Raw genomic sequence first — 70804 nt, forward strand, 5'->3', positions numbered from 1 at the left:
CATTATGGTACCTCTGGTTGCCGTGTGAGCAGGTACTCGAACCAGAGTCTACAGAACGTTAACCAACAGCCCTGACCGCTGCACCACCAAGACGCCTTGCCGATAATTTTTGGAGGTTATACTTGCCTTTACCATTCACATGATAGAGAAATATGACATATCCATTAAGGTACCGCTGGTTGCCGCAGGGACTCGAACCGGAGTCTACAGAACGTTTACCAACAGCCCGGACCGCTTCACCACCAAGACGCTAACTACAACATGTTTGGAGGTTATACTTGACTTTACCATTCACATGATAGAGAAATAAGACGTATCCATTAAGGTACCGCTGGTTGCCGTGTGAGCAGGGACTCGAACCATCGTCTACAGAGCGTTAACCAACAGCCCTGACCGCTGCACCACCTAGACGCCTACCTAAGCATCTTTGGAGGTTATACTTGACTTTACCATTCACATGATAGCAAAATAAGATTTATCTGGTACGGTACCTCTTGAACCCTGGTTCTAAGCAGGGCACCTGAACCTACATAGTGTCTGGAAGCTCATCATTCTTATTAGCCGTGCGTGCGGGGACTCAAACATGAGTCTACAGTGCATTAACCAACAGCCCTGACCGCTGCACCACCAAGACACAGACCAGAGCATTTTTGGAGGTTATACTAGACTTTACCATTCACATTATAGAGAAATAAGAGGTATCCATTAAGGTACCTCCTGAACCCCGGTTCAGAGCAGGGAACCTGAACCATAGTGTCTGAATGCTCATCATTCTTATTAGCCGTGCGTGCAGGGACTCAAACCTGAGTCTACAGAGCATTAACCAACAGCCCTGACCGCTGCACCACCAAGACACTAACCAGATAATTTTTGGAGGTCATACTTGACTTTACCATTCACATGATAGAGAAATAAGATGTATCCATTACTGTACCTCTTGAACCCTGGTTCGGAGCAGGGCACCTGAACATAAATTGTGTCTGAAAGCTCATCAATCTTAATAGCCGTGCGTGCGGGAACTCGAACCTGCACCTGCAGAGTGTTAACCCACAGCCCTTACCGCCACACCACCAAGACACTGATTAGGATGTTTTGGAGGTTATACTTGTCTTTACAATTCACACAGTCTAGAAATAAGAAGTATCCATTAAGGTGCTTCCTCCATCAGGGGACTCAAACCCTGGGTCTAAGCGGTGAACAGAATCTAGGCTCAGCAAGAAAGGATGAGCAAATTCTTAATCCCTGTGAGCTGGGACTCGAACCTGCGTCTGAGTTTTGATGATTTGACGATTTTGTTGATGGCAGTTAGACTTGACTTTACAACTCACATGATATAGAAAAAAACATTAGAGAGCATTAGTTGGACTTGAACCCTGGTCTCAGGAGTGTCTGCCAACTGCTCCACATCCCCATGGAGGTTATGATCATATTTTGGTCGAAGGCTATATCAGTTCAATAGAAATATCATTACAGACTTATTAGACTTACTTGACTTACCCTTTAGTTAATTAACATACAGTAAACAGGCATTGAACAGGAATTGAACCCTGGTCTCCAGAGTGCTATCCAACAGTGCTCTCCACTGCACCACTGTTCAGATGTTTGTTTCAAGACTCAGTAAGATAGAGCAAGCATACTATAATTCTGCAAATCATTAGATGGGGCTGTCGAAAGCAAATGCTAACCCGGGGAATTCCCCTTCTTGACGCACAACGATGAATTTGGGATTAAACAAATCGTCTCAATCTGGGTAAAACAGGCAAATTTTCATATACCTCTGCGTATCCCTTTAAATTCCTTTGAAGGTCTAGGAAGGCCTATATTTTATCTCCAGCCATTTCACATCAAGTGCGCTGTGAATGAAATTCCGCAGACATTCTAGATCATATAAAACAATGACAGAAATCCTATTTGAACTGGTCTTTCATTATAAACATCACATCGCCCAGAAACGGTAGCAAAATGGAAAGTGGAAAAACATCTTTGATATCACAGGGAAATACATTTTTCTACTTCAATGCATATCTGGTTCATAGATTTGTGGTTTGAGGGATTATCCTAGGTGTCATCCAAATCATTGGCTTCCATCCAACTTTATCGGATTCGCAATTGACTCCGACTGATCTCTTCGGTTTTACAGTAGGCACAGAAATCTAAAATAAGATTGATCTCATTCGTAACAAATGTACTGTTTCATGTCCTGTTGAAGACTTCCATCATTGGTTCGACCCGTTGTTAAATTCATCAGACTTATCCCGTTCACCGGTTCGTCAGGGCCCATGAGATTGGTCTCGATAATGTTGTGTCCTTTCCTCTGTTTCTACGGTTGTTGAATTCGGCGGAACGGCTTTACATCTGAATAGTAATATGAGAAAAGAAGCTCAGGTTATGCAAAGGACTACAATGACGAGCATCAAAACAGACTACAGAGGCAAAAGTACAAGAAAGCAAGACATCGGCGAACACAACTGACTCAAAAACACACCCTCTCAGCACTATAACAACGCGTGTGAATGTTGTCACCAATAACATTTTGCCATCACAGTATGCTTGGTACCTTGCCATGGAGGCACCGTTTGACTTCACTGTTGTAGGTAGGCATTACATTAAATGAAAAAAGAGCTGACGATTGAAACGATACGTTTAAAATAAGAATTGGATTTTTTACATATGTAAGGTTACAAAATAAAATAAATCATACTTGTATACATATTTTATCATTGTCAATTCTTGGAATATCCCCTTACTTTAGAAAGACATGCCTGTCCTCAGAAAATGGTGGTGCACAGTACTGCTTGAGAACTTCCACCTGGATGGGTATGTTTTTGTTTATTTCAAATATGAATATATACCTCAACCCCAATGTTAACAAAATATGTATAATTCCTACAATCATTTCTCTTTATTTATACAGGCCCGGCAGAAGGTTCCCACACTTCATGGAGGAGGCCAAACAAATGGCGGCTGAACTACTTCCACCAGTCTTCAGACTGAAACGAAAAAGAGAAGTGAATGACGTTTCCAGTGACAGAATACAAATATTATATTGTATCGGCTTAATATTGATTTGACAGTTTGATTCTTTTGACAGTGAGTTGGAGCTGATGGCAGTCAGCATGAAGAAGCTATATCTTTAAGCTTCTGTAGATTATTTGTTAAATAAATTGTGAGGAAACTTTGTTGTGGTTATTCTTCAATGTATATTTATATCAAATTATGATGGTATACTTTACAAAAAATTAAATTGGATTCAATTAGACATATTAAAACAATTACTTAATTCGAATTACTTATTTCAAATGGTCAATTACTTAATGAGTAAACAGTACACAATTCCATCAAATAATTGTCTACTCACTAAATCAGTTTATTCGTCTAAATAATGTTAAAAAAATTAAGCAATAAAAATGCTTACTGACTGGACTGAGACCAAAAAATGGCCCTGGCATTTTTGGCCATGGCAGCCCACTATGATTATTTATACGACATGCGGAGGGACACAACATACCAGAGGATATATCCGCACATTGTGCTGTTTCAACAATTAAAATAAAGCGCAGTAGCCTACATGGAAGAGAGTAACCATGTTAAAAAATGGATAGGCCTACGCTCTTTCACTATACTTGCAGAGACTTTTGCAGCTAGGTCAAATCCCCTCTGAAATTACTAATGCTTATAGTATGTACAGTTTGAACCGTCACACAATCAGCAAAAAATGCAAGAACAGAACAACAGAAAGAATACAAAATATATGTATGAAGGCCTACACTAAATAAAACACAACAAATTATAACACAGTAAGTCAAAGTGGCACCCTAAAGAGAGAGAGAGAGAGAGAGAGAGAGAGAGAGAGAGAGAGAGAGAGAGAGAGAGAGAGAGAGAGAGAGAGAGAAGAGAGAGAGAGAGAGAGAGAGAGAGAGAGAGAGAGAGAGAGAGATTCTCCGCGCCTCCTTTACGTTTCTTCTCCATTTTTCTGTCAGTTAGTGACGTGAATGATTGACAGCCGAGGCCCAAGGGGCGGGACCTCGGCCCTCTGCTGTGTGTTTGATAGGGCCAGGGCCAGCTCAGAACCAATCATAATGAGTTATGGCCTGGGCTAAAGTTGTATTGAACTTTCAGGTTAAGTTGACAGGCCGCACGACCGAGAGGGAAGGAACGGACCTCGGCCCTCGGCTGTGTGACATGGCTGGGCCGGGCCGGGTCCATTAAAAAAAAAAAAAAAAAAGTAAACCTCAAGTAAACCTCGTCGGCCCAAAAAGGCCTGCCAGCCCACCTGGCATTGCCCGGTGTAAGTACCATATTGGCTCGGCTACCAGATCGGCTCGGGGTCCGTCGTCTGCTGATTACGTTACACAATATCATTGGCTGTACGCTTGAATGGGCGTAGGCTACATTGTGATTGGCTGCTAAGGGACAGTTGTGATTGGCTGTTTTGTGCTGTAGCTCTGGCTGTCGTCATAGCAACCACAGCGAGCACATGTGTGAGCGCGAGTAGGTCTGTCTAGTTTCGGTTTGTGTTGCCAGATTGGGCATATATCCAGTTTTTCCAGCCTAACGTGATTCAAAGTAGCCAAATCAGGCTGAAAATGTGCCCAATCTGGCAACACGGACGGCTTATCTTAACAGCCAAGATGATTCCGAGGGATGTTTTGTTTTTAGAAGAAAACTATCCATACAGATAGCTTGGGAATGGTCTATGTTCAAAATGAAAGATCATTACAGGCTCTTTAATTTAAACCATAAAAGACCTTATTGCTGTAGATAGCGTATTGTGTGACGTAATCAGCAGACGACGGACCCCGAGCCGATCTGGTAGCCGAGCCAATATGGAACTTACACCGGTACGCCCGATGGCCAGTATTGTTTTATTCCGATTTTTTGGTCTAATAACAAGTTTAATAACACAAAGAAAAAATCCTGAAGTATTTGTCTAAATAACGTTAAACCTTTTTTAAGCTCTAAAAATGGTTACTAACGTGTCGAAATATTTTTTCACGCCAGGGTGTTGTTCTCCGGGGCTGCAGCTGGATACTATTGGCATTATCAGGGAAGTCAGAAAACTACTCTTGTAATATCTGCAGTGTTGAATTCTATTAGCCTGGCAAGCCAGACCCATATCGGAAATATATTGGGTCCGTCTCGTACGGTGGCAGTTTGGGCGTGATAAACGGTTGTCTGTCAAGTTCCCTCTGCACGCAATAGGATAGCGCTACAACCAATCAGAGCAACGAAGAAGGTGACGTAGTCAGAGCGACGGAAATGTCCATGGGGAAGTGTTGCGAATGGTGGATTGAGAGAATGGAGACCAACGACGAAACTTTTACCGTATCCGGTCGGCAAAACTCCAAATACATCTGTCTTTTCCAGGAAAGACTTCAGTGCAGTTCTTTGTTCATTTCTCAAAGAAAATGATAACTTCAAGTCTTGAAGAGTCGCGGCCAAAGCCGAGTCGAAAGACAGCTGTTAGCCAGCAGCAGCAGCCATTATTGTTTACCTTTAACCCGGAACCGTCGTAGCTCTGTCGTCATTCGGCTCGATAACGCCCCTCACGATCTCAATGGCCTGTCCCATTTTCTGTTTCCAGAAGCGAAAAACGACGACAGAAGGCTAGACCTCCCTGGCTGCAAATTAAATTTGCTGCCGCTAGGGGCGATTAGATTTCTAGGCTAGAATTCTATAGTTGCTTTTTCTATTGAGGACTGCAGCATTTTTGAACATCAGTAATTGGTCGAAGTGGCCTGGAAATAAGAAAATCTGTGTCAGTCCACAGAGATGACACACCTAGCTTGGATATCTAATTTCCCATATGACAAGAAATGAATAAATATGTCTTGTGTATGGTGCATAGTGCATACATTACACAAAACAGTCAACGAACCACATACCATGTCAAATTATGTACACAAAAGGGTATTGGTGAGGAATCCTTTTTTGGATAGTTCAGTACATTTTCTGTTAGAATTGAGGCAAGTGAAAGCTGCCTTTACAAATGAATTACAATAATGGATGTTGCAGGGCTCATCAATATATATGAGAGAGAGAGAGAGAGAGAGAGAGAGAACAAACTAGAGTGAGATCCAGCACGGATTATGAATTCAGAAGGCTTAGCACTTCTCTTTGCTAATAAGTGGAGGAGCCAGCGACAGATGACTGCATCCTCACAAGCACAAGGAACGCCATCTGATCACCACCCACCAGATACACCGGAAATGTAGAAGCCCTTAAAGCTATGTTCATCGTTGATTTTATTTCGCCTGATTTGTTTCGGTTTTTGTGGATTCTCGATTCGCATATCACATTAGAATCATATAATCAAGCGACCTTTGTGTATTGAAGTGGAACAAACAGGCCGGGCGGTTAGGCGGATGAGGCGGATTTGTGGTCAAAGTGGAACATAATGAGTTATAAGTATACGTTTTTGAAAAACACACACAGACACCCACTTGGATCAAGGAGTGTGGTCCGAGTGTAAAACATGAGGAACTGTGATCCGCCCATGTGGCTCACCACTAGACTGCGTTGACTTTACACTCACACACGCACGCACGCACGCACGCACGCACGCACGCGCGCACACACACACACACACACACACACACACACACACACACATTTCAGACACACTCTCTCTCACACACACACACACATTTCAGACACACACACACACACAGAAAATTGACCTTTCACTCAGACCGCACTGTTTTCATTCAAACAATGGGTGGTCCCCGAAAGATGTGGATACAGAATCAAATTCCTGCGATGTATATGCTCCAGCGCTAAGGTGTCGGGTGGTCGGTACAAGGTTACACATCTGTATGAATGGGATATAGATTCAGCCAGGCTCCTCCTCCGCGGGTCAATCATAAGCAGTGGGTATCCACACACATTCCGCATTCCGCCCGCCGATATGCATAAGAACAGCAGGCGAGCTCGGAGTGTCATGTCACTGCATTTCGTGTGCAGCTCGCGTTTGGACTCCAAGGAGAAACCCAAGACAGCCGCTAGGTGAAGAAAGCCCATCGAGGAACACTTTCCTTGACTCATAACACGCTAATTATAAAGCACTTATGCGTAAGCCTTATTTCCACACTGTATGTACAACACAAACGGAATCCTTCAATTAAATTAAACCGTAGCATGGACACTTCATTTACAATGAGCATATTGGAATAGACCTTTTTCTACGGAGGCATTATTAAAGGACAGTCCAAGTGTCGCTCATAACTCTAATTATTATGACTGCTCGTTTTAAGCCCAAAGCACACTAAGTGTACATTTTGGTTGGAAATTGTAGTGCTAAAAAAGGAAAGAGAATCATGTTGTTTTAACGGCACAAAGCAGCACAGGACGCAAATGTGGTGAGGCTGTGTTTTGGTCATTTTCTTCACATAATCAGACATGAACCCTTAACCTACATGGTTTGAACCCTTAACCTTTAAATGGCCATTTCCTTTGGCTTTCATGTACCAGGGCCCTAGCCTGGGAACCCGACCCATCTGCGAGCTCGTGGTTTATTTTAGCTCCGAACCCCAGTCCCGTTCGGACAGACGTACAGCAGACCTGGCCTGGGCCAATCAGAGCGATTCGCTGGCTCCGATGGCTTCGCTGGCTCCGTCTTCGCCTCACTCAGGTTAACGACCGGGTTAACCACCGTGACTTAACCAGGCCAATATTTCAGCCGTCTTTCTTGGAGGGTTGAGGTCCAAGCAGGCAAAAAACACGTACACTCTTGTCGCCCCTTTCTCTCGGGAGGTCTGCTGCTTGTTCTCTCTCTCACTCTTTTTTTTTTCTTTCATTACCGTTCCGTGTTAGTTCAGCAGGGCTGACATTTTCAAAGGCATGATAAGAAACGCTTCTCTTTTTAGCGCCATGGCAACAGTGGAGCATACCTCATCTCCAGCATAAACCAGTGGGACTTGATTTTAGTTGAATGTCACGACGTGCTGTTTGTGCAGACGCATCGCATTCAGGGGCTCTCAGCCTTGATTTTCACGGCCACAGCTAATATGACACGACATTTATTTAGCCGACTCTTTCCTCCAAAGCCACTTAACAATAAGTTTATCCAACAATGTGCATGGGCCAAGATGCAGTTTGAACCGAGGAGTTGTCAGCCCCCTCAATGGAAGGGGAGGGTTTCAGCGGCCCTGTAGCTGTTGGGGAGCTCGCTCCAACGTGGTGGAGCCAGGAGCCAGGACAGCAAACATTCAAGATTTCCCCCCCCCCACTTAGTGAGGGAGGGAGCAGCACGCCGTCTGGCATTGGCAGGGGGTAGCAGACCGGCTGGGCTGTAGGGTCTGACCCTCTCCTGGAGGTTGGAGGACGAGCTGGAGACGTCCGCAGCACGGTAGGTAAGTAGGACTCGAATGGGATTCAAGGAGTCACCGGTAACAAGTGCAGAGTGCTGCGCTGATAATGGGGACGAGAGTTAGGGACACGCACGCACGCACGCACGCACACACACACACACACACACACACACACACACTAACACATTGTTCTTCTTCCAATTATTCTGTGTCACTGTTCGTTTTCTCTTGCGTTCCTATCTCCCAAACGATATTTCTCCCTGTTTCTCGGTCACTTGACAGGAAGTGAATAGGATTTCACAGTAACAAGTGAAATCCTACAACTTGTTCAAACGTGGGCGACACACACACACACACAAGCACACGTACACATACACCACACACAAACACACCACACACCACACACACACACACACGGCTTAAATAAAACGTTTTACTTTTAATTATCCGCCAGCATGCTCCTTGAGCAAACAAGCAGTTATTCTTCAATAACAGAAACGTGAAGTTCAGAAGACTACAACGGCGCCGAGAGAGAGACAGGCCCGTGATTGGCAGTCGAACAAAAGTGAACATTGACAGAAGTAACCTGAAAAAGGGGGGGGGGGGGGGGGGGGGTTGTACAGGGAGCCATAATGATGCTGGGGGACACGTGCTAATGAGGGACAGGTGAGGGCAATTAGTGGGACTGGCGATGACGGGGGCACTGTCGTGGCAGCCTTTAACTGATTCATACAAACGCTAAAGACCAGCATGAGTGGCTCCAAACAGGTCGCTGAGCTGCACGAGGTGGGTGACAAACACACGCTATTTTCTTTTTCTTTTTATTGCGTAGGTTCTGCATTATTACCTGCTCACACAGATGCTCGTCATCCATACAGATGGGTCTAGTATTTGATACTAGTATTTTCTTTCCCCCCCCCCCTTTTGATTATTTGATTCCAATGTCAATCTCTGTTTTTTTCTTTGTGCTGAGGTTACAGCTCAATTCCCCGGGGGGGGGGGGGAGGGGGGGAGAAAGCACACATCTATCTATGACGAACGAGAGGTACGGCATCCCGCATTAACTCTGCCGTCTCATAATCCCACACAAGGGAGACGACGCGTGTCAATTACATCTCACCGTCAACGGTCCATTGCATCCATACAATTCCTTTTCCATTTAAAAGAGTGAATGATAGTCAGTGCAAGCAAAACATCGTCAAAATTATTAAATATATTGAAAGTGACCAATCGTGGGCCCTTCTGAGAAATAGAAAGGCGAGAGAGAAGGCAAGAACGAAAAAGAAAAAACGGAAACTAAAAACCTGGGAGGCTCAGATACTTGGGTATTAAGGATACTTAATATCCAAGGATACTTAAAACAAAATAGGCAAAATATGTGGGCCAGCTGAGGGAGAGACCACAGAAAACGTTCCTCCTTCCTCCTGTACCCTCCCTCCATTGGTCTTCCTTCATGGCTTTCTGATTGTATTCAAGCCAAGCGTCCACAGCTGGGCGGGGCTTCTGATTAGCGCCATGGCTCTCAGGTGTGTAGCTCCCCTCAGGGGGCGGAGCTTCTGATTAGCGCCATGGCTCTCAGGTGTGTAGCTCCCCTCAGGGGGCGGAGCTTCTGATTAGCGCCATGGCTCTCAGGTGTGAAGCTCTCCTCAGGGGGCGGAGCTTCTGATTAGCGCCATGGCTCTCAGGTGTGTAGCTCTCCTCAGGGGGCGGAGCTTCTAAATAGCGCCATGGCTCTCAGGTGTGTAGCTCTCCTCAGGGGGCAGAGCTTCTGATTAGCGCCATGGCTCTCAGGTGTGTAGCTCTCCCCAGGGGGCGGAGCTAACCCAGGGCGCAGAGCTCGCTGACTGTGGCCCGCTGTCAGGTGGGGCCGCTGAATGGGCTGTGGGCATAAGGTGAAGGTCAATGACCACCAGGTTATCAACCCCACCGTGATAGGTACGCATACAAATAATAAGACAAAGCAGTGTGCTTGTGGCGCATGCGTTAGCTGACCCACAAAACACACAAACACAGTCCTCAGTGATGACACGTTGTCACGGTGGTGTTTCATAAAGGCAGGAGTCACGTGCTCTCCTCTCAGGCTGTTGGATTCCGTGTCAGACTGGCACAAGCGAGCAACTACAAGCAAGGGCGAAATCTCACCTTTCCAGGCCTTTCTCCACTAATCTCACACTTCGTGTGGAGGGGGTTATTCAGCGCTGGCTGTGTGGTATAGAGGGTGTGGTCAGAAAATCGAATATGGAAGTCCCAGGGGTGTCTCCAAAGCAGGCACTGTCACACAGTAAACAGATGACCAATAGCAATTCCCACTTCTTGACACACACGGATTCACTCATACATACATACGCACACGCACACGCACACACACATTCACTGACACACCCACATTCACTGACACACAGTCAGACATACACACATTCGCTGACACACAAACACACAGCCATTCACTGACACACAAACGCACACACACACACACACACCAATACACATCACAAACATTCCCCAAATTTAATGTGTTTTTAAAGGGCTTCCATGCGCTCCGATAAGTGGGACATAAACACACTTCAAAAGACACGATACATAAAGCTCTGGCAAACGGGTGATTCCTTAACTCTGCGCGGGAGGCTGACAGGCCGTCAATACATCGGCCTGTTTCCGTCTGACAGGACGCCCACGTATGAACAAGTTGTAGGATTTCACTTGTTACTGCCAAGGCCCTCACTTCCTGTCAAACGACCGCGCAACGGGGAGAAATATCGTTCTGAAGATAAGAACGTCGAGAAAAGGGATTGTGAAACGAAATAATTGGAAGAAGAACAATGTGGTGTGTGTGTTTGTATCAGTGAATGTGTGTGTGTGTGTGTGTGTGTGTGTGTGTGTGTGTGTGTGTGTGTGTGTGTGTGTGTGTGTGTGTGTGTGTGTGTGTGTGTGTGTGTGTGTGTGTGTGTGTGTGTGTGTGTGTGTGTGTGTGTGTGTGGGGGGGGAAACATTACATTATTAAACTCAGTATACTTGGACGGAATGAAAGGTTGTTCAACGTCAATTGATTCAACTTTAAGGAAACCAAAACCATATCTCTCATGCTTCGAATTGTTCCGTTTGTCTGTCTACTCGCTGTGTAGTGGTTGGTTCTTCCCCCTAGTTGTCATTATTTATTTGGCTGCTTCAACCTCATCCTCCCTAATTGGGTTCCACCCATGTCGACTGTTAATTGTTTCCTCGTGTGTCTTTCAACTCATCAGTTTTGATTGTTTAGTTTTCTGACCATTCTGTACGTGTCGAGTAAGAGTAGGCAGTGTCTTACTTCTCGTTTACCCTTTTTGTTAACCTTTAGATAAATCTGCAAATCTTTTCCCCTCCTGCCATCGTTCATCTTCCTGTCACAAAGAATTTAAGACTCGTCACCACGACGACCTGTCCAAGGAAACAGAGGATGAGCTAGACCAGGGTTTCAGCAACCTTTTCAACATGCAGTGCCAGTTCGACAGTTTTCGTCAATGAGTGCGCCTTAAGCAACAATATATTAAGTATTAAGTTGAATTATATTTCCAGAAGACCTGGAATCGTTTTTTTGGTTGTTATATTTGCAACATGGGCTTACAAATTATACTTATATATGTCCCATCTTAAAACAACATTTTCAGAAACTCATTCAAAACATATTTACACTATGAGAATGTTGAAACCATCCACATCAATATCTTTAAGACATGTACAGCTATTCAAAACCATATGAAGGCAAAGCATACAGCAACAACACCACTTTTCTTTTCTATTACTCACGACATAGGTTTAAAAACTATTAATTGATCCCATTTCAGAACACTGCTTTCTGTAACTAATTTTAACATATTTGCACTGGGAGGAAATGCCCAAAACAGAATAAAGTGCAAAGAAAAATCGGTAGTAATTAGTAAATAATCTACTTACCATGAAGTAATCGGTAAGTAGATTATGCTGCCGCATTGTGCTGTGAATTTTTGTAATAATATTTATTTATTTTCGACCCCTGAGCTAGACTATGGGGAACTCCCTTCTGGCCTGTCTGCAAAGACCGTGGCCTTTGTTAGGCTAGAAGAGAGAGGAGATCATCATGCACTTCTGCCATGGTGTCTCTGCCAGTCGGCCAGGCCCAGACCTCAGTGGGCAGATCCACTCTTCCTCCCATTCATCAAGACAACCAGACATTGATGTGAGAGTGGTTCTCCTTTGCCTTGTAGAGAAGTCACAAGGGGAACAGCTTCCATACTTTTCATTTCTTCTGAGTGCGCTGGACTGCTTGGACCGCTAAGGAGTACCCTGATTTATGTTTGGAAGCTGTTACTCATCGTTCTGTGTCAAAAGCGTAGCAATCCCATGATGCAGAGCAGCTTGGAAGGCCAGATGCACTGCAACTGAACTGCCTCTTTTTTTTTTACGGATTTCCAACATTAAAATTTCTTGAGAATAAAGTTATAATCAGTTTAACATTAGAGATATCGCCATGGTCAGGTGATGATCCACTTTCCCCTATGTTGCTCTTACCAGCTCAAACCTTTAATTTTTTCATGTATTTTTATTTGAAAATGGCTCATAAACAATGCAAAGGTGCACGTTTGTGGCCTGGAATGGATGACGATGATTTGGTGATTTTTGATGACAAGTCTGAGCTTCGATCTTGGTTGACGACCGATCGTACATTCTAGGTGTGACACCTCGTGGCTGAAGGTGAAAACCCTTCTAACTGGATTTAAATGGTTCAAAAGACGGAAACACTGCTGTCACATATGCCCGACAGCTGTACTCGTATAAAGCTGCACACACACACACACACACACACACACACACACACACACACACACACACACACACACACACACACACACACACACACACACACACACACACACACACACACACACACAGCTGTGGAACTGTGTTTCATGTGTAGGTGAATGGACTTTTACAAGGTTGTGATTTTTTTATGTGCAATGTGTGGTGGAAGTCATGTTGATGTCAAAATCATGTGTGGATGTGTATGTAGCTATGAGGATCACAGGGAAATCTGTGTTTATCGTGTGTAGTTAACACAGTTGCTCACTGTAAATAACTGTTCGATTTTTTTGTTGTGGCTAATCTTTCTCACAAACAAATGGACTGCCTGCTCATATTTTGAATATATTGGAATCCTCTTTCCTTATGTTTATTTTATAATTAATATCTCAAATTTGCTATCAGGTGATTTCTGTTGCAATGGATGGTAAAGACTGTTCCTTATCTCCTCATTTGCCATTTCAATGATCCTCGCTCATAAAGAGGTAAACCAACAGCACGGAGCACTTCTGACCTCCGACCTCATACACCCCTGCCTTGGCCCTTCCAGACCCTCCAGATAAGACTTCAATCCCAGTGACCAGACTCCGACTTAAAGCACACCTATCACCATCTGCTAGTAATATTAACGACTGTGTGAAGTTTCCACGTGGATGACTGTGCGAAGCATCTACAGCCATTCCCTTCAGGAGAGTCTTTTCAGTCTACTCTATTTATATTAAGCAACCAAGACTGGAGTGCAAGCCCCTATTGTAATTGTAGGTGTTATTATTCTGGCAAAAACACCTGCCGAGCTATTACTGCCCACTCTCTGTTACTGAAACTTCCCACAATGGTAGATAGTGGCTAGAGAGGGCCATATAAAGAAATGCACACTGCAGAATGCTGCAGGCTCTACAGCAATCGCCTCAAAATGCTAATTTTACACAAGCATATCTCCAAACACAAACGTTGTTCTATGATGTAAGCGAAGGTATTTCATGTTGAAAAGAGGCAATTAAAATCAGGCCAGAGAGAAACGCAGACATGCTTATGCATAGTGTGTATTTGTGTCTGTGTGTGCAAATGTGTGTGTCTGTGGGTGCATGTGTGTGTGTTGGGGGAATGGGGGATCGGCGTGATGGATTGGAGGGGTTTATCCAGGCAGGCGGCGCATTCCTTCAGCATATCGTTCACCGGGGGAGGGGGGGGGGGGGGGGGGGGGGGGTGGGGGGGGGGTGGGGGGGGGGGGGCTACACACACACACGCAGAGGGTCATGTGAATGCGCTGCACCTTTTGCTCCCAGCTCAGAGCGATGACCGAATCGAAAAGATGCAAGGCTTGGTACTGTTCGCTCGTATACAGACATACATTCACACACACACACACACACACACACACACACACACACACACACACCACAAACTGACACACATCATACAACCACACACACAACACACACACACACACACACACACACACACACACACACACACACACACACACACACACACACACTGAAAGGCCAGCCCGGCGACAGGAACACAGGCTTCCTGTCGGGCCGGCCGTCGTCTGGTTTGCAACCCGTCTGGGCGTGGAGTGGCGCCCCCTGTGGTGGTATCACTCTCAGGGTAGGCGATGCCACCTTGCCCTCAGAGCCGCCGCGGCCACGTGGCCCGACCGTGACTCTCAAGGCCGCTACACACCGGCCAAAACGTTGAAACGTGTGGGGAGACTCCGACGGGTTCAGGATCAGACCTGTTCCGTGTGGTCAGCTCTGTTGGAAGCTTTTGGAACTGCTCGGACGCTGCCTGGTCCGATTCAACATGCAAAGTCTGAGGGCGTTGGCGTCTGAGGATCTGAGCCTCTGACTGGTTACGTTCTGCTAGCACACAATCAGCACACAACCAGCTAATCAGTGCGGTGTGTAGGGCTGGACAAGACTAGCGCCACCTGATGTTAAGGAGACTTATTGCATCTCGCACAACCTCAGAACATACACGCTACTGTGTAGTTGGCAGTTGTCTTCGCGGTGTGTTTCAATGCAACTTTTCGACCGAACGGGTGAGACGAGTGGTCGGATAAAGGCAGTTGGCCGTTGGTTTGAGTCTGGGCAGTGTGTGGGCTCCTTCACGCATCTCTCTCGCACACAAGCGGTGGCGCCGTGGGACACACTGTGACTCACGCTATACAGAGACGTGGTCGTGGGGCCGACACAGGTGTTGTTCACCAATAGGATCAGGGACCTGCTCCGTTTATGTTCCGGGCGCGAGCCGTAGATTCACTCCTCACTGGGTGTTAGGAGGGGTCGGCTGGGTAGCACGCAGACACGTAAAAAAAAGGAGCACAGCCGTAATTAGTGTTATGAGCGACAGCTGTGTTGATGCTGCGACGACGCCTCCTTGCAAAAAGGTGTCTCCAGAGAGAGAGAGAGTAGCTGCGATTGATGCATCTAAGGCTTAGTCATGGTTCTATGTCGACACAACGCAAGGGGGTCTACGGACCAATGACGTCCTTGCGACCCTCCTTGTGCCCACCGCAAGGACCGGATGTGCGCCCCCCAAAAGTGTTAACCTTGCGTCGAGGCAACGCGGCAGCGAGGGCTGTGATTGGTCCGCTCACTGAAACTCGACGCAGAACGAAAACAGGTTCACGACTGCGTCGAAGCGTCTGCGTGGTCATTGCGTTGTGTCAACGTGGATCCAAACGCCTGTACTCGGCGAGGAGACGTAGAGAGACATGAAGGGGCACGGGTTCACGCAGAAGTTTTCCGGACCCGGCTGTCGTCGTTCCGCTCGGCGGGGGGGGGGGGGGTTATTTGCTCAACCTGGAGCGCCATGTGAGCCCCCAACACCACCGTATGGTGTGGGAAAAGATAATAAGGCCTGGAGGGATCACACACACACTGGGTGTTTCATTAGGAAGGAGCCCAGCCACCAGACAGGATTGTATTTAGAGATTGTATATATATTAAAACCCCAATACAAACATCCAAATGTACTTTTCTTGAGATAAAAGCCCCATAAATAGGCATCATATATTATTTATTTTCTAGGTCAGAAAGGAAATTTCTAAAGCTATTTCGTCCTATTCATTTATTCTCCATTAAATATTTTTCATTCACATTCATGTGAACAGGGCCCAAGCTTATGAATGAACACAAAGATAAACATTGTAGGATCAAACCTCGTTGAATTCCATACCAAGGTTCCATTCCATTCCACAACCTTCTACTGGTTTACATTAGCCAATTATGTTTGCAATGCAAGAAGGCCGTCAGTTAGGTTTTTCAACTGAACACCACGATCATTCAATGTTTACCCGGGATCCTGAATCATAAAGCATTTTTATATTCCATTTCCTCTCGGAAATCTCAGTTATTTCGGTCTTTCCGACTCAAATTCATATGTTATTGGCTGTCTATTTTCTGACACAATATACTTCCAGTATTTGCCTGACAAGCAGCCCAAATTATATGCAAATGAAACAAGGTATAATAAAGTCATTATCATCAGGGTTATTATAAGCTATTTCATTCAGAAGCCTGCAACTGGATGTTTAATCAGGGGAAATTAGAGACACCGCACATCCACAATCTCAGCATTTTCTATTTTGCACAAGATTGAGCTTCCTGATAAAGTTTTAATAAAACAGACTCCTTCGTAATTTTCTTCGTACCAATATTACACATCGCATAACTTATAATCAATATCCCAGTGACGGTTGTAGATTAAATCATGCTTCTCTTTTAAGGCCCAAAAAGCACTCCAAAGGAAAGAGTAGTCAAACCTATGCATGGAATGATAATGAAAAAGGGGTTTTAGTTGAGACACGTTCTAAGTGTCTTAATGCACAAAGCCTGGCACCCCCTTTCGCCATCACCATACCCTCAATTTGTTATGGGTTATGGTCTCGACAAGATGAAAGCATTCCAAAGCCAGTGACCCAGGCCATTTCTCCCACAGCAGGGCAGAGTCCACTGGTACTGGATCTCTGCACACGTTCCACAGCAGACTACTGCTGTTCACTTGGAGCCTTTAATGTACTTCCATTGCTTTAGTATCACACGGTTCATTTGAGAACTTTTGTCGCTACAGCCTTTGACAAAATGGGGTTTAGGCTGTGAATGCTTGGGCCATGACAAGCAGATTGCTCATTTTGCACAAGATGATTAGATGTAATTATGGGACTGCTTTGTAATATTTGTGAGTACTATACACCGGCTTCACAGTGTTCGACACAGACATATTCAGGTTTGTGTGCAGGCCTACCGCGATTTAGCCTGTTGTACTGCAGAACATTGAGATGTTACCATTAGATTTTAGATTTTTTTTTTAGGTTTTCGTCTTTTTTTATGCATTAGCTAATACAATTTTAAGAAGCCATGACCCCACATCGAAATGCCCGATGTCCGTGGACATTGGCTCGATCCCCCAATCAAAGCTTTTCGTGCAAAACTGCAGCACAAAACGCTTTAGGCAGAATTCAGATCAAGAGATCAAATGTTGAGTGGGTCTCCTGTTAAACTCTTTTCATGCGCAGGGCTGTCTGATGAACACATGGAACAAGCGTTGCTTCAGTGTAACCGGTTAAACCAAAACATTTCTTGTTCATGCCATCAACAAATTGTTCATGCCATAATTGGTTAGATCAAATGTAATGAAGTTCATACACCAAATTGTCTCATTCATTCATCCGAATGAATAGGGTCTAAATTATTACTAATGAACATGGCTAGTGACATTATAGCCTGCAGCTCAGTTTAAAATTGGATGGTCTGTATAGACACTGACAAACTAGTGCAACATCAAATTTGTATAATACTCATAATATGTAATGTTAATATACAGTTGTGGAGTGTGTGTGGAGGATGGCTGGTATAAACAGCCTCACCTTAGCAGAGTCAGACGGATTACACGCTGCATCGAGCAATCAACGTGCACAGTTGAACCAGCCAACACCACACAGCACACAAAAGCCCCATTTGTAGCTTTATGGTTGGTTGCGATTGCTTGGCAGATGGAACGCACATCTGTTCTGATTACTGTTAGATTGTCATGGTGTTGTCATGGTGATGAGACTATGGCAACGTGATGTTATTGAACGGTGACAAACGTGATCCTGCCCCCCCCCCCCCACCCCCCCCCCCCCCCCCCCCCCCCCCTCGACCTTGTCTCCATCTTAAAGAATTGACATATGGCTTTGATGGACACTTGACCTGCTCATGTGGTTATGGCCCCACCTCTGTCCCTCCACCAGTGGCTGTGCGTGTCGACCGGCGGGGAACAAGGTACATCAAACAAGGCCCATGTTCTTTCAATTAGAAAAGCGTCCACTGTTTTCATTCCTGAACACACAAAAGGGAATTCCTTCCCAAGCTCCTGCTGTATCCAGGGCTCCCTTGTAAAGGAGACTTCAATATCTCAATGGGACTTAACCTGGTTAGATAAAGAAGGGATAAAATAAAGAAAGAAAACAAAATGTATTAAAGTAAGACCTTTCACGTCTGTGCTTGTAAGGCATCCTTCGTTTCCAGGCGTGTTATCGATAACGTCAATACTTACGACATTCAATGGATGAACTCCCTGTGCACGGTGTTCTCTTAATCAATGATTTGTTTTGACCTATGGCGAAGCTCCGACAGAAACGTGGGAGTGTTGGGTTGCCTCAGACATAACCACAGGAGGAGACGTACGCAAATATGGATCAGCAAAACTCGACAAAAGCTCATTGAAGAACATTCAGCAAACCACAGCTTTTAAGAGACACACATGTCTAGCTATAAATTAGCATTTTTCCAGTCGATCCTTCAAACGTGCTTGAACCCTACGCTGGTTGAACACGTGTGACGCAGAGCCATCTGGGAACGACTTGGCAGGTGACTGGATGAACCATCTGTCTGTCACCGTCCATCACCTATTACGTAGTTCCTCATAGGCCTCTAATTTGTCCGAACCACTTTAGTTCAGCCACAAGCGACAACCCTTTCCAAAGGTGGTAATTTTCTTTTGGTTGCAAAGCACACCCTTTGTTCGAGCAAGAGTGACGCACATTCTGACAACGTTTGACAAAGCAGCACCTACTATGAAAACCAAAGGAGGATTTATTCTATTGTCTTCTTCTGGGCGGAAGTTCTTACTTACCCTTTAAACTAAGTATACAAACAGTAATATTATTAGATTTTTTTTCCCTTCCAACGTTTTCGAATGGCCAAGTAGCAGACATGACGCACACACACACACAGACACACACACAAGCCAATATTGACCGAAGAACACCTGAGATTTGAAGCGATGAGCGCCACTCGATGCGCCCGTCGAATTGGATCGAGATTACTTCAATTAGTGTCGGACCATTAGTGTCGAGGGACACAGGCACGTACGCTGGGATCCAGATGACCGTGCTCCTTCTCTAGGAGAGGCAGAGAACCAAGTCCTTAAGGCTAAGGGGGAGGAAGAGAATGCTTTTTAATGGGATCTAGCCCTCACCCGTCTGAAATGCAAAGTAGCACGCGGTAGGGGTCTTCATTCTCCTTATGTCCAGGACGCGGGCCCTCAGAGTGGACGAGAGGTTGCAGAGGATTCTTTGTCAGCTGCTGGTTGTTGGGAGAAGTAAAAAATAAACCTCAATCCACGTTTCCACCTTCCTCCTCCTCCTCCTCCTCCTCCTCATACGGATTCTGTCCGTCAATCTTTTAAGTCAGGTGCTCTCGAAATGAGTTTTACCGCCGCTTTGATTCACCAATCTACCCCCGCCTCCAGCTCCCTGACCCCCCACCCTGGTGGATGTTGTGAGGTGAGGGTGACGCCAGTGAGGCTGGAGCGCCAACCTTGAGAGAGGGAGAGCGAGAGAGAGAGCAAGCGAATGAAGGACACTGAGCGAATGAAGGACACGGAGCGAATGAAGGACGAAGTGGAAAGCGAGGAGAGGGATGGATGAAGTGATGAAGAGGGTGGTGGGGGGGGGGGGTCAGGGGCTGCGCGGATCATTCCTATTTCTAAAGGTCTATAATGGGTAGGGAGCCGACTGTCCTTGAAGAAGATAGTTTACATAGACAACACAATGTAAAGAACTAGTAAGGTGTCTGTATCCTGTCCATACATAGAAGTGTTCTCCTGGTTGTACGCCCGTTTTTCCTTCACATCAGGGATTGGAAGTAAGATGTCCGTTTGAGAACGACAGCTGCTAGTTAGAAATGTTTGTTGTTGTTCTGTACCTCATCACCACACCGTTGTGCATGTAAACGCACAGACAGAGTGGGACTACCTACTGTTACCGTTCAAAGTAGAACAGGCCCCCATGGTGTTTGACTATGTTGTTTAGGGGTTCATTTTTCCTGTGAAGTGATTCCAAAAATTGATTATCTTGATACTTTTCTCTATTTTACATGAGTGCATAAAATGGTACCGAACTCAATCTGGTCGATTGATTTTTGCTGAGGGCATTTTGAAAGCTTCAGCATCGCTTGGGTGAAGGGGTCGGTTAAATTAATGCACTCAAATTAAATCTGTCTCTGCAAATTAGCCCGGAGACATTTTTAAAAGGGGATGTTGAAGGGAAGTTTTCTGAGAATGTCTGTTCTGGTTGACTATGCGCCTGCCACTCAATCAGACAATTCAGTTGATTTGCTGACCAATTAGGGCATCTCTTCCCTGACGCCTCGAGGAATCCGTCTTGCCTTTCGATCACATTTGCACATGTCCTTATCACAGCTCAACCACAGGTGCTTGGATACCTTGCTTCTCAACGGCGGAGGGATGTAGACAGGGATTTATTTACATCCCTCAAAACGAACCTACCGCAACTTTAATAAGAATAACAAATATTTGAGTATATAACTACGAACAATTAACTACAGGTCTAAAGCATACAATGAGTATTTATGCTGCGCATGTGAACCAATACATTTGTTGTTCTGCACATTTCATATTGAGGATAACACAGTTGAAGAGTTGAGTAGGGCAATGTGTGGCTTTAGCTTGCCACATTACGTGCACATAAACGCACATTGTCATTTCATTTCTATCCATCAAAGTGATAATCATATCCAAGTCAACTTGCAAGGTATTGAATGACAATTGTAATGGGCAACTGTGCAACAGAGAAGCCATATGCTCTCAGCCACCAGGCGTTAGAGGCTTTGATTAGAAACATTCATTACACCGCCAGACCATAATTGATTCACACCACCACATTGAGGACATTTAACACCATGTGAAATTGATTGTACTCAGCGCTGCACTCCTGCCATGTGAAAACATCGTTTATTAATGTCAGACTTATTAGTGTAGTCTCTGCGGTGAAAGTAACAAAGCAAATTTCTCTGAAACGTTTTGTTTTTATTTACAAATGTTTCACCTTGTTACAGTATGAGATGTCCAAGAATGTAAAAGAGTGGCATATTAAAACAGGCTTTCTGACCAACGGGATGATTGCATTGTGCAACTGTGGCACGTGAACGTAAAACACACGCAGAGATGTCTGTACAATCTGTTCACATTCTCCAAAATAGATTTGACTACAAAATATAGCGTTCGGTACAAATATCTGTGAGGTTCGCTATTTATAATTATGGCCAATTATAAATCTCTGTCGTGGTCAAAATGCATGTTTAGCCATTCGTATTCTGGTAGTTGGAAACAAAAACTGCAGCGCTGAATATAACTTAGCAAAAATAGATTCTTGTGTCCGTTCAGCGTATATGCAGATGATGCATGGTTATTAAAATTAAGACTGTTCTGCAGAAAATAAATATGCCGGTGTCTTTGTTCAGTACAAGGGGGAGTGATGCCGCCACACACCCAGTGCCATACATTTCACGTCAAACTCAAATTAGGAACAGAAGCTATTTTTTTTTTTCAAATATAAAATTAAATTCAAAAGCAGCTAAATATCACAGAATTAAAAGCACATTTTGACGGGTGATAAATGTGACGTCCAACAGCTGTTGAGCACAGTCACAGACCAGTGGAGAGTTCTGACGACCTCGCCTGCATTGTAATGTTAATCTAGTCCACGTTAAGATTCATACTTTGTCGCAGGCACAGAACAGGATTCTGTAATATGCAATTCATCAAGTAGCTGCCCAGAAAGCATCCGCTCTCCCTGAAACGAGGTGAGGACCGAGGATGATAAAAATACAGTCGGATGCAAGCATTGCCTACTTTGTCGCTACGTGAATTCATACGTCAACCACCAAATTTGGGATCTGTGAATGTTGGGGAAGAGAAATGTAGAAAGGGAGACCGAGTCCATTTGGTGTCCTACTGTAGCACCCTGATCATGTGATCACGGAGAGCAGCGAGAAGAGTGATGTCAGAGTTCGAGGCGAGCTCGTAGATTGATGCATTCACTCATCTATGCGTCAATCTACTCTATTGGGATCTAGCCAGAGGAAATCCAGAAACAATTATCTACAAATATAAAAGCACATGGGGAGTCAAGTGTATTTTGTTGCAGCGATGGTTGACTGAGCCCAAGTCAAATTGCAGGGGCCCTTCACACAAGAGGGCCTCTACCAAAGACACGTAACTATGTTGCCCTCTGGTGGAGAGACAAAGCAAGTGCAGCCCAACACCAAAAGCACCATACACAGCATTGTTGCTACCATTTCTACTTCTCACTTGTAGTTCTATCCCACTAGCCTAGAACACGCTATCATTTATTGCTATAAACAAAATAACAATAAAAAAATACTCCGATTTCAAGCTCAGAGCGTTTACATTGCACAGTGGTCAGCGAAACACCCGCTCAGAGAAGCCTACATTTACATATCGTCGAGACTTGTACACCATGGGTAAATAATATGATCGTGTTATGCGTTCTAGTTGAGAGCATCCACAACCAAAAGCAAAAAGATGGATGAATTCAACAATCCCAACATTTACTTTTAAGAAACCGAATGTAACGGGGGATATTGTGGAAATACCCGATCAGACATATTTCAATTCTACACAAGGAAATGTTGGCGATTCAAACTTCGTTCTTTAAAAATGTTAATGTCATCAGTACAAGCACTTGGGGATTTCCCCCTAATCTGTATTGCAATTATGGTCTGTAGCAGCATGCGAACCAAGTGGTTTAGAGTGTCCATGTCGCCAGTGACCTACATCTGAGCTTCCCCATTCTAGTACACATTTGAACACTTTATTTTTTTGAAGGAACAATTCCACCCACACAACTAGTTATTTTATGAAACCACCGTAAAACAAATGAACTAAAAGACCCTCAGACCCCCAGGCGCGCACGCACACACGCACGCACACAAGCGCGCACACACACTCACTGCCAATTTGGCAAATCGAAAGCTTTGGGGGGGCTGGGTGTATTGTTGTTGTGTTGTTGGCCGACTACAGAAGTACCTCGAAAAGAAATGTGGAGAACAGCAAGGGGTGAATAAATTGGCAAACGGGACTTCAGCTGCAACTAGTCGTGGTGGTTGCTTTGCCTGTGAGTTTGCTGCCATCTGGGGCCAGAATCCATCACCTGTGTTCTGAACTCGCAGCAAAAAAAAGTGTAAAAATACAATGGCCTGCTTCTTAAATTTCGAACTTAACCCTTTGGATGACTGTTTATTGGAATCAAATGGATGTATAATGTAGCTTTAAAATTGGTCCCCATTAGAGAGCAGCAAACATAGGTGTGGTTCAACTCAAACAAATAGTGGGGGGTTACTCTAGACAACAAACACTTCCATTCCATCACAAAACGAATGCCTGGTGATGCGACCGGCCATACGAACCCTGCACTCTTTTATCGGAAATACCAACCGCAATAACAGTTGCAGTATTTGCACGGTAACACTCCCAACCCACCATGTCCCCCTAGCCAACCGTCATGTGTCCAGAAGGCTGCAGCTCGTCAGTAGCACCGGTCAATGTTACCAACCGACGGGCCTGGGCTTCCACCCCAGAGTGATCCACCACGCCCCCACGACGGTGATGCTACCAACACCGCTCTGCTAGGCTTCCCTGGTCGGTAGCCCGTAGCACGTAGCATGTCCGTCTCACACCCCTGCCCCCCTTGGTGGATAGGCCGGCAACGGAGGAGGGCTCCAGGGCTAAGCCGTCCCCACCAGGCCGGATCCAAGACCCAAGACCCAGCCTAGACAGCCGGGGGAGGGGGCAGGGCCGGGAGGCGGGGCTCAAGACGAACACAGCGAGGTGAGGCGGGGGGCCAGGGTGCAGACGGGGGTGGGCGGGCTGTAGTAGGCGGGCTCCGTCATGGGGAAGAGGAGGAGGAAGAACAGGCCCACGCCCAGCAGGTAACAGGCCAGCACGGTGGTGCGGTGGGGGTGGTCCAGGGCCGCGCTGACGGCCGGGAAGCCCATGTAGTTGCAGAAGGAGTGGCACATCACGGGCCCGATCAGGTGCCCTGGGGAACGCCGAGGAGAAGAGGGGGGGGGGGGGGGGGACCGTTTGTTGTGGAGCTCGACGCAAACAAATTAGTCGATAAAATCAATAACATGGGGATTGCGCCCTCTCGTCCTACAGATACAATTGTTTGATTTTTTTTTGAGTATTGTGGCAACCCGGCCGTTGCCAATTAAGGAGTTGCCAATTAAGACGAGGCCGCTGGGGACGAGGCCGCGCCAGACAACGCCGCGAAAACTAGCCACGCCGGTAGCAGAAGCAGCCATGCTACGCGCCGGACCACCGCTGCTCCGAAGGGCAAAGGCTTCAGCAAAGGGTGGAGGAGTATAGTTTGATACATCCTTAAGTATTGTGGCAACCCGGCCGTTGCCAATTAAGGAGATGAAGAGCACCTGAGGAACCGGTGGAGAAGCAGCTTAAATAGCCTTAAATAGCCTGCTTCTCCACTCATTCGGGGCTCCCTCAGCCATGTGGCTCGTGCCGGGAGGGAGCCGAGTGAGAGACGGTCGCGGGAGAAGCCGGGAGCGGTAGCCACGCCGACCTCACCGACGGACCAGACCCGGAGACCCCTCACCCGTTTTGCCCCAGTGGGGAAGACACTTGAGTTACTGTACGATTTCCCCTTTCTTTTGTGAGCTGCAGTAATAAAACCGTTGCACCGCAACCGTGCTCAAGCTTTTTTTTTCGGGAATCGCAGCCGCCGACGACCGGGGTTGCCACAGTAACCAAAAGTGTATGATCGGCCAAGGAAGATAATCGGCTCCAGACCACTTGATTTGAAGGCCATTTACCAACAATTGAGGAACAATTTCCAGTCCAATAAAAGTATTCAACGTGCATATTTAAGGTGGGAGCTGCCCCGAGGCGAGGGTCCTTACCGGTTCGGATGAAGATGAAGGCGGTGTAGGCCCCAAACACCGCTGTGTAGGAAAACTGGAACACTGCAGCGTACCACAGGGAAGGAGGGGGAGGAAGAGAAAAAATAAGTAAGAAAGGAAAGATGAGAAGGAGAATGAGAGAAAGATAGAGAAAGATCATTGACTCATGGCCAACCCGTCCCAGACAGAACGCATTGTGGCCACTAGGGGGCCACAGATGATGATGAGGATGATGATGATGATGACGATGACGATGATGTTTGTGCTCACCTGCAGAGAGGAAGATCCCAGAGATAGTCCCTTGTCTGAAGCGCAGCAGCTCGATGACGTGGTGAAAGTGGGCTGGTAAAGAGAAGTGTATCGCTTGATTAAAAAAATCACACATACAGGATGATGCGCAGTGGTAATGATCGCAAAAGGATTTGGCATGCAGGGAGGGGATAGCCGATTGACGGCCTGTGAAAAGGAACAGACGAATAATAATGTGACTCGGTAATGAAGATGATGGAATTAACTCTACACTGATTGTTGAGCAGTTACACAAATCAGGATTTGGCTGGAGTTTAAACAATATGGTCCGCATGGTCCATCTTAGTCGACTCTCCGAAAACAATATTTGGGCGCATTTCAAATGCTGCTTTCCCAGCAGTTGACAATGCAAGGTCTTTTGGCGTCAACCCCATGGCAGGAGATATGTCTGGCTGCCATTTGAGATTACAGCACAGACTATTGAAAACAGATAAATTACTGGAAAGCGACAGGGTGACTGAATATGAATCTGGGAATCGATATATCGATTGTTTTCGCTCCATTCAATGTCAGCCAAGTATCATAAGCGAAAATCACTGCTGCATAGGGAGAATATCTTTTTACCTTCATATAATTTTTTGGGGTATTGCCACACGTTTACATTAATGGAAGTAAATGGACTGCATTTATATAGCGCTTTAATCCAAAGCGCTTTTACCCAAAGCGCTTTGCAATATTGCCTGACATTCACCCATTCTTGCACACATTCACACACCGACGGCGGAGGCAGCCACGCAAGGCAACAGCCAGCTCGTCGGGAGCAGGTAGGGTGGGCTGCCTTGCTCAGGGACACCTCGACCCTCAGCTAGGAGGAGCCGGGGATCGAACTAGCAACCTTGCGGTTACCAGCCAACCAGCTCCACCTCCTGAGCTTCTGCCGCACCAAGTAACACAAGTTTCAGTCATTAAGTACGCACTACGGATATAAGGCCTGGGAGCACAGTGTCTGGAGAGCGCCCGAGCGGCAGCCTACTCACCCACGCCAAAGAAGAGGGGGCAGGTGATGACGGCGAGAGCGGGGCCGGCGCACGGCACCAGCATGGGCAGCATGCAGGCCCTGAACACCAGCTCCTCCGTGAGGGGGGCCACCACCTGGTTCCTCAGCCAGCGCATGTCGCTGGCACACAGGCTCCAGAACCACGGGTCTGCGGGGGGGGGGGGGGAGAGGGGGGGCCAGGGAGGGAAGGCGCGTTATATTGAGACATTTTTACTTTTAGGGCATTTAGCAGACGCTTTTATCCAAAGCGACTTACAATTACAGTACACACAAGTACATTGGTCAGAAGAAGAGAAACAATACACCGCTGTTGGTACGGTAAGGATGCTCATAGAATGAAGTGACAAGCATGAACAATTGTTAGGTTAACCCTTTCCCTGTACACAACGAAGATAGCTAGGATAAGACGCTACACAATTCTAGCCGCTATTTTTTAAGCGCAAGGACCTACAACATAGAATAGGTGCGTACATTAAGTGCTAGGATGTACAACATACAATAAGCGCGTACATTAAGTGCCAGGAGGTACAGTACAACATACAATAGGTGTGTAAGCTTTAGGAGGAGAAAGGGTGAAGATCACCCAGATTTTAAATTCTTTGCACGACTCGACTCCAAGTCAATTCAATTTGCTACCCCCATTAATTTGTTAACTCTGTGATGCCACCCTGCAAATGCTCTTCACTACATCGTTAGTAAAAGAAAATTAGACTTTTTCTCACCAAGAGCTACCCGTAAGCCATCCAAGAAGCCCCAGGGACAGTCCATGGCCAGCTGGGTGAGAGGGCCTAGGAAGAGGACCTGGTACACAGAGACATGGTCAGTAGGACCAAGCATTGCTTGACACACCTTAGTCCCATAATGGGACAAATACATGTAGGATGTATTGGCATGGAACAAACAGAAGGAGGATTATCCTTGTTTTGATAGGATAATGCAAAAGTCACCTTAACTTTGTGTGCAGAGTTGCATGGTTTTAGTACCTGCCCTAGGTTGATAGCTTCCCAAACCTTACATTCAACAGTTATGCACCCAAACAATTCATACAATTATCAAGGAACCTCATTACTCAACACTTGGCCACTCGATGACATGACATCATTTTGAAAGTAACTACTGGCAACTACACATTACTGGCCAGTCAATTAACTTGAACATTGATACATTACTCATAGTAGCTGTGCTGCATTGCAAATAGGGACACCTCTCATTCAAATCCACACTATGATTACAGATTATTGACAAATAACATGTTCCAGTTATCATAAAACATAACCAAAGAGTGGCCATCACTTGCTTTGCAAAAGGCTGACCTGAATATACTCCCACATGATTCCCACATGACACCCATACAGCCTACTTACAGCCCCTGGCCACATCTCAGCGTGTGTGTGTGTGTGTGTGTGTGTGTGTGTGTGTGTGTGTGTGTGTGTGTGTGTGTGTGTGTGTGTGTGTGTGTGTGTGTGTGTGTGTGTGTGTGTGTGTCTGTTACCATGGTGAGCAGCAGGGGAAGTATGACGGCCGGAATGAGCCCCTCAAAGCGGATCCCCATCAGAGCCAGCAAGGAGGGAGTTGGCTGATGAATAGACATAACACACACACACACACACACACACACACACACACACACACACACACACACACACACACACACACACACACACACACACACACACACACACAGTTAATGGCCTTGTATCCATCACATAATTTCGCTTCGAAGCCCAAATCATTTGCCATTGCCATTTCCCCATCATCTGAGAAAGTGACTCACCCTTACACCTGTGAATTCCTTCCATGTCCACACAAAAGCAGGTGACAGCGCAGACACTATCAGCACACTTGTGAAGCGCCTCTTGATCACCGTTGGGTGATCCCTGTCAGAAGGAGCCGGTACAGGAAGGGAAAGGGGTGTAGGATCGAGTAACGTTTAAACACCCGTTATAATCAACAACATTTAACATGTCAAGCTGTCACCGCCAGCCGAGCTGCAGGGACTTGAAGACTTTCGGTATAAATCACCCGTTTCCTTATGCAGCAGGAAGTTAGGTTAGCAGGTCAATAGCTAACACAAAACACAGGCTATAATCCAGGCTAAGTAGTTGCAGTCTTAAGTGCTAAAAAAAGAAAAAACTAAAACCTTACCTTGGTAGGTCACTTCTCCATACATATAAACTCCCAACGTAGGAACATGCGAGTAGTAAGCAGGAAAACACTGATATCCAGCACAGCCCGTCAGGGGGTACGAGCTCGCCATTGATATCCATGTCCTCTTTGGTCCGATGTGAGGAGAATAACTCGTCATCATCTACCATGGCGAGGGAAACGGATCCGTGGCTCGTGTAAAAAAGGAGTGATGATTTGGCAATAAGTTTGTTTCTTCACCATCCAACGCGGAAAGCATTGGACACGATATAGCTCCGTAATTGCCTGTTTAAGCCTTTTCAAAACAAGATAAGCCTGGCGTGCTAGTGAGTTCTTTTTTTGGTCTCCGGGCGGCGCTGCATTTCTACGTCATCACGCACTGCCGCATACACCTGCTTCATCCAGGGGGTACCTGTAGATGTCAGCAACTGCAAACTGCAACATGAAAAAATTGTTGTGGCCCACTATTTTATTGGTGCAACATATTAACTCTTCCATAAATCTGCGTCTTAATAAACAATAGAAACAGGGGGGAAACGGTACAACTTGACACGCCAAATGTGGTGTTATGTGATATCATCATCATTCGTTTCTAATAGATGACAGAAAGTTGATCAAATCCTCATATTCAGACCGTAATTTCGTTTATGGAAAGACAAAAAAGCTAATTTATTGTCTTGTGTTTTAACTCACTCACGAAGCTGCCCATCTGGACCACATGTTTTTTTTTAGGATAGCCTTTTAAATAAACATCGTCGATTAAATCACCTCAAAAGGTTACACCGTTTTCCCCCTCGCTTAGGACAGACAATGACAACGCCGTCCGTGGGCACAACGAAAGCCCCTAGAGTTCCCCGTGTGAAAAGCGCATGTTGGCCCCCGGCCCCTGAGCAGACCGTGCGCTCTACAGCTGCGCGTGGGAGGGCTCTGTGGGCGGGGCTAGAATGTTGTGAAAATCCGGAGGCGGAGTTACGCAAGGAGCACGTGACCCTTCCGACCAACGGCAGGGACGCGGTCGGTGCGAGCTCTAGAGTGTGTATGCGCGCGTGTGCGTGTGTGTGTGTGTGTGACTCCGCGTTTTCTCTCTATTCTCTATGTTGTTCAGAGCGCTAGGGAGATAGGCGTGACAACGGACGGGGGACGTCTGGTTCGTGACTGGTCTACCGGAGAGAGGAGTACGCATATCGTGTAGTGTGTGGCCCAGCGTATTCGATGACAGCGGAGAAGAGGCAATGCAGACCGTGCGCTCCTACGGTTGTTCTAGACGAGTCCTCATCGCCAGTGTTATTTTAACGCAACGCTTCTCGATTTCAAGGCCGTACGGGGACTGACGACCCAGGGAATCGCACAGCCACCGGACCACACTCGTCAAACATCAGCGGGTAGCCTATTTATTTTAATGTTGCCCCCCTTTTTACCCTTTGTATTCGTGTTAATAAATGCTATGTTGTCTTTTAAGGGGCGGTCGGTCGTTTCCCCTTTTCTCTCTCCCTTATTGTTCCCATGTTGCCAGTATGATAAGGAGTCAGTGGTGCTTTCATGAGGTGGTGATGATGGTGAGGAGGAGGAGGAGGAGGAGGATGATGATGGTGACGGGGATGAGGATGAATGTGGTGATTCTTGTTTTGTCTGCTCCGTGGAATCCCTTGTGTGCCCGCCTTCAGAGCTTAATCTAGAGAGGAAAAACAACAAGTCTTCCTATAAGCTACGATGGCAAACACCTTTTGATGTCCATAGGCCTAGATAAGTGACAGATGTTGTCCGGATTAATGTTGTTGTCTGTTCTCTGTACAAGGGGCTTTGTCTTGGTTAGACAACAGTCGTCATGTTTATACCGCATCTTAAATAGTATTGTGTAATACCGTATAATGCAAGCAGTTGCAATCCGCGGGGTGAAGTCGCAGACATAAACAAAACAATGGGCATAGGCTCATCGCCGAGGAGAGAGCGTAGACGTAGGCTACCATTCAACACATTGTATCTCTTTGTGTTCAACAGTGATGGAGGAACCTGTTGTGTGTGTTTTCTAATTGTATGTCTCTATGAATCGTCTCGCGTTGTCTGCGATTGTTCCAGAATGCTTATGGTTAAGCAGAGATGGTCTTTTTCATGGGGCCACCGAGTAGGCCTAATCACTCGGAGATGTAATGCGCAAGATGGCTCAACTCTGTTAGTTGAGGAGGGGGCACGCACAGAGGTGTTGAACGTTGAATGACATCAATGAGGAAAGCGTTCACCTGGGGAAATGAATGACGGAGCTTCTCCGATGTAGCTCTGACTGTCACGCTCATTAGGGCCTTAGGGTGCTCCCAAGGTGGCGTCTATCTTTGAGTAACACCACCCACAAGTGGGAACCCTGTCTAGTTTGTTATTGTCAACACAGACCCCACCTCCAAACTCCATGTACACTAGTAGCGTCAGGTTACAAACACAGAGACCAAAAACATAACCTACCTATTATGAAACATTACACACATGTGACACACAAACCGTGGAGAGGATATTGTAGTATAACAGAACCCGGGGGGGGGGGGACGTTGAATAAACATATTATTGTGTCTGGTTTGCTGGGTGGAACTTTAGTGTACAGGTACATTTCCCTTGGCACACCCCTTATGTTTTAAATACAGAGAAAACAAATGATGGTCAAAAGGATGGACCAAATAACTAGGGTTAAAGGTGGGAGTGCGAGAGGAACACATGGGAAAAGAGGAATATTAGGGGATTTAACAGAAAAAGAAGAGAAAAACAGTGTTGGGGAATGGTGTAGGAGGAGATTCATTTGATTGGGCGAGGAGGGGAGTATTAATTGGGTTGCCAGTTGTGGTAGGTCTACCATAGCAGCCCACTTGTGCCAGGGCTTTACCAGTGATGAGAGAGACCGCTAAGAACCTAAAGAACATAAACAGTTGTCGATATGAATATAATATCAATAGGATATATCTAAAATTATTAGTGGTAACATATTGTAGCCGCCTTAGACCAAATCGCGCAAGTTCACATTCAGTTTCTCCCTGCCTCAAACTGGTCTCAAGCTCAAGAGTTGCGAGCCTCTCCCAAAAGGTTAGAAGACGACAGGACCAATCAGCAGTAGGGGGCGGGAGTTTCAGCTCATCATGAAACCAGGAGTGTCAGACAAAGAATTTAAAAAACAAGGGTGGCGCCAAAGGCAAGTGTAGCTGTCGCTGGACCAATCAAAAGCATTTATCAGAAATGGAGTGAGTAACAAGGTTAAAAGATGATTATAAATTTGCACAGAGGGCTTTTCTCAGAGGAGGGGACGTTTTGGCTGTACTTTCTCCTGTATTTGGCAGGAGCTGTCACTGATGTTAATTAATCCGATTGGCTGCCATTTCTTGAATACCATAAGGCCGCGCCCCTTTGCATTGACGTATCTTAATGTGTTCAGGGTGGCATTTCAATTCTTCACAGATGACTCTAGCCTCTGACTAATTCTACCACTGATCCCAGTGTGACATACTTCCCCCCCCCAGGCAAATCTCCCTGATTTCTGTTGGTTTTGGCTTGGTTTCTCCAAAGGACAGGGGTTGTTGGTGGAGATGATGGGGAGATAAGGTGGAGGAGGGGTCGATGGAACCATCCGGAGTCAAACAACGTCAACACACATCATCGATATCATGATGCCACGATGGATTGGCCTATTTTGAGGGATGTATCAGATTGTTGTGATGTGTCGTTCATTCCCGTAATCTTAAAGACTTGCTTGCATGGCAGTTGCTTGCATCTTCGATCGTCTCAATGGAAAATTGAAAAAAAGCAATGTTTCTACCTGCTTGTCGAGATATATATATACATGTATGTGTTACTATTTTATTTAGCTCTTTCTCTCATTCAGCTATATTACTATCGAGTTATTTTTGTCAATGTTTTTCTTTTACAAAGCGAGCTGGAATGATTTTTTTTAATTGGTACGTCATTAATGATATGGGACAGGCCTTCTACTCAAGGATGCCTTGAGGCATTGGGATTCAAACCCAGAACGCTTCGGCTGCAAGGCCAGCAGTTTAACCACTAGGGTGTATATCCTGCCCTTGTGTGCATTGAATGAATAGCGACAGCCAACCAAACATGGTCATATTCTGGATATGTTTAGTGAGGACTACTGCTGTACAGGCGTGTGACGCGCTCCCCATGTGACGCACATCAGTCTGCTTTGATATGCAAACCTTTCCCAGGGTGCGACTACTGGTGCTTTCATCCCTACGTCTCTCTCTGGTTTTATCTGGTACAGTACTCACAGTTTCAAAATTTGCCACTCACAATTTGGCAAAGATACGCTCCCCTCACATATGGAATGATCAGTTAATTCCTTGACTTTCACTCAATGGTATACAAGCCCACTTATTCTAACTAGCTGAATTTACCCTATTTCTTGTCCTGACTGACCGTTCACAAGCTGGACTTAGCACACTTCTTGTCCTGACTGACTGTAGCCGAACTTAGCACACTTCTTGTCAGCAGTTTAACTACATGAATCTAGCAGAGTTTCTACACCCGACTTATACAAGCTGAATTTAGCAAACTTCTAGTCCTGAATAACACTCCTTGCCCTTACTTATAGGCATTCTACACTGAGTTCAGGATACATTTTTTCATTTCGTAAGACGCAGGGAGGTTCTCTTGCAGTAATTCCCATAGGGCTTAAAGCTAATGCTTACTATATAGATATAGTGTTAAAATAAGCAGAGGGGCCTGGGTAAGAGTTGTGTGTTGGTGCACCGGGCCCTTCTTTGTGGTGCTGAAGCGTGCATTGTGCTCCAGGGCCAGTATTTTAGGGGGTCTCCCATTATTGCAGCATAATTCTTGATGCAATACTCTTGTTGTGGGGTATTTTGGATATGAGAACAGTAACAAATGCCTTGCCATCATCCGTCATTCGTCCATAATTAGAATCGTATTAAAACCAAAAAATAACATGGGGAAAATGGGATATAAACTACAAAAATAGGAATACAATAATAAACCATAAACGTGTGTGTGTGGGCCTGTGTGTGTTTGTGTGTGTTGGGGTTTGTGTGGGGGTGGGGGTGTGTGTGTGGGGTAGGTGGGGGGATGGTACTACTATGGAGTGTGATTTAGCACAATAAAAACAGCCGTGGTTCACTGTGTTATGGTGGGATACGATGTGTGTGGACTGGGTTTCCTGAGACCTATTCCAGTGCAGTCTTCCTCACCCAGCCTCTTCTCTCACTTTGGACCAGTGTTATTTTCCTTTCTTTCATCTTGCTTCCATCTATTATCCTCTCCTCCTCCTCCTCCTTTGTCTTCCATTGTCAGGTGGCTCTTTGTTTTTTCCCTCTCTCGCTCCTCTCCCTCTCCCCTCTCTCTCTCCATCGTGTCTTTCTCAAGCTGCGTCTCTCTCTCTTCCATCCTGGTTTCCTCCAAGAAGAAACCTCCCACCACCATATTCTCTCTCTCTCTCTCTCTCTCTCTCTCTCTCCTCTCCTCTCTCTCTCTCCTCTCTCTCTCCCTCTCTCTCCTTCTCTCTCTCTCTCTCTCTCTCTCTCTCTCTAACCCTAGGACGTGGCTGTGGGTTGATTAGAAAATGCGTGGCACACAGAAGCAGGCCATCCATCACCCTGCCAAAAGCACCGGCATGGACGCGCCTGGCGGCACTCGTAGCTCAGCCACGTGCACAGACACAAAGAGACCCCCACACACACACTCACTCTGGGCAGTCTCTCTCTCTCTCTCTCCTCTCTCTCTCTCTCTCTCTCCCTCTCTCTCCCTCTCTCTCTCTCTCTCTCTCTCTCTCTCTCTCTCTCTCTCTCTCTCTCTCTCTCTCTCCTCCCTCTCTCTCTCCTCTCCCATCTCTCTCTCTCTCCTCCTCTCTCCTCTCTCTCTCTCTCTCTCCTCAGCTCTCTCTCTCTCTCTCTCTCTCTCTCTCTCCCTCTCTCTCCTCATCTCTCTCCTCTCTCTCTCTCTCTCTCTCTCTCTCTCCCTCCAATCCTCTCTCTCTCTCTCTCATCCCCTCTCTCCTATTCTCGTATAATCGATGTGTTCCATGGTGTCTATCTAGCCTCACAGTAACGAATGGCTCGACATGGCTTGATTCACCTGTACACCACCATAATCCCGGTCCCTCCCTCCCTCCCTCCCTTCCTTCCGTCCGTCATCTCCCACCCTGTGCTTCCTCTGGCTCTCCAGAGTCTTCCACTGTTGAGAGGATGATGATGGTGATGTACAATATCACATGATCCACTATTATTACCCCTCTTTCCTTCCTGAACCTCCTCACAGTGTAGAGAGAGAGACACCACACACACACACACACGCACACACACGCACACACACACAGTTTTAGCTCCAACCCTGCCTTTTCTTATACACACACATCGCACACGGTGTCCTTCCCATGATGCCCTCGCCGTGGTTCTCAATCCTCATGAGCCACTCACACCCAGACCCCCTTCCCCACCCCCCATCTGCCAACCCAACATCCGGGGGAGGGGGGGGGGGGGGGGCTGATGGAGAGCAATAGAGCTAATGAAATGGCAGCCGGCTCGCTGCCATCCGTCATCGGATTATGAGAAGAGGTGCTCCGTTCGTTGGGGGCCGTTTGGCATCTCCAAGTTGACTTGTGGGTAATGTAGTCCCGGAAGACGGAAACCCTACAATACAAAGTACCCATATGGGAGTCTCACCATTATCTCTTAATCCCTGTGTGTGTGTGTGTGTGTGTGTGTGTGTGTGTGTGTGTGTGTGTGTGTGTGTGTGTGTGTGTGTTGTGTGTGTGTGTGTGTGTGTGTGTGTGTGTGTGTGTAGCCCCTTAAACACTGCAATTGTGACAGTGAAACAATAGTCAAGGTGAATAAGAAGATTCATTTTTTTTACGAGTCACTCCATTCTGAAAACTTTCGCGGGAGCTCCATACTGCGGAGCTGTGTGTTGCAGAGCCCGCCCTTGTAAAAGCTTTGCGGCCTGTTATTTAATCTCTGCAACAGAGAGGAAGAACAAAGCTCCCACGGCGTGTGCCCGCGTTTGTACGTGTGTGTGTGTAGGTGTCTCTCTCTCGCCCACTTTTGATTAATAATAGGTTCTGGGAGCTGGTGTTTAAAACGTTTGAGTTAAAACCAGGGCCTTTCTGTTTAACGTGCGTGCGAAGATCAAGGCTGAAGCCGTAATGGTGATCCACGCGAGGACACGACCAGTCGGAAAGGGGATTCAAACTCTTGTAGCCTTCCTTCTACTATCGGGGAAGAGAAACGTCTGAATTATTGAATGACTGTGTGTGTGTGTGTGTGTGTGTGTGTGCGTGTGCGCGTGCATGCGTGTCTATGATAGTGAGGTTGGCATGTGCACATGGAGCGAGAAAGTCTGTGTGTGTTCAGTGAGAGTGCGCGAGTGTGTGTGTGTGTGTCTGTGTGCTTTAATTAGCAGCTACCTGAGAACACTCTGAAGTGGCACGCCAATAAAAGAAACGCAGGGCAAATGAAAGCCGATAATATCGTGGCATCAGCGCCGCCCTTCCTGTTGGGCCCTTCCTATCCCTCTGGGGGAAAGTCGCCGATGGCGTTGTTAAGACTCCCAGAGATACGGACAGCTAGTCGATCGGTGGTTAGCTGTGAAAGCTTTCCAAATGGCAGCGCTTATCGAGAAAGGGGTGGGGGATGCGGCCGGTGCCCTGTTGTACTCCACTTCCTCCTCACGTCAAAGACCTCGTTTCTTTCTTTTTTTTCCATTTGCAGCTGTTTCCAAAATGGGTCCCAGAAGCTCAATTTGAACACTTCCACACAAAGGGAGGAAATCACCTCTGAGGTTAAGATAGGTGCTGGAGCCGGGGGCGGGGTGGGGGGGGGGGGGTGGGCAGCAGATGTACAGGGTTTGTTTAGCGACACAGTGAGGGGAAATAAAAGGCCGAGCGCCATGGGTCGGTCCTGTTGTTGTCGTTATTAGTGATGGTGTCATTATAGGGAGCAAGGTGATGCTCTGTAAATGCCCTGGGTAGACAGCACTCACAGCACTTGATTGGTATTTTGCAAATGGGATTGTTCCAGCGGTGTTGGGACAGTAATGACACACATTAGGACCACCGTCTTCTGCTGATCTTTGGGTTAGTGGACGAATGGGCTGGATTCGGTTCTGGACGTTTAGAAATGATTAGATGTAATGATAATACCACTCGCTTACGCAGTCCTTGTATTAATGCTAATTCAAATCTGGCTCATACCTTTTATGAGACTCATCTTTGTTAAAATTGGGGATTTCGCAATTCAGGAAAAAATAGACCTCAATGTTGGTTTCTGGTCAGAGCTGAGGATAATTCCGATCGTTATTATAAAAGTCTTTTGAATTGTATTATCTTTCTTTTTATGGTGGGAGAGGGTTCTGTGAGGTTTTACAATGCAGAATAATGTGGTTGATTCACCCTCAGGTAGGGCCGGCAGAGAGATGCCTCGGTTGTGTTTGTGTTTTCACCCAGAGAGCCTTGCACTGTGAGGCACGAAACGTTAATGAGAGTTGTCCACAGATGCTGCTTGTTTGCATTGGGAGCACTTTGTTATTCAAATAGTTTTTCCACTGTGTGTGTGCCCGCGTCTGTGTGGTTTGTGTGTGTGTGTGTCTCTCTCACTCTATCTTTCTCACACTCGCTTCATGGCCAAAAACATTGCATTTGCATAGTCAAAACATTGTTGTTATCTATAAAATATTTTTGAAGTATTTGACGTTAATAGGGGATTATCTCTCTCTCTCCCTCCCTCCCTCTCTTCCTCCCTCCCTCTCTCCCCCCCCCCCCCCCTGCCTACAGCTGTGGGCCCCTGTTGCGGCCGGAGGGTATGGTTTTGGAGGGTAGCTCGGAGGCCCTTTGTCCCGCCCCGTCTCTGGAGCTGCGCCCGTCCTGCAACAACACCAAGAGCCAGCCGTCGCCGCCGCCCCCGCTGCCCCTCGGAACCTCCGGCCCGCAGCCGCACGACCCCGTCTTCCCCAGCGACAAGGAGCCCGTCAAGTATGGGGAGCTCATCGTCTTAGGGTGGGTACCTGCCCCTCCCCCATCCCCCCCCCCCCCAAATCGCCGTATCACACACACACTCCCCCAGCCAGCAGTGGCACAGTCATGGTTCGGAAGAGTCAATAAGGCCCTTTGTGCTAGGCAGCTTGGTGGTTTTGCATTGGAAATGACGTAGACATTTTAATGAAATGACGATGAGGATGAAATTATTTTTGGGGGGAAATTGCGGTTCATATTTGTATCGCGGCACCGAAGTCTAATAAGATTGTATTGTTTATACAGAGCAAAGCTCACAGAGCGAAACTGCCGTGGCATTTTTTTTTCCCCGATTGCTTCGTAAAGGACTGAAGTCTCTTTTGAATGTTACGATTGAAAATCATTATTCGGCATTCGTCCCGACGCGGCATTGTGCTTTGGGCACAAGTTAACAATCCATACATGCGTACGTTCATTTAAACTGGAGAAGCTCCCAAACAGAATGCGAAAGTGCTGCAGTGTTAAAAAAAGAATAACTTTAGAGAATGCAGAGTAGCTTCAGAGATAAGAAATGCAAGGCAAGTCATTTTTTTATTGTGTTTATTTATTTGATTAGCACAAACCGTTACAGGGCACATCATATATCAGGGCAGTTCCTATAACACTTTTCACTTTTTCATGTTTCTAAAGTTCCGCAACCATTGTACTGAGTATGACTCCAACGTTGTTTTGTCAGTCAGAGGTACAATAGCGTATCGAATGATATTGCTACAGTTATATCTGAAAAATCCTGCAGATTACTTTAATTTAATTAACCAGGATCTTGTTTTGTGAGAGCCCTCTCCTGAAATAGGTTCATTTAATAAATAAGACCGACTGGGTATTGGAGTCTCTGAACAGTCAGACAATCAGACTAATCATTGCAGATGAGCCACGGCGCGTTGGGGTGAAAAAGCACGCTAACGTCACCGTCTAGCCCGTTTTTGTTTGTCGATGAGCCAGAACATAGCTTAAACAGCTCAGAGTCATCGCTCGGAAACCATGACACAAACAAACACAGACAGGGAGAAAACCCAAGGGATGTCTCACAAAAGCAATGTGTGTGAGGGAGATTTGGAAGAGGGCATGTTAAGGTATGCCCGGATTAAGCCATTACTGGATCAGGATTATGAGTTGATGCTTCATTTGGCATTGTATCAAGCTTTGAGTATTTCTACAACAACACTCTGTCATCTATCCTTGTTTCTTTTCTTAAAGTAGTGTCAGAATGTCGTTCGATTTAAAAGTACTCGAAGCATGTTCATGTGAAAAATCCCAAATGCCTTGGACAATGAAACACATCACAACTTCTGCTTTCGTTTCTCCCTCTGAGAACATTTGGTTGTCTGAAAGCCATTTGGTTCCTTTGCGCCCTGTCCATTGTGGCGGATTATCATTTGCATGAGGCGGACATTTAAACCTCTCCCGGTGGTGACCTGAGGGTTGCGTTTAAAAGCACGCCATGTGTCAACGCGGTACACTCCGGCGGGGAGACGGGGCGATTCAAAGAGGGGAAACTCCACGCTTTCATGCATTATGCTGCAGATCCAGAAGGTGTTGCAAGATGCATGAATAACGCTATTCATAAAGATTATGAATAACGCTCATGCACTTCAATCTGGGCCTATTGAATGACACCATCCTATAGTCATAACTACGTCGGCTACAAAGGGCCGGTCGGAGGCAGTTCCACCCCACCCTGAGGCCGGCGGGGGGGGGGGGGCTGGTTCAGGAAACCCCCGTCCCGCTCCTGAAGAGGACACCCCCATTCCACCCCGGAGGAGTTTCGATTTGTAGAAAACCAAAATAGAACTGTAGTCAATACTCAAGGGACGAATACAGATTGATCCTCCTGTTCACAAGAACGCGTGCCGTTAAAAATAAACAACTACAAAGTCACAAAGAGCTCCTAAGTAAATAAGACAACAGTTCAGTGATTTAAAAATATCCAAACCAAATGTAATGCTGCAGGCAAAACGTCCGTTCGGTTCTTTTCGATGTCGCTGTAGGGCTCCGTCTGGGCGACCTCTCGATGGCCTGCTGCTTCTTCACCGCTTGTGCATTTCAATGCGGGCAGTTTGAATCAAATCGTTGTATAGTCATAACTACATGAGCTACAGACCTCAGGCATTGCTTCATGCTCCGTAATCAAGAATCCAAAAGAGAAAATATCCTCCGCCTTCAAACACTTTAGCAGGCTGTCCTTTTCTGGAACCGAAACAAGACACACAATCCTTCAGCCTGACCCTAAGGTGCAGAGAGTGGAGGAACGCGTTCACGTTACAGTCTTCCTTTACTCTGCCCCCCCCCCTCCCCCTTTGCGTTTGCGTCCTCAGGCACAACGGCTCGCTGTCCAATGGCGACAAGGGGCGACGGCGAAGCCGCCTGGCGCTGTACAAGAGGCCGAAGGCCAACGGCGTCAAGCCCGACGTCATCCACAACATCTCCACCCCGCTGGTGTCCAAGGTGAGACCGGCCCCCAGCCGGAGGTGGTAGATGGGGGAGAAGGGGGAGAAGGGGGCTTTTAATGGAGGAGATGAGAAGCAAAGGTGGGCCGCTTGGGGTAAAGGAACCAGCTGTGGTCTTTTAAGCCGCTGTCGGTTCTGATTGAAACCCGAACCTGCGATTACCGATTAAGGGAAGTGCTAGCTGTGACGATTGGGCAGAGGGGAGTTTTATATTGGGCGAAACGATTTAGTAATTATGATCAAATATTTTTTTCTCTGTTGAAGTTCATGTAATGATGATTATGATTATTATGACGATAATGAAAACAACACAGCTGCCCATGAAGACCGAGGATAACGTGTGTGTGTGTGTGTGTGTGTGTGTGTGTGTGTGTGTGTGTGTGTGTGTGTGTGTGTGTGTGTGTGTGTGTGTGTGTGTGTGTGTGTGTGTGGCCACATCAACAGGCCCTCAGCAACAAAAGCCAGCACAGCATCTCGTACACACTGTCGCGGAGCCACTCGGTCATTGTGGAGTACACCCATGACACCAACACAGACATGTTTCAGGTGAGCATCTCACACACACACACACACACACACACACACACAAATTAACACTCACACTCACACACGCAGAAAGGCCATGGGTGAACCCATGGCGGTTCTTCCAGGTAGGTTACCTACATATCACACTGACTTCATTATACTGTATCATGTGTTACTATGTTACTATGCAATGCTATTTATAAGGGCCCACAATGGTTATTTTAAATAATGTACTCAACACTCTGTAATGTTTTCATGGGTTTCACCCATTAACATTAACAATGCCACTCCTCATTGTGGGTATAGATGTATTTCTCTATCTTTGCATTTACTTTTTTAGTCTTATTATTATTATTTTTATAAAATATCCCCAACACTCTGGTACTTTCCGCGGTGCCAGCCCCATGTCAAACCTGGCATTAATAAAGCCCCCCCTTTTCCCAGAGGCCTTCATCGTGGACCCGACACAGGTGTGGCTCATCACACTGATTAGGACCCACTGGTTCAGTGGGCTCGGCCTCACTGGTTCAGTGTTCTTACCCCCCCACCTCCCCCCAGCCCACCTCCCTCACCCCGACACGTGGAAGGGAGTGCTACGGGTCAACTGAAGCCCCAACTGACCTGGTTTTGTCCTCCTCTCCGGCAGATTGGCCGGTCCACCGAGAACATGATCGACTTTGTGGTGACAGACACGGCTGGCGGCAGCGGCGGCGGCGGCGGCGGCGGGGGCAGCGGAGGGGGGGGCCAGGGCGCGGCCGGGGAAGGGGTGGGAGGAGGAGGAGGTGGGCAGTCGGCCCAGAGCACCATCTCGCGCTACGCCTGCCGCATCATGTGCGAGCGGAGCGCGCCATACACCGCCCGCATCTACGCCGCGGGCTTCGACTCCTCCAAGAACATCTTCCTGGGGGTGAGTGGGGGGGGGTATCGCGTATGATGTCACATGTGTGATGTTGTTCATATGATGTCATGAGTGTGATGTGGCGCATGATGTCATAAGTATGATGTCATGAGTATGATGTTCATGTTGAATGTGCACAATGCTACCGTGGATTATAAAGTAGTTTACAAAAAACAAGCTTTATAGATAGATCGATAGATAGATAGATAGCTTGATATTTGATTCAACTATGAGTCGTCTATGTTTCAAGTCTAGTGGTTCCACTTTGAAAATGAACCTCCTGTTATCGTAAATTTATGTTTCACAATCTGAAACTATGAAATATTAAAAAAGCAATATGACAAAAACATTCTTACCATAAATAACCGGTGCCAAATTTCTGCTGAACCCAAAAATATCTAAGTGACAGTTGGCATTTCCTCAGTTTTCCCAAACGAAAATCCCCATTCTTTAAAACGAAAAAAAACGACAGCAGAGGTTTCGACGTCAAGTCAACGGCAAGGCAAACCGTGCGAGACATGCACCTCGCTAAACAAAGCACGCCCTACCCTGGTCTGCAAATATCCTGTCAAAGGTAATTTGGCCAACGCCATTCAGCCGGGGGGGGGGGGGGGGGGGGGGAAGCAGCACATAAGGCAAGTCTCTACGGTATCGATATTGGATCTAAACGTTAGACACGGCCTAACGACGCATAAATGTTGTTATATGCGTCGTTAGGAACCACAACTTGATCAGACTTGTGTGTCGATGTTGCGTCGCCTCTGATGGGGAGTCGGATCCGCGGTGGCACAGCCAGCGTTGCAGCAGGTATTTCTAGTTTCATCTTTCCCTGCGTAGATCGCTGTGTCAACTCAAACACTCTCCGGGAACATTTGAAAGGGGAGGAAAGGGGAGCTGTACCGTAGTGTCTCTGGTGCTTCCTGGTACACAGTGTCAAGAGTGGGATGAGGATGCGGACGAGGAACGGTACAACGGTACTCATCAGAAAAGGAGACCTTTGTATAAGGAGGTTCATGTGTGATTGCCAGGTGACCTTGGCGTTAAAAACTGCACGACATTTTTATGCATTTGTATTTTGAGGAGGCGTTTCTTCTCGGTCTGATGAGTGGTGGGGTATGCTTACGGGGCCAAGATGTCGGGGGAAACACGATCGAGGATGACATAAGTACAGAAACGGAGTCAACAAAATGAGTCACACAACTTACTGGGGATGAAAAAAAAACGGTCAAGAAATGGTTATCTACCATGATGCATCAACAACAAGTCCAGCTCTGGTGCCGTCTTTCAATGATGCGTGCAATAGTGTTGACCAACACGAATGCATGTATACGTCCCTGCTGGCAAACAGGGCCGGCCGCTATACTGGGTGTATACTGTACACAAGGAAACTATGTATATACCGATGCAGAAAGGTATTCCAGCTAAAAACCAAGCAGGCCAACAGAAACCAGCATTTGACAGGAATGTAGCTTAATAGCCACTTTGCTGGCTCCTGTGTAAGCGAGGAAGCCAGGAAAACACACGCACACAAGCACACACACACACACACACACACACACCGTCACAGACACACACACACACCGTCACAGACAAACACACACACCGTCACAGACACACACGTCATCACACACACATACACCAACACACAGACACACCGACACACACACACACACACTCCCTTTAACGGCTGAAACAGAGCATTGTCATTCAGGGGATGGCAACCAGTGCCAAACTCCACAATAAGCACTATCAGAATAGGTGCAAATAGTCAGCAGGAATCTCTTCTTCTTTTTTTATCCTCCGGAAAACACGAACAAAACGGTTCGTCTGGTAACGGGATGACATCACCGCACCACAGATATGAGGCTTACATCATCCCCTGTTCTACTTGTGTGTGTGTGTGTGTCCCCTCGGGGTAAGGTAGAAGGGGGGAGGGGGGGGGGGGCACTTAAGTGTGATGTCTACAGGTTAGGCTGATGTCAGAGCCTTGGCGGTGACGCCATCTCATGCAACATGCATGGGCCGTACAACTAGGGCAGGAGGGGAACAGCAGCTCACGCAGTACAGGCCGGCGGAGCGTATAAATGATAAATGATTGGAGCTCCCCCCCCTTAAGAAGGAGCCTAGATGTATCAGCCCCCCCCCCCCCCCCCCCCAACACACATGGGCACTCACACACACACATACACACACACACCTTCCCCCCGCATAGGTTGGCAGTCAAGCCGACTGGGTCTGGGTAAGGTATAGAGCGAGGAGGGAGGGGGGGAAGGGGGTGCAGATGATATTGAAACCAGTGGAGCGTGTGAGAGAGACAGAGAGTGACGGCCAATGAATGACAAAGGAGGACAAAAAGAACGATTCGCACAATCCCCCGTTGGTGCTTATTGTGCTCTGTGTCAACATGGCTGTGCCACTCCCCGAAAGCAAAAACAAACGACTTTCATGTGCTCTTTTTGTTCGTCGGGGTGGATGTACCTCTACCTCGCTGCTGCGGTCAGCATTGTGGTCAATTTGTGCAGTGCTAAAAATAGCGACGCACACATAGAAATCCACCTCATTCAGCTGTTTTCTGCTAGCATCGCCACCGCTAGCATCGACGTTAGCGCTGCGTTTTGCTCACAGCTTTCTATTTCCGTGCTGCCTCTCCATCAATCACTGGGCTGACCTTGAGGTTCGACGTGTGTGTGTGTGTGTGTGTGTGTGTATCTGTGTGTGTTCCTGCGTGTGTGTGTGTGTGTGCGGTCCCCCCCTCAGGAGCGAGCCGCTAAGTGGAGGACCTCTGACGGTCTGATGGACGGCCTCACCACCAACGGGGTGCTGGTCATGCACCCGGCGGGAGACTTCGTGTCCGAGCCGGCGCCGGGCGTGTGGCGGGAGATCTCCGTGTGCGGGAACGTCTTCGCCCTGCGGGAGACGCGCTCGGCCCAGCAGCGGGGGAAACTGGTAAAGAACACGCCGCCGATGGTTTCACTGGTTGACCCCGTCGACCTCGTTCATATCTGTGGAAATGTTTGTGAACATTGGGTCCTGTTATATTATTTTGTTTCCCATATTATTTCCCTATTTCTCATAAAGTTTCCCATTTCTTTTACCTGTTGGGACATAAACAAGTCAACAATATGAGAATTAAGGGAATATTACAGACGAAGTACAGAAATGGGAAACTTTATGAGAAATTAGGAAATAATATGGGAAATTGAATAATATAACGGGACCAAATTTTCTACTGGGTTACATTTACATATACATACATACAGTGCTCTACAAATTAAATATATTATTATTATTATTATTATTTCCAACCCCAAATTTAGCTTATTTTAGTGTGTCTGCTTCCAGACTAAATAGATTGGACCCAATCAACTCCTGGCAGTGATGTCAACGTCCCAATAAGCACATCATCGCTCTGCTGCACACTGAGTGATTAGTGGCTGTTTGCTATTTTGTATAAACCAAAGGCCTATGAGACCTTTGTTTTCTAAAATGGATCATCAAATATCTGTAGCTCATGAGCTATATCTATAAGTTTTGAGCTATAGCTCATAAGCTATAGATATTAGAAAAATCAATTTTGGCAATCTCCTGCGACTCCACATGCAAATCAGGGAAACCAATAGGGGTCACGACCCCAAGCTTCGGAACCAGTCACCATGCATGAGTGAAATGTCATCAGGCTGAAAGGTTCGGTAGGCAGGATTTAACCTCTATTATTTGATGGTTTGTCATTTGTTAGCTTGTGGTAGTTACAACTTTTGAGCATTCTGGGCCTGCCTCTGTATGGGACAGGGCCTTCAGACGTGGATTAGAATAAGTGTATTTATTCAGTGGCCGGTCTACAGAGGGTTGATTTGAAACCTTTTACAGACACTTTTCCACAGTTTACCACCGCTGGCCGAGTCTGTGTTTGCCAACTCCGCGCTGACAGAACCAAGCCTGCAGTCGCATGATCGATCAAAACAAACACACCGCGAACCAAAGATACAAATCTAACGTCTGGACGCGGGACTAGTTATCGTCGGGATCTCCTCTTACGCCTCTCTCCCCCTCTCTCCCCCCGCCTAGAGTAAAAGTCGGAATAACAATAATGAGTGCGAGGTCGTCTCCCATCATTTTCCTATGCCACCGATTTCCCGATTTTTCTTATATTCCCTTCGTCATTTTTCCATCCCTCCCTTTCCTCGACCGCCCACGCTCTCCCGTCGTCCCCAGGTGGAGAACGAGTCCAACACCCTCCAGGACGGCTCCCTGATCGACCTGTGCGGCGCCACCCTGCTGTGGCGGACGTCGGCGGGGCTGCGGCGCACGCCCACCCTGAAGCAGCTGGAGTCGCTGCGGCAGGAGCTGAACGCCGCGCGGCCCCAGTGCCCCGTGGGCTTCAACACGCTGGCCTTCCCCAGCCTGGCCCAGCGCGAGATCGTGGACAAGAAGCAGCCCTGGGTGTACGTCAACTGCGGCCACGTGCACGGCTACCACAACTGGGGCTACCGCAAGGATAAGACCCCGGCGGCCGGCGGGGTCCCCGGGCTCGGGGGCACGGCGCCGGCCAGCCTCGGGGGCCCCGGGGGCTCCGGGGGCGACCGGGAGTGCCCCATGTGCCGGCGCGTGGGCCCCTACGTGCCCCTGTGGCTGGGCTGCGAGGGGGGGCTGTACCTGGACGCGGGCCCCCCCACGCACGCCTTCTGCCCGTGCGGCCACGTGTGCTCGGAGCGGACGGCGTCGGGCTGGAGCCAGATCCCGCTGCCGCACGGCACGCACGCCTTCCACGCCGCGTGCCCCTTCTGCGGCACCTGGCTGACCGGGGAGCAGGGCCACATCAAACTCATCTTCCAGGGCCCCGTCGACTGAATCCCACCACCGACCCCCCCATCCCCACCAAACCCCACCCGACCCCCCCCACCCCCCCCCGGGCCCCGGTTCATAAAGAGAGGGAGCAGGGCGGGGAGGAACGGCACAGAGACAAAGAAGACGGCGACGGCGGAGGTGGTGGAGGAGAGAAGGACCGCCAGGAGGGATTATACTGGCTGGAGGGCTCTGGAGGAGCAGATATAAATACCGGGACAAAGGGACTGTTGTGAGAAGGACTGCTGTAGTAATCGGCCCCCCTGAAAAGAAGACGAAACAAGCATAGCAAAACGACGCCAAGGTTACAATAAAAAGGGAATTCATGACGGAGATGTTGGTTGTACTGGAGAAATATGTAAATAAACTGTGGCTAAATGAAAAAGAACCGTTGTCTGCCTGACGTCTTTTGTTGTCGTTTTTGTTGTTGTTGTCGAGGCGATGCCCGAACAAAGACAGGCTTTCTGCATTCCAGCTGTAGTGTTGGCAGGCATCTTAAAAGAAAAAAATATATAAAAATATATATATATATATATATTTATTTATACACACATTACAGTATAAATAGGCTCCACCCACATACACTCCAGGGGGGCGTGGCCAGCACACGGCTCACTGTAGCCCCTGAGGAGTGTCTGTGCAGCAGTCTGCAGCGCCGCCACCGCCGCGCTATAAATAACTCAAGGTCATCAACCACCCTACCCCCTCAGTGGGAGGGGGGGGGGGGGGGGAGCAATGGGGGAAGAGGGAGATATATGGGGGAGAGGCCGTGAAGAGAGAGAAAGGGGGTGGAGAGAGAGATGGAGATGTGTGGGTAGGGATGGAGAATCGAACGGAGAAATACCATACCTCCTTTTTCTAAAAAGATATATTATCACTTTTCTATTCCTTTTTATTTGATATTCTCTAAATTTTTCTATGCCTCCTCTTTCTCGATTTTTTTATTCTCCCCATCATTTTATGAAATATTTTTCTCTATACATTTTTTTCTCAATTTCCCCCCCATTTACTTTAATTCCTTTTCCGCGATTTTTTATTGCCTCCATTCTTTTTCAGAATTCGGTTAGGCAGGACTGGAACCCGAGGCTCCAAGGCTGAGAGTCAAGGGCTCTTTCCGTTGCATCACCAATGCACACAGCTACAATTGGGTCTGCAGTTATATAATATGACATTAATAGGACAAATAGGCCTACAAAATTCTTAACATTTCCATACTTACCAACCTGAGTGGACCTTGAACAGCTCCGTCTGTTGCTCCACCAAGACAGTCGAACGATCGGACTTGATGGGACTTGAATCCAGGACCTCCAAACGGATCACCACGAGCTCATTCCACTTCACATAGATGCTGACAAGAGGTCGGAGGTTCAGAAGAATCAATTGAACATGTTTTGAACATGTTTGTTACAGATTGATACAGTCCATTGGTTCACCGTTTTACTCATGGTCTCGAGCATGGGTTTCAAAAGTCAGAGGGACTGGGGATGTGGTTAAGACAAATAATAAATAACATAAACGATTAGTCTGATTACATATACATAATAGCATCATTTATGGTGCGTTTTCTTGCACAAATTAGTCAGACATTTTCCTTAATTGATGATGAGGTTTGTGCACGTCGGCGTGTGTTGTGTTTTCAATGGCATCGAAACCAAACCAGTAAAAAAAACAGCACGAGGGTGTACATCGATATTTTTCCATCATTTTATTATATATATATTTATAATATGTACAGAAAAACAAAACAGTATGATCAAACTCAGCAGTGAGACAGTGCACCAAAGGAAAGTGAAAAAGCCAAACTGAAAAGAGAGCGAGCTACAGAGCAAGAAGAGAGAGAGAGAGAGAGAGAGAGAGAGAGAGAGAGGTGACAGGACGGCTGTCGTCCGGTCTAGTGCGTGGTATGATAACAAACACCAACATGTTCCTTTGTATTAAATCATCGGACGACAACAACAAACTTGTCATCGACGCAAACGACTCGATAAATAAAAAAAAAAGGTAAGACAAATTTTTTTAAGAAAGCCTTAGTGAATATCCATCATTAATCACATTCATAAGTAAATCCAATACCCCCCCCCACTGAAGCGCACTCCTTCGGAAAAGCCGGGGCGTTCACAGCCCCTTCAAAAGGCCCCATTCATTCCAGTTCCTCCCCAGTCTCCCCATGTATGCTTTGATGGAGCCGACACAAATTTCCCTCGTATTAGTTATTAATGAATATATTAAAACCGCAAGAATAGCGAATACTTATTTTTTTTTAAAGAAAACATTCAAAAATCAGAAAGGGGGACGTACACTCACTAAGGTGTACATGTCTATGCTTTGATCGTGGGCCTCAAGGCGTCTGTGTGTAGTATTTAACCTGTACCCGAGTGACTTGGAGGAATACCGGAGAAACTGTTGCGATAAGCACAGGAATGTTAAACAAACGAAGCCTCCCGATCGCTCCCGCCTGAACCCGAACTACTGAAGGCCTTTTCCTCCACACACACTCGGAAACACAACGTCAGCTCAAGCGGTCCCGGGGGGGCTGTCGGAGGTTTACAAACAAAAGGATGTATTTTGAGTCCCATCTCCCCCCGTTTGCTCATTATGTACAGCAAAGGAGTGCCATAGGTGGAACGCTTAGCAAGGTTAGCCTTACTCGCATAAAATAGACCAAAATGTACAGCCTCTCTTTTTTTTATTTTTTTTTTAAGTCTAGGTGCCAAGGCTTCTATCCGGACATACACTTAACTTTAAATAAAGAGGGGTGGAAGCTAGTTTGAGCGAAAAAAAACTAAAGAGAGAGACACTCAACACGTTTGCCCTCACTTGACACCTCAGTCTCCTAGAAGCTGAAGTTGCAATTTGCCGCAGTGGCACAGCACGCAGCACGGTGGACTCTCCAATCCTTCCCCAAGACCTTCTCCAGGTTATTCTAGGGAGGAAGGAGGGAGGGAGGGGAGGGGAGGACAGGTCGATGAATGTCACATAAGGTGCCATCGAGGGAGGTGGGCCGGAGGCGTCCCTAGGGGGGGGGGGGGAAATCATATCCGGTCTTCAAAAGCCCAGACCAGTCAGTCCCCGGAACCACTTTGCCGCGAATCGAGTCGATCCCGACACACGCACACACGCGCCCGGCTAACCTGAGCCAGGGGGACATTCACAGAGCGGCCGACGGCTCCCGTTACACTGCTGCTCGGGTGAATGCGCCCTGCCTTCTGGCCTGCCACTGCCCCGTCCACCAGGAGGAGCCGGCGAGCAGCAGCCCGCCTCTGAAGGAGGATACAAAAGCGCCCGAAACAAATAAATAACAATCCCAGTCTGGAGGCCCCCCCCCCCCCCCCGAATGCTACTTGTGAAATAGTGTTGTTGTTAACCATACGCGTTGCTATAGCAACACTTCAATCTTTTCCAGTTCTTAAAATAAAGAAGGGGGGGGGGGGGGTGCAGTACATGGGGTGAAGAAGCATACACCTTAACACCACATTCCTTCAAAAAAATATGGGTGGGGGTTGAAAGCATAGGCTAAGACCGCCTGAGCTGCAGCCAATCAAAAGTCTTGGTTGACCCCGGGGCCACATCACGACCCTTTTATACTTGAGGGGGATTTTAAGAGCCTCAACGCAACACATACAAAACAGGGTATACCAGAACGGGTGGTAGAACAGAATCTGAGAAAAAGGTGGCTGACTGGATGATGGAGAATGATTCCAAAAACACGGAGGCATGCAATGGGCACCTCGCCTAGAAACGCTATACCCTTGGACACACTGTAACCCACGCCAACCCCTCACACACACACACACACACACGCCATTCCACTACCTAACTTCATTGGAGAAAAATCAACAAAAAACAAAAGTGAAACTTTGTCCTAAAAAGCCTCATGATTACAGTATAAAGCAATTTTGTACAAGCTTCTTTTTCCTCCATTAAACGCCTTTCCCCCCTTCAAAATAAAGATTAAATGAAATATAAAAACATAACAGTAATTAAAAAAACAGTTATTTAATAGCCTACTAAGACAAATCACAGAACATTGCCCAATTTGTTTTGTCAGGATAAGTTAAATGTCATGTTCTCATTCCTCCCCCCAGCCCGTTAACCCTTTAAAACCTCGTAATCAGTGATGGTATGCCTGTGTTGACGGTTCATGTTTGCAATATAGTGTTATCCACGAATGAGCCAAGAAAGGCATTAGGGTTGACCTCCCCCTAACTCCTAGGCACAGGCAAGATATGTGACCCCTTCCCTTTGCTCGCACACAAACGCAACGCTTTTGATATCACGTCGACCTTTTCGCTTTAGAATTAAAAGGGAGAGTAGTCAGGGGTTACGGGTGTCCGGATGGGGCCCACGGCGGACGTGGACGCGTTCAAGTGTGGAGCTGGACATAAAATGGGCAAGTGTTGGTGAATGGCGATAACCACCGAGAAAGGCTCATTTACACAAACTAGCATCTAGGTCACTGCGTGTAGGTCCACTCAATACTTCAGGCTATGAGAGTAAGGCAGTGGGCGAAGGTTGATAAGGAGGGGGGGGGGGGGGGGGGATGAATGGTGAACGGTGGAGTGGTGGACTGTTAGGCGAATAGCCCTGAATATCCATGTGACGGTCGGGTAGCCATTTCACCACGCAAACCCCAGAGTTTTAGATCACTGTTTTGCATTTTCAACGTCCATGGTCGGTGACTCAAGATTCGCGCGCGTGTGTGTGTGTGTGTGTGTGTGTGTGTGTGTGTGTGTGTGTGTGTGTGTGTGTGTGTGTGTGTCTGTGTGTCTGTGTGTCTGTGTGTCTGTGTGTCTGTGTGTCTGTGTGTGTGTGTTCTCCAGAGGATCAAGCCGTAAGGACTACCGATTTGAACAAATTGGGTCACTTGATCCAGTTGTTCCATACATACCACCCCCACCCACCAATCCCAACCCCCCCCACCCACCCACCCACCCCGTACTGTGTAGGTTTCCGTGGGGGCGTGTACTAACCTTCTGTGTGTCGCTCACTACATCAGAAACATTTTCCGCCCTCCACATATCTAATGGTGAAAAAACTAAGTTGAACTCCAGTCACACCACCCCCCCCCCCCCCCCCCCCTTCACCCTTGGGTGACCAGAGTCCAACCTTCTGAAGGTCCGGTTGCATCTGTCGCCATGCTGCCCCCCCCCACCCGCATCCAGTCCTCGTCCAAAAGTCTGCCCGTGTCATCGGCGGTCCCGGGAGACCCCCGTTCTAAGGGGGGGGGGGGATGAGGATGACAGAAGGTGAGGAGCCATGAGGCGAAACCGAAAGCCACAGCGGTGGCAGTGTGTGGTGGGACAGGGGACGGGGGGACTGAGTGCGGGTGGGGATAGGGGGGTGTGGTGTGGTGTGGTGGTGGGGGGGAATTGTAAAAGAAGTGGGCGTGTTTGAACGGTGTTGAGGTGGGGTTATTCGATGGGCGTGTGGGTAGGGGGGGGGGGGGGGGTGATGTTTCAAGTCGTGGCCGGGCAGGGGGGGGGGGGGTCCCACTTAGCAGCAGCCGCCGCCGGACTGCCGCACGGGGGTGCTGTCGATCTTCAGGTTGGGCTTGTCCCCGCCCGCCGTAGCCCCGGGGCCCATGCGCTTCTTGATCTCCGCCGCCATGGTCATGAAGGCCTGCTCCACGTTGGTGGCGTTCTTGGCGCTGGTCTCCAGGAAGGGGATGGCCAGGGAGTCGGCGAACTCCTGGGGGGGGGGGGGGGGGAGACACGGGGTTAAAGGTGACACATACCACCGGGTGTGAGTGGGATCAGCCGATACAAGCAGTTTTGAAAATGGGCCTCTTCTGACATCACAGGTGGACACGCCCACCTGTGATGTCAGAAGAGGCCCGTTTTGAAATCGGGCCTCTTCTGACATCACAAGTGGGCGTGTCCACCTAGATCTGTGCTGGATAGATCAGTCTACCAGCCTACCCGGTGGACTGTAGCAAACGTTGCTCATCTGTCCGTCACACATCTAGGTGGACACGCCCACTTGGTATACAGTCAGTGGTTAATTGTTCATGAAAACCATTTGCTCGTGCATTGTTCGACGTAGCCACTCCATCACTCGTTGGTGATGGAATAATGCAGGCCAAAATAAAACAAGCTGCTTTTACCTACAATACCGAGAATGAGCTTTGTTACCTTAGCTTCGTTACACGAGAGGCAAGGCCATATACCACACAATCATCCATTTCAATAGGAGTTCATGAAATCGAAAGAAACATAAGAAAAAGAGATGGACCCACGTCTGTTCCTCTACTCGGGTCCCTCATAAGTCTAGATGTGTAATCCTCAACATGAGCCCATTGTGGATCTCACTGGGCATGCTTGTTACAGACCAGTGGTCAGCAACCTTTTCAACATGCAGTGCCAGTTTGACATTTTTCTCGTTAATGAGTGTGCCTTAAGCAACAACATATTAAATCTTAAGCTGAATTATGACACAGCGACCAAAAACATTTCCAGAAGCCCTGGAATTGTATTATTTCCATATGGTCCACAATCATGCATTAACATTTTAAATGTGTTTTTTTGTTGTTATATTTGCAACATGGGCGTACAAATTATAATTACATGTGTCCAATCTTAAAACACCACTTTCAGAAACTCATCCAAAAACATATTTGCACTGTGAGAAATGTTAAAAAACAAGAATATATGAGAATGTTGGAACCATCCACATCAATATCTTTAAGACTTGTACAGCTTTGCAAAACCATGTGAAGCCGATCTTCAAATCTTTTTATTTATTTTTTTCAAATGTGCCAATGATTATGCTACCGCGTGCCAGTGGTGCCACGCGTGCCTAGGGTTGCCAACCCCTGTCACAGACGGATGCTCTGCTGTACCTTGGCCGTTGTGTAGTCCACCACCTTCTTGGTGGTCAGGTCACACTTGTTCCCCACCAGCAGCTTGTTGACGTTCTCGCTGGCGTAGCGGTCGATCTCCTGGAGCCACTGCTTCACGTTGTTGTACGACTCCTGCTCGGGCCGGAGGGGAGACGATCAGCGGGGAGGAAGGAGGGGGAATAACACGATTGCAAACGTATTGGAAATTTGATTGCTTAAATCGTTTATCGCTTAACGAGGACATAAGGGCTGAACGAGTCATCAAATTGAAACCGACATCGCGATTTAATAGAATGCGATTTGAAAATCACAAAGTGTGCGATAAAAAAACAACATTGTGATTTGTTACTGTTACTGTTACTGACTGGGGAGCAGTAAGATTTGTATTTATTTTTCTTTAACAATTCAATAGTTGAATAAAGATGTTATATCAAATCATGCATCATTTCATCAACACATTGGCCTGGCCTAAAGGAAAGAGCAGTTCATATGTTGACTGCTTCCAATGTTGTGTTGGTCATACTATAGAATGATTTATTGCTTGTTTAGTGAATGATACAGAACTTAAGGTACTTTAAAAGAGAAAAATCAAACGCTAAATCGCAATTGCAATATTGGTCGAAATAGTCGCGATTCGATTCTTTCCCCAAACCGCTCAGCCCCAGAGGACGTGACGTCACACCTGATCCGTGACGTCGTACACGACGATGATGCCGTGGGCGCCGCGGTAGTAGCTGGACGTGATGGTGCGGAACCTCTCCTGGCCAGCCGTGTCCCACTGGGGGGGGGGGGGGGGGGGGGGGGGGGGGGTGGGCATCGGTTAGCAACAGCACATTGTGTTCATTTGCTACAAAAGGGTGAACGTAAGCTACGAGAATGAGGGATGCACAATTCATTGATGGTAATGAATAGGTCATGAAGGGCTACCAAGAAACAACAACAGCACATTTGGTCGATTTGCTACGAGTTCAACGTAAACTAAGAGAATGTGAACGTACAGTTAACAATTCATTGACGCTAAAGAATAGGTCATGATGGGTGACCTTGACACAGATATGCAGGGAAAGACAAGTTGGGGTGACTTCATAAACCACTAAGCGTCTTTTGGCATCCCTATAATATTCTGTGCGTGTGCGTGTGCATGTGTTTGTGTGTGTGTCCGTGTTTGTGCTCACAATCTGCAGCTTGATGGTCTTGCCGTCAAGCTCAATGGTGCGGATCTTAAAGTCCACTCCGATGGTGCTAATGTAGCTCTCTGTGTAGGTGTCATCCTGAGCAGAGAAACAGGGGAAACAGACACAGTCAGCTACAACTCAAACAAGAGGAAGAGGTCGAAGGAAGAAAAACACAAAAGGGAAATGCTGTACTATATTTAAAAAATATGTTTTTGGAGTAAATTTCACTTGGTAACATTTGTCAAACGTTACATCTATAGCAATGGCTGCTTTGCATCACTATGTTCCAAAAATCTGAATTCAAGAATTTCACATTTTGAATGTTGTTGGTTAGTTGGTCTAAGATAAAACATTTAAATGAAGGCTACTGTACCGCCATATTCCTTTATTACATTGCAAGTTAACCCACTGTTTCAGCACGAAACAGTGGGTCAACTGTAACGAACACTTTGTTGTTTTTAAAAAAAGATCTTGAAGGAAAGGAGGGGGGGGGCCGGGCGTTTTATCCCCATGGTTACGACCCAAAGCAACTTTGTGTCCTATTTTGTACCCTACTGTTGTTGTGTATCAGCGTTATAATGAGCCATGTTGTATATGAAATGTGCCACACAACATGGCGTTATTTTATAAGTGTCAAAGAAGCTTGTTTAATGTTTATTTCAGTAGCAGTATTGCAATTGCATGGATTACTATGTTGAAGATCATATAACACATTACCAAATAAAAAAACAACAACTATAGGATCGATCTTGGGTTCACTGTCCCATTAAGATAAAAACGTTGACAATGACACACAACACAGTATCTTGTCAGTCTTTAAAACCATAACAAGTTGAGGTGTGTGTGGGGGGGGGGGGGGGGGGGGGAGAATACTTACAGCGAAACGGAGGAGAAGGCAGGACTTCCCCACTCCAGAGTCTCCAATGAGCAGGAGCTTGAAGAGGTAGTCACTGAAATAAAACCCTGCAAGTCAGACCACGGACCAGGCATTTCCTACTTTAGGGACACAACGATGAAGAGGTGCTTTACACTATGGACCCCGCCACGCCGAGTTTGGGCCCTCTGCACCCCTCAAAACATAAACAAGATCACGTGGGCGTTTCTTTCACAACACGGTACAAACAACAGGTGGTCATACTTGGCCAATCTCACTAGAAAGCCCAATATTAGCCTTCACCTCTAGGAAACCGATATTGGATCACACACACACACACACACACACACACACACACACACACACACACACACACACACACACACACACACACACACACACACACACACACACACACACACACACACACTGCAGCCTATTGTGCAATATCACATTCCCTGAACTGCGCATGTCCCGTGCTTGTTGTTATGTGAATGAATGTTAAATCCTTGCGGGCTGGGCCTAATAGTCACGCTTCAATAACAATAAACAGTTACGTGTCCCGTTTGTACACAAGACCCATCGAGTTGCGTACACGACGCTGATAAGTGCTGTCAAAAGATGTCGTCGACGAACCGGACTCAAAGTACAAAGAATATCCCTGATAGCCAGCGGTTCGCGATAGCGTAAAACGACCTGACATCACAACAAGCAACTTAAAACAGCTCGGCGTTTAGCCTCCTCTACCGGCGGCTCTGCGCTAGCTGTGGCGGTGTGACGTTTCACCGAACAATGTCTCCGGTCGCCACGACGTATTAAAACGGGATCCGGTGACCATCGCATGTCCTCTCCTTACATATGTAACCGAAACATATTCTAACACTGTCAGATAACACAAAGACACACACATTCAACCGCACAGATCCACGTTGACAATCGACTTTGCGCAGTACATCGGGAACGAATTCGTTTAAAATTCACGTCATGTAGCGGTGTTTTACGCGAACGGGCCGGGGAGGTAGGGCAGCATAGTGGGACGGGACGACGTTCTGATCAAACCCTCACCAGACGAGGATCCCGTCCGCGCCCTGTTTCCTCACCGAACCAGTTTTAAAAAAAGACATATCGACGATAAAATACAGGAAAACTCCGAATAAACGCTACGACGTACCACAACGAGACATGCCTTGTAACACAGTATCCCAAAAAATAAGGACGCGGGTATACACTCCAATAGCGAAAAATAATGTACGGGTACTCACTATTCTGGGTTCATGATTCAGACTGGATGTTTTTTGTGTCTACGGTTCTCTGCTTCACAATCCGGCCGAACGATGACTTGTAGCTCTGGATACCGAGGTGCTTTACAACGGAGGTTTATCTCTCTAGCTCCACTGGTAACGGGGGTAACCGTGTAATCGAGATGATTTCACATAAAAAAACGACCAAACGTTTATCGTTGTTTTTCTCGGGCAGCGTTGGGGTTTTATTTTCCTCCCTTTTCTTTCTTCGGTGTTGTCCGTCCCTGGCTAAAAGTACAAGATGGCTGCGCAGGTGCGGCAGTGACATCAGATGACGTGGCGCCACGGACGAATCTAGAAGCACGCGCCTGTGTCGGGTCTTGTAGTCCACTAGGAGGGTCAGACGAGTAAAGAAGCCGTGTAGGAGGCAACAGTGTAGTCTTTATTATTGTTTATAGGTACAAAGCAGATTTTAAGACGTAATATATACTTTTTTCTCGCTTTCTTAATTTATCAATCATTAAGTGGGGTTCTACGTCTCTACATTTTCAGTAGTGGAAAGAGAGACATTATATAACCATGATTGCAATTACCATGATAGTGACATGCATAAAGACATGGCATTATGCATGACAATACAACAGTTCTGTTGCTGTAGCTTCATAATAGGTATGACTGAAAGTCAAAGAACAATATAACAAGAGCAGCCCCTACCCAAAGTTTGGTGGCTGGCGCCACATATGCTGGCCATTGTGAGCATTGCCGTTTACAAGGCGAAGAGGAGCAGTTGTGTAAATGACTGGACATACTTCTAGATCATCACAATGATTGAGGGAGCAATTTGTTTGCCCTTGGAGTTCACATTTGTTCCTGCTCATTTGTTTCCTCTCTCTCTCTCTCTCTCTCTCTCTCTCTCTCTCTCTCTCTCTCTCTCTCTCTCTCTCTCTCTCTCTCTCTCTCTCTCTCTCTCTCTCAGCTCTTGCGGTTGCCCTCTCCTGCTAACCCAATGCTGTTTGACATTAGGTATCCATCCTCTACTTCCTCCTCTTCGTTCCTCTGTGCCTGAGTAAGAGAGGGTGCGTGCGTGTAAAGGTTCCCAGCGGGCCCTTCCTCCGGTTCCTCCCCGTCCTCCTCCCCGTGGCAGGCGGCGGCGCTGGCACTGCTGGCGGCCTCCAGGTACTGGTTGATGTAGTGGCTCTCCACAGAGGGCTCCAGAGGGGGCAGCAGAGAGAGCATCTCCTTCAGCCTGGAGCTCAGCTCCGCGAACCCCGGTCGCTGGGCCGGGTCGCGGTGCCAGCAGGTCCGCATCGCCTCGTAGCTGGATTGGGGGGGGGGGGGGGGGCATGGGTGGGATTATGGAGCCAGACAGACAGGGAGACAGAGATAGACAGACGGAGAGACAGACAAATGAACAGAGAGACAGGGATAGATAGATAGACGGATAGACAGACAGACGGACAGATGGACAGACAAATGAACAGAGACAAGGATAGATAGATACAGACAGACGGACAGATGGACAGACAAATGAACAGAGACAGGGATAGATAGATAGATAGATAGACAGACAGACGGACAGATAGACAGACAAGATGAAGTTAGTTAAATGTACTGCTTAGGCATGTTGATTTTGCCTGAACAAAGATTAGAAAAAAATCAACAATACAACCAAACAATACCATAAAATAATTAAAACAATTCATAAATAAAAAACGGGTTGAATAAGAGTAAGTGAAGGAAACATTTGAGCATTGGAGACAGATGCTCAGAGAGAGAAGTGCATACAATATTAATCGCTTGGACAAAGCGATTAATATAATAATTACCATATTCTCTCTCTCTATCTCTCACTCTCTCTCTGTATAGCAGTTGCAATATATGTGGGTTTGCTTTGAACCCTATGTCAAACGCACTATACCGGTGTCCAATTTTTTGAGCAGAGTTTTAAAAGTAAATTCCAATCAATCAATGGTTGGAATTTATAAAACATAAAAGGTTGATAAACCACAGTAATATTTGAGAAACTCAACAGGTTGTCGTCGCAGTCCTTTGGCTTCTTGAGCCGTTGGCCCCCAGTCAGCAGGTCGAGAAGCTCATGGTTCTGGACCCCTGCATATGGGTTTCGGCCCCGGGACACGATCTCCCACATGGTCACTCCGAAGGACCACTGTCAGAGGAAAGGCTTGTGGTTAATCAGTGCTCACATACTATCATACAAACTCCTCTCTCATCTTGCCATGGTTAATAACAGAAGAATGGCATATCAGGTACCTGTGCTGCAGAGGATTTCTTTAAAATAGTGGATTCTGGCTGACTCTTTAAGTGACTAACAGATAAAGAGCATTACATTGAGAATGCAGTACCAACCAAGCAATGATAATTCATATTGAATATAGAATCATTCAAAAATATTTGAAAAGTTTAAGTATTATGGATGAGGATTATGGTTATGTTCCCTTTTGTTACACTACACTTTTGGCAAGTCCACACCGCAATGATTTGAAACCTCTGCAGAAACTTTGTCTGAGAACATTGGTGTCCACATAGGATATTCTCGGTCTTCCTTCAAATCCCTACTGGTACGGTAAAAAGACCGGCCGCATTTGTGTTCACTGTTGGCCAGATTCCCGCCTCCAGCGACATGATTGGCCGAAAAAAATGCAACCCCCTCGTCGACCATTTGACCCCTATTTGAGCTAGAACACTAATTGAAGGTCTGATTTGGGAGACTACGTCAAACCTTGAAGAACGGATATCCTCCAACTCTTAGCAGTACTTCTAAGTGTCAAGAGTGTTGGAGCTGGTGTATCAGAGGACTCACCACGTCACTCTTGGTGGTGTACACAGATTCAGACAGGCTTTCCAGGGCCAGCCATTTAACGGGAACACGAGTGGTCGTTTTTTGTCGGTAGTAGTTACTGCTGTCGATTTGTTTGGACAGTCCAAAATCGGCCACACACACTCGGAAGGAATCTCCAAGCCTGTCATAGAAAGAAAGAAAGAAAGAAAGAAAGAAAGAAAGAAAGAAAGAAAGAAAGAAAGAAAGAAAGAAAGAAAGAAAGAAAGAAAGAAAGAAAGAAAGAAAGAAAGAAAGAAAGAAAGAAAGAAAGAAAGAAAGAAAGAAAGAAAGAAAGAAAGAAAGAAAGAAAGAAAGAAAGAAAGAAAGAAAGAAAGAAAGAAAGAAAGAAAGAAAGAAAGAAAGAAAAGATTTAAAAAAATCATTTCAAGAGCATACGATTTTAAAATGTATTTTGCCAATTCCCTTCCAGACCAAAAAATTAAAAATGGTAATATTTTGAGCCACCTGGAATCTTTGTTCAACAGATTAGAATTTGATGTTATTTAAAATGTGCTAATATTTGTAGTGTTCTCTTTGTGTGCATCATGTGTGCTGTCTGAGAGCCTTTGGATCAAAGAACGAATCAATCATCGCCTTTTAACACTGCGCCAGAGGCACATATATGTTTTCCAAGGATCAACTCAGACTTCTGGTCAAAGACGGACTCGCCCCACCCCTAGCCTCTTCAATGTCACCGAGGCTGCATATCAATGAGCAGGCACAGAGATGTAGTCTCATCCTCAACAAGGAGGCCTTGATGTGGTTCTGGGGGCTGTTCAGCGCGGCACGCTGCACTCCTCTTAGGGAACTCACATGCAGTTTCGGGCAGCTAGGTCTCTGTGCAGAAAGCCTTTAGAGCTGAGGTATTCCATCCCGGCGGCGATATCCACCATGAAGCCCAAGAGACTCTGGTGAGGGACAAACTGAGAGAGAGCGAACATACGGCAGTTTTACAATATATATATTTAAAAAAACTTTAAGAGGCTACATGTGTCACTTTTTTTTTAAAGGTGCTGTAGGTACAATTTGTTGGAAATCACATAGCCATCAGTAATTTCTGACCCACCAGGTGATCTCTTCCCTTATTGGTTCGGGGAATCCATCTTGCCTGTCAATCACAGGTGTGGGAACGGGAACCTCTCTCTCCCATAATTAAATGTAACTCACTTCAATCAAAGACATTGGGGCAACACTCGTTACCCAATAATGTAAAAATTGTAAATATTATTTTGAACAAACATCAGTATGGATCAATTCCATGTCTTCATCAACTAGTCTTAATGGCTTGTTAGGATCTATATTAATTGTGTATTCATGCACACAGCTTCTCCGACGCAGTATTATCTCTTAACCCTGGGCCCTTTCATACGCTCACTGGCAGAACCGGCCGGCTTCATTAAGATGTTACGTGTCAATTCCATCAGAGAAAGTCTGTTATTTCCACCTCCTTTTTTGCTCCATAACACAACCAAAAGGACACCACATCGCAGGCCTATCTTACGATTGGAACGTCCCCGTAGCGCGTGGCGATGAGAAAGCGGCGCAGGTCCCCGTGCTCCAGGAAGGGGAGGATGACCAGCGGCACGGAGAGCGAGGAGCTCTCCTCTCTCTCCAGGGCGACGCCTAGAGGATACACACACAGACAGAACGCACGCACACACGCAAACAGACAAACACACAGCACACGTACACAGCATGCACGCACACAAGCAGATACACACAGGCACACACACACACAAATAGACACACACATTCACACAAAGCATGCAAGCACACAAACACACACACACACACACACACACACACACAAACAGCATACAAACACGCATTCATACACAGCATGCAATCACACACACGCATAAACAGCACACACACACAGACACACTCACGTACACACACAGCACGCAAGCACACACACAAACAGCATACACAGAGATACACACACAGACACACACAGCATGCAAGCACACAGCCCGCAAACACACACACACACACACACACAGAGAGAGAGTACACGCTGTTCACCGGGCTAAGATATGGTCTTTCAAGACGACATGTTTGCCGTGTGACAGCGAGCGCGGCGCTGGTGGTCGAGGCTAGGACGTCTCACCCAGCAGACGGACCACGTTGTCATGGTCAAAGCTCTTCATGATCTCCGCCTCTTTGATGAACTCCTGTAGGCTGTCTTGGCAGTAGATCCCTGGAGGGGTGAGGGAGCAAAAACTAGTGTCATGGATGAAGACAGAGTGCAGTGAATTATAGTAGGACAGTCATTTGTGTCATAGCTTAACTTTTAATTGTTGTCATAACATAACTTAGTATTGTTCTTACTTTCTCTCTTGTACACATCATTTGTGAATTTGTCGATTTTATGTATCATATGTTTTTGCATTTAAAAAGCCAATACAAATTTTGAATCGTTATGGATAAAGGCAGAGTGTTCATGCGTACCTCGGATGGTCTTCACGGCCACTTTGACGTCCGCCCCTTCCTCTGCTGTGAGGAGGCCCACATAGACCGCCCCGAATTCCCCTTGGTGTGGGAAAGAAGGTGGAGATGTTTGCCCGCCGAGATTAACTTCAACCCCCGTTTTTGGTCAAATGAATGATCAAATCTAGACATAAAATCTCCAATGCTCCAACACATAGGAAAACCTTGAATATGTAAATACACATTCACTGTGGAAAATGTACTGACATGGCAATGACACGGTATAGCTCTAGTTCTATTATATTTTATTATATTATTTAAAAATAATATAATAATTTATATTTATTTTATTATAGATGTACACACACCTCTCATTTCTTCATACGACATAACTAATGAGAGATTACATTAGCAGCCACGTTATTTAGGTAATAATTAGGTAATTCCCTCACAGGGAGTACATCCCGAATCAGATTCTTCACCCTTAACGCCCCTAAGCCTATTGCGTGAGCAGCATCAGTGATAGTGTTTGTATGAGCTGGCTGACCTTTGCCCAGCTGCTTGCCCAGGGTGAGTCGGCTGCGCGGCACCAGTGTATCCCTCAAATTGGCCAGCAGGGGGTCGTCGTGTGCAACCCGCTCCTGCTGCTCAAGAAGGAGCGCTGAACAACAATGATTTGTAAGCAGTGCGGCTAACCGTGTTTGAATATTTCTAGGGGAATGGGTACATATTGGATGAGAAAACCTAAAAAATGGGTTGAGGCAATGAAACAAATTATAATCAGGGGGAGAATAATCTTTTTTTTCACCAAACTTCTGGCTACTCATCATCATATAATTGAGGCATTCAGGGAACATGGAGTTTAGTGGATCAGGTGCATTTTGAGCTGTGAAAGACTCACAACTCGCTGGCTCTGGTGGCAGCTCATCCAAAAGCCTAAAGGTATTGGTTGGGTTCGATGGCAACAGCTCCATCTCTTGGACAGGTCTGGTAAGGAGAATTGTTCTGTCAATTGAATCTCAAAGACATTGCCCTATGAATGCTCATAGGGCAATAATATGTACTGACCGCGGTTAGGTTTTCATCATTCTTAACATGTGATGATGTCTTCTTTTCGTTGCCAAAGAACATAACTGAAGGCCCGTATCGATATTACTGGTTAAGAATAAATATTTATTGGGTACATATGCAGTTAAATGGTCTCAATACTGTTCAGGCTGTGAACGATTAAGTTAAGTCCTTATTATCCAACCCGTTCTAGGATGTATATTTAAAGACCTTCAACATCAACCTATTTGCAGCGTTCAATAAAACAAGGCTTGAATAACTCTCGTGGAGGGCCATGATTTTTCTTATCCAACCAATCAGATCGCTCTAAATAAATAACTTTTTTCGACCAATAAGATCGCTCGAAATAAAATATACTTTTGAGCCAATCAGATGGCTTGAAAAATATTCTTACGTTCGACCAATCTGGTCACTCGAATAAATTACCAATCAAAATAAATATTCTTTTCGACCAACCAGATCGCTTGAAAAATATAACTTTTTTATAGAAAAATCAGATCCATCAAATAAAATATATTTTTCAACTATTCAGATCACTTGAAAAATATTTATTTTCAACCAATCAGATCTCTCCTACAAGGCATGTATGCCTTTATTTGATGTGGTCTCTGATTCCGAAGTTCTCAAAATGAATGGCTTGCTCGTATGTATGGCCGGTGAAACCACACATCAGTGCAGAAGTGTATTTGCATTGATTGAAACCCAATCAATGCAGTCTTCCACTGGTCTCCCTACAATTAGATGTTAGTGTTACGTTGTGTTTTTAACCAATGTGCAAACCACAGCATGCAATCATGTGAATGTTCCAGTTACCTTCGTTTGGTGACAGCATGCCTCATGGCGACCACCACACTGAGGACCACAGCTAGCATCATCAAGCCCCCTAGTACGCCCGCGACGAGCTTCCATTCGAGGGAGAAGGCCTCAGGCCTTATCGTATGATATTCCTTCAAATGCGTCGTCGAGGGACTTTCAGAGACGTCTGGGGCAACCGTTACCAGGACCGCGACCCTCCCTGGAGGATACAGAGATGTACAAAGCAGACGTAAGAGTGTGAACATGCAGGCCTAGGTCGACTTAGTGCCTTTTAAAGGGCAGATGTATTTAGAGTGAATCACGTGCATTCTCAAAAGGACAATATTTGCAAAGCAATCAAAATGTATAAGATTAACCTTGGTTATCAACACCTTTTAAATGAAAGGTGAAACAATTGGTGATATATTTGATCCTGGTCCATGCCTCAAATACTCAAAAGTCTAAAACGCTTCAAAGAATGTGTACAATATGAACTCAAATGGCCCAAAACACACCCCTCTATATGTTAGCAGCAATAATAAGTCAAGGTTGTACTTGATTGAAAAGGCCTGATTGCTGTCTATTCTCAAAGAGGGAAAGAAGCTACAGCAAGAAAAGTCCCAGGCTTACTCACTGGCTTGCACATTCACATTGGCCTCTGACACATTCCACCCCACCCGCCGCCCGGACAACGCGTTGGCGGCGCTGACCGCCAGGAGGTAGTCATGGAGACCGCTCAGCCCCGTGACGTTGACTTCCGTGCCGTTCAGACCTGCTGAGCCCGGCGAAAAGAGCACTTCCTTCTCGCACGGCACCCAGCCGAGAGCGCCTGCCTCGGGCTCCTTCTGGGAACACGCCACGCTGTACGTCAGCTCGGCCGCGCCCCTCCCCCCCAGGTTAAGGGGCGGCCCCCACTGGACGCTCCCCAGGGCGTCACCGTGACGATGGAACATCACATTCACAGGGGCCGAGGGAGGCTCTAGGTTACAGAGGGTAAAGAGATGATCAACGTAAAAAATAAATCATAGTAGTTATAATGTCAAAGAAATGTTTTAGTTAATAAATAAATAAATAATAATTGTAGTCTATCTATTTATCCGTCTCTATCTCTTGTTTCAAGTTTGTTGCGCTTAAAAGCAGTTGCTTTGCCCGTTTCGTTTTATGCACTTTAATTGATTTGTGCACATTTTGGGTGTGTGTCTTCATTGTTAAATGCACTTCCGGTAAGTCGCTTACACTTCTGCAGAAGAATAAGAGCCAATAATAACGTGCAGTCTATCATCGTCATCATCATCGCCTTTTATAACAATATCATATATTCTCCCTAAATCACAACGGGAAACCAAAGCTCCCCATTATGATTAGAAACATGTTATGATAGCCGGACTCAACCTCATGATGAAACACATGTTGTTGTGTTTCAATGGAAAACATCCAAAGTCTGTCATACTGTCATTGTTGTCCTTCTCAAAAAAAAAAAAGTATCCATGTATAACTCCACTATGTCAGTAGGTATCATATTGTCTGGATGACATTCTGTTCCTATGTGGCTCCACATGCAAAATGAAAAGAGCCAGTGATCAAAGTCTTCCGTACTTGTGCAGCCCTGTTCGAGGGCGTCGTGGGGCAGGCGGTCGTACCCCTCCAGACAGTCACATTCCACCGCTCCCTCCTGCTCTGTGCCGCTGTTGGGTGGACACGGTCTGCATCCTGCGGTCTCATTGACTGGTTGGTAGTGGCCCGTCCTGCAAGCTGATACGAAGTGTAGACAGAATGAATTAGTAACGTGATTACTCTAGTAAAGGATCGTGTTATTAAGGGACTATTAGAAATGTGTTATTATTAAGCATGTTGTTCAATAATGAAGCATCACATATGAAGTAGAGAATTTCACAATATCATCACTACGGTCGACCTAAATATAGAAGTGTTTAATCACAAGCAATGAATATCAAAAAAATATAAAAGTTATAAGGATGAACAAGAACTTAAGATACATACAGCTTTACATCAAGTACTGATCGCATTACTTAAACTAATTGAATAGTTTCGCAAAACATTCTCATTGCCAGCCATCGTTTCCCCATGCATAGTCCTACCTGTACAAGTATCGGCCGCTCTCTCGTGGCCGGGGACGCACACACACTCCCCGGTCACCTCTCCCCAAGTGCCATTTTCATGGCAATGCGCCTTGGGGGACAACGACTGCGCCCCGTCGACGCAGGAGCCCTCCTGGGGGTCCTCCGACCCGGCCTCAGCCCCCGCAAACCTGGCTAGGCCGGCTACGAAGCCGGGGCACCCCCGGTAGTACAGCCTCACAGACACGATGAAGACACACGGCCCCGAGTAGGAGAAGCCAAGGTGGAAGCCCCCCGCTGCGACGGAGCCCAAGTTAAGACTCCGATTCTGGCTGATGAAGCTTTCTATAGCGCGCACCGTTCCAGGGAAGGGACGGGTGGCTGTGAGGGAGAGAACGCCTTGGGATCTGCTGGAGAACTTGGTGGTTTTCTTCTGGAACAGGTGAACGTCGAGTGTCTTCACCTGATTGGCCGATTCCTGCAGGGCGAATTCGATATCCAATAGCAGTTGATGGGGGTCGGGGCATTCGATCCAAGGGCTCAGCAGAGTCCTGCGCTTGTTGGCGGTGATGCAGCCTTGGAAGAGAGAGTCTCTGTTGAAATTCAGCGTGTGTGTTGACCACTGTTGTGGACAAAATAAATTAAATAGACGTTAAAGATGTTGTTAAAATAAAGTCGGTGGGACTTTGGAAATTATACACAAATGTGCAAGTGTAGGCATAAAGGGCAATATTCTTGGAATACCCATATGAATGAGTCGATTTCAACACTTTGCTCAGGATAAATTGCATACACTACGTACGAGGCATAGGTGTGGAATACTAAGACATATTCACTCACTTCATTGGCTGGTTCGGCGATCCATTTGTTTTGCGTTTGCCGGACCAAATTAAAAAGCTCCACTAAAAGGGAAAGCAGTCATTGTGTTACTTGTTGTAGCGACACCTTTGAAAACGACTGATACTGATATACTATATTGTACAATTAATATGGGTTTTTTCATCAATGTCAATCTTTGTTATGCATATATATATATGTGTGTTAGGCATTGTTATTCATGCGCATTGAGCTCCTCCAAGGACCCTATGGTCGATGTTAAACAATTTTTTTTTCAACAAGACATTTATATTCGACATATACGATTTGAAGCAATGTAATGGGATGAGGTCAGAGAAGATGATTAGCACATTAACAAAAACATATAAATTCATAGCATCAAACGGCAGAGCTTAGGCCAGAAGCTGAATTTTCCTTTCCACTGTTTCCCAGTGGTCGTGCATTCAGGTCCTCCTCAGTGTTAACGACACCTGGTCGTTACGTGAAATGATGGGGTGGAAATCCTGAAGACAAAAGGTCATTATTGAATGAGGAGACGCACCTGAGAGGCGCACTGAGACGCGCAGACTCACCTTCCTCCGGGGGCGCATTCGCACTGCAGCCGAGAAATAACATCCACATCCAAATTAGCTCCATGGTATGAAAAATCAACTTAGAAAATAAGTGGATTCAAAAGGCTAAGTTTGCTTGAATTTGATACCAAATAGCCTAAAAATTTACAAGATCTAGCGTGAGCCAATCTGATTCTAATCTTTATAGTTTTTTATATTCTGTAGCCTTTTAAATAATTATACAACCTCTAGGTTACGTTTCAATGAAACAAATGAGCTAACTAATGAGTAACTTTGATCGCACTGAAATAGCCCCCTCTTTGAAAGTCACGCCCACGTGCTGTTATGAAAAACTGTTGTCACAACTTCAACAAGGCTTTAGTTTTTCAGTTGTCTGTTTCCTGTTTTGCCAAACTAACTCCTGTCATTTCAGACTCTGCCACTCCTTTCTGCTCTGCATTACCTGCTTTTTTCATTCACCTGGCCTGCCACACCCCCATATAGTATATGTAGGCCTACCGGTCCATTTCCCTCAGTACTTTGCCAGATTGTCTAGTGTGTTACCTAGCTCTCCCGCGTCTTCTGATTCTGATTCTGATTCTGATTCTGCCTGCTCGTGTATCGACCTGCCTTTTTGGACTTTGGACCTTCCTTTTTGCCTGCTATACTGGATTGACCTGCCTACTGGATTGACCTTCCTGTTTGGACTTTGGACCTCCCCTTTTGCCTGCTCCTAGATTTGTTTGGTACACGGATTGACTACTTGGTTTGACCTCTGCTTGGAATAAACGCTGTTTCTTCACCTGAACTATTTCTCTTGTTGTGCTATTGGGTTCTCGTCTGCCATTTTGTGAAGCCTGACAAGTGTAGGCCTACCTCAAGCAATAATGCCAAAGTGCATTTTATTTTCTGGAACATACCAAGAAAGAAAATATAGCAGAATCCAGGAAAACCATTGTAAAATGATACTATCACTGATCAACAACTATCAATAGTGTTACAACTTGATAAAATAATATGCAATGCCGACTTTAATCATTGGCTAATCAAAATATATATATTTAAGATATAGGCGTCCCCCATATAGACCTTTAAATAAAGAAAGGAGAATTTTAAGTGAGAGAAATACAAGACATCTTGTACGTGGTTCTCAATTGAAAGTACTGCTTTATTTATTTATCTGCTTGTTGACTGACTCAGGAGTGCGATTGCAAACTCATCAAGTTCTCCAATCGGTCAGTACTTCTCACTTCTTCTTTCTAAATAAAAATACCTAAAATGTCTATTTGTGCTTTTCCTCCTTGATTTGCAATGATCAATCTCAACTCTTACAAATGTGTATTTCTTGAGGTTCCCAATTAGCTTCTAACAAATTCAACCATAATATTGATATTTTTACATCACATCAGTTCCAAAGTACTTTTTTGTTTAGGAAAATAAGGATTTTAGGACTGTATTAAGTAGGCCTATTCACAATACTTTTTTAGCAGGATTTTATTATACACATTGTGGCTACCGTGGTAGTCGGCGGCTGCGATTCCTGAAACAAACGCTCGAGCACGGTTGCGGTGCAGCGGTTTTATTACTGCAGCTCACAAAAGAAAGGGGAAATCATACAGTAACTCAAGTTTCTTCCACACTGCGGCAAAAAGGGTGAGGGGTCTCCGGGTCGGTGAGGTCGGCGTGGCTACCGCTCCCGGCTTCTCCCGCGACTGTCTCTCACTCGGCTCCCTCCCGGCACGAGCCACATGGCTGAGGGAGCCCCGAATGAGTGGAGAAGCAGGCTATTTAAGGCTAAGCTGCTTCTCCACCGGTTCCTCAGGTGCTCTTCATCTCCTTAATTGGAAACGGCCGGATTGCCACAACATGCAATTCAACTCAGTATATTCAAATTATTGACTAAACAGCACATAAAACACACATTTTTATTTGAGTGCAAATAACATTAAAACAGACATGTTGAAGTCTTCATTAAGAGCAAATAAAGTCAACAAACTGCAAACCCATTCCAACGCACTCCAACACAGTAATAAATAAGTCGGGCACTGACGGCGTCCATCTTTCAGACAGAAAACGTTTAACAGAAGGTTTCTTTTGATTCTTGTGCATCGAAGGGCATTTAGAGCAATCTTGTCAAAATGCAAAATTGTGATACCTACATTTTGGCAGATGTAACCCCCAAAAATACAGAACAGCACTGAGATATACTGCATGACACTTTAAAATATAAAAAAATAATTGTATTTTCTTTTGCAGCAAAATTGGGCCTATTCATAGAGTAAAATTTTGTTTCTTAAAAATGTATCTGGTATCTGGAAACTACCAACTTTCATAGCAATGTCCAGTAATTCTGGGTTGTGATTTTCATGTAATACAAATAATGTGGGCCCATACCCTTCGTTAGCTTAGCTTTAGTTAAAATGTTCATGTTGTTTCAAATGTTCTTGTGTGATTTCTGAGTAAAAAAATCACAAGGATTCAAAGGGATTCATTTTGTTTTCTTTGAAGAGTAACATCTGTAACATTTTTCAATCCATGCTTCAAATATTAAACGTATCCAACATACTTTTGAATGAATTCCATAATCTGCGTAGATGTGGTTTTTAGATTGTCAATTGAAACGCAACATTTGGACAGACGGTGTGGGTGAGGTGGGAGGCAACGGGACGGAAGGCTGCACAGACATCACCAAAGCAAAGGCTGTGAGGGCCGTGCTCCCGTGGAGACCTTTGATCATTATGCAATGACAGTCATCCTTTGGCTTGTCTGCCCTGCGTCTAGCCGGTACACCTCAAGCCTATGGACAAGACAGCGAACTAAAGTGCGTGCAGCCGGTGTTGCGTTGATGAACGTTTTTTCCGCATTTTTCCCGCACTGTAACATATCAAACAGCTCAGCATTTATCTGTAAATAATGAAGCTGTGAAGTGGTGGGACCTCTGTGGGGATGTTGGGATATAATAAAGTACAGAACAAACGCAACCACGCATAAGAAGACACACACACACACACACACACCCACACACACACACACACACACACACACACACACACTGTGATAAACAAAAGTCAACTATTGTAACACACATGCAAACTGCAAGAAAGCAGGTCAAAATGTTCCACTGTTCACAGTGCCTTGTTAAAAAGTACGTGGACCGGCCTCGACCGCACCGAAGCTGCCCAAAACGACCGCCCGATGTGTATGCGTTCACAAAGAGAGAGAGAGAGAGAGAGAGAGAGCATGTGTCCCGAGAGCCGCCGGTGGGGCAGGTGTGAGGCAGGCGACGGGTCACATGGTGATGATCAGAGGGTCCTCTCCTACTCTTACTGCACCGCACATTTCTCCTTCTGCTGCTTGGCGTACTTCCTCCTCCTCTGCTCCAGCCCCCGCTCGAGACGAGCGTCCTCCTCCATGGCCCTGCAGTTGGGGGGGGGGGGGGGTGGGGGGGTGGGGGGGTACTGGTTATTCATTTGGAGCAGTTGAAATGCTTTTTAAAGAAATTATTAAAAAACAATTGCTACAAGTTGTACAGTTTATTCAATTACAAATGCAACTGC

At 46.3% G+C, this 70804-nt stretch overlaps 5 protein-coding genes and 1 long non-coding RNA gene across 13 annotated transcripts in view; 2 read left to right on the plus strand and 4 right to left on the minus strand.

The window, feature by feature from the left end:
• Positions 1-797: 797 nt before the first annotated feature.
• On the plus strand, positions 798-3185 carry LOC130370235 (uncharacterized). The gene is made up of 3 exons (XR_008892993.1): positions 798-2437; positions 2915-3008; positions 3092-3185. It is a non-coding gene; the product is annotated as an uncharacterized LOC130370235 (long non-coding RNA).
• Positions 3186-20199: 17014 nt separating this feature from the next.
• Positions 20200-29193, minus strand: rce1a (Ras converting CAAX endopeptidase 1a). Its single transcript, XM_056575839.1, has 8 exons — positions 28803-29193; positions 28432-28534; positions 28150-28233; positions 27380-27458; positions 26638-26805; positions 25622-25693; positions 25352-25414; positions 20200-24474 (listed from the first exon to the last, which is right to left on the minus strand). Exons 1-8 carry the CDS (start codon positions 28970-28972, stop codon positions 24245-24247), a joined length of 969 nt encoding a protein of 322 aa, XP_056431814.1. The 5' UTR covers positions 28973-29193; the 3' UTR covers positions 20200-24244.
• A 617-nt stretch (positions 29194-29810) lies between these two features.
• peli3 (pellino E3 ubiquitin protein ligase family member 3) lies at positions 29811-46549 on the plus strand. Its single transcript, XM_056575788.1, has 7 exons — positions 29811-30184; positions 37573-37794; positions 40125-40254; positions 40701-40802; positions 41428-41688; positions 44437-44625; positions 45892-46549. The coding sequence occupies exons 2-7, from the start codon at positions 37601-37603 to the stop codon at positions 46525-46527; spliced, it is 1512 nt and encodes a 503-aa protein (XP_056431763.1). The 5' UTR covers positions 29811-30184; positions 37573-37600; the 3' UTR covers positions 46528-46549.
• Positions 46550-51973: 5424 nt separating this feature from the next.
• rab1ba (zRAB1B, member RAS oncogene family a) lies at positions 51974-56999 on the minus strand. The gene is made up of 6 exons (XM_056575909.1): positions 56671-56999; positions 55412-55484; positions 54535-54630; positions 54042-54137; positions 53360-53491; positions 51974-52209 (listed from the first exon to the last, which is right to left on the minus strand). Exons 1-6 carry the CDS (start codon positions 56682-56684, stop codon positions 52015-52017), a joined length of 606 nt encoding a protein of 201 aa, XP_056431884.1. The 5' UTR covers positions 56685-56999; the 3' UTR covers positions 51974-52014.
• Positions 57000-57539: 540 nt separating this feature from the next.
• On the minus strand, positions 57540-67970 carry si:ch73-40a2.1 (ephrin type-A receptor 2). 2 transcript variants are annotated; one of them, XM_056575710.1, is made up of 15 exons: positions 67238-67970; positions 66700-66761; positions 65881-66481; positions 65378-65533; positions 64416-64760; positions 63800-64001; positions 62820-62905; positions 62466-62579; positions 61940-62020; positions 61599-61688; positions 60990-61111; positions 60302-60411; positions 59471-59630; positions 58680-58816; positions 57540-57967 (listed from the first exon to the last, which is right to left on the minus strand). In XM_056575710.1, the coding sequence occupies exons 1-15, from the start codon at positions 67284-67286 to the stop codon at positions 57622-57624; spliced, it is 2661 nt and encodes an 886-aa protein (XP_056431685.1). In that variant the 5' UTR covers positions 67287-67970; the 3' UTR covers positions 57540-57621. The 2 variants fall into 2 exon arrangements, with proteins under 2 accessions (XP_056431685.1, XP_056431684.1); XM_056575709.1 differs by having other exon boundaries at positions 67269-67952.
• Positions 67971-68288: 318 nt separating this feature from the next.
• Positions 68289-70804, minus strand: part of ehbp1l1a (EH domain binding protein 1-like 1a) — a 40224-nt gene continuing 37708 nt past the window's right edge. For 6 of the 7 annotated variants that reach the window (XM_056575681.1, XM_056575680.1, XM_056575678.1 and 3 more), the window contains one exon: positions 68289-70664. In XM_056575681.1, the coding sequence (XP_056431656.1) occupies positions 70571-70664 (94 nt within the window). In that variant the 3' untranslated portion in view covers positions 68289-70570. The remainder of the gene's footprint in view (positions 70665-70804) is intronic. The other variant, XM_056575684.1, reaches the window with a different exon arrangement.

Source organism: Gadus chalcogrammus, chromosome 17, assembly GCF_026213295.1.
Source record: "Gadus chalcogrammus isolate NIFS_2021 chromosome 17, NIFS_Gcha_1.0, whole genome shotgun sequence".
Lineage (NCBI taxonomy): Eukaryota > Metazoa > Chordata > Actinopteri > Gadiformes > Gadidae > Gadus > Gadus chalcogrammus.

Excerpts from the sequence above, each read along its gene's own strand:
- rce1a (XM_056575839.1), bottom strand. The coding sequence starts at position 28,972 with ATGGTAGATGATGACGAGTTATTCTCCTCACATCGGACCAAAGAGGAC. Across the intron at positions 28,234-28,431 it reads AGGAATTCACAGGTGTAAGG|CCAACTCCCTCCTTGCTGGC; the intron begins GTGAGTCACTTT and ends TCTATTCATCAG. Across the intron at positions 24,475-25,351 it reads CTTCATCTTCATCCGAACCG|GGCACCTGATCGGGCCCGTG; the intron begins GTAAGGACCCTC and ends GGCGTTCCCCAG.
- peli3 (XM_056575788.1), top strand. The coding sequence starts at position 37,601 with ATGGTTTTGGAGGGTAGCTCGGAGGCCCTTTGTCCCGCCCCGTCTCTG. Across the intron at positions 40,803-41,427 it reads CCAACACAGACATGTTTCAG|ATTGGCCGGTCCACCGAGAA; the intron begins GTGAGCATCTCA and ends CCTCTCCGGCAG. Across the intron at positions 44,626-45,891 it reads CCCAGCAGCGGGGGAAACTG|GTGGAGAACGAGTCCAACAC; the intron begins GTAAAGAACACG and ends CGTCGTCCCCAG.
- rab1ba (XM_056575909.1), bottom strand. Across the intron at positions 54,631-55,411 it reads GCCTTCTCCTCCGTTTCGCT|GATGACACCTACACAGAGAG; the intron begins GTAAGTATTCTC and ends TTCTCTGCTCAG. Across the intron at positions 52,210-53,359 it reads TGGACTACACAACGGCCAAG|GAGTTCGCCGACTCCCTGGC; the intron begins GTACAGCAGAGC and ends CCCCCCCCCCAG.
- si:ch73-40a2.1 (XM_056575709.1), bottom strand. The coding sequence starts at position 67,332 with ATGGAGCTAATTTGGATGTGGATGTTATTTCTCGGCTGCAGTGCGAAT. Across the intron at positions 59,631-60,301 it reads CTAGCTGCCCGAAACTGCAT|GCTTGGAGATTCCTTCCGAG; the intron begins GTGAGTTCCCTA and ends TTTCTATGACAG. Across the intron at positions 57,968-58,679 it reads AAGGACTGCGACGACAACCT|CTACGAGGCGATGCGGACCT; the intron begins GTTGAGTTTCTC and ends CCCCCAATCCAG.